Source organism: Rhinolophus sinicus, chromosome 18, assembly GCF_057876585.1.
Source record: "Rhinolophus sinicus isolate RSI-liver-muscle chromosome 18, RSI-T2T, whole genome shotgun sequence".
NCBI classification, from domain to species: domain Eukaryota; kingdom Metazoa; phylum Chordata; class Mammalia; order Chiroptera; family Rhinolophidae; genus Rhinolophus; species Rhinolophus sinicus.
Genome location: NC_142518.1, coordinates 28,323,333 through 28,378,057, shown reverse-complemented (window position 1 = coordinate 28,378,057; position 54,725 = coordinate 28,323,333). Strand labels below are relative to the sequence as shown.

The following is a 54,725-nucleotide window of genomic DNA, read 5'->3' as shown; positions in this document are numbered from 1 at the left end:
ATCTCAACAGAACTGTTACAATATGAGCGACTTGACTGAGAAGGTAAGACATCATGGGACTTTATGCTTCGGCTGTTAACAGACAAAGGGTGATTGGAATAAACATTTTTCTGCTATGAGGTATGAGTCTCACAGACCGTGTAAGAAAAAATGTTACTCTTGATCTTATCCAGTTTCATAAAGAGGTCTTGACACTGCAAGAGACCTCTCCCTTAAACACCGATATAGCTGATAATCTCAACAAACTTGTCTCTAGCTTTCACAATGTATTTCCATCATACTCTTCAATGCTTCAATTTATGGCCCCCCTTGTAATTCCACTTGTTGTGATCCTCCTGATACTATGTTTCTTCCCCTGCATCACAAAAGCTGTGATGGGGATAGTCACAGATATTTATGGAGAAATTCACAAAATAAGGCTCCACATGGCTAATAAACCAAAAGCCACTGCCCCTGTCTAACCCCAAAGGAGATCGGTAGCCAATGACGGGTAATGATCAGTAAGCATTTTTACAACCTAAGACAGGAGTCGATCGCTTTGATGATCGATATCCAATGACGGGTAAGTGAGAATGTCTGTACTGACTACCTAAGCCAGACACGATCTCAAAAAATAAAAAATAAAAAAGGGGGATATGTAGGGAGCCGGAGCATTAAGGGTTAAGAAAATGTAACTTCAAGCAGAGTTTGGGAGGATCACTAAGGGGAACTCCGATAAGCATAAAGAACAAACAGACACCTGCTACCCTGGGAATGGGAAAATATCTGAAGGTCTAAGAACAGTCAGGGCCAAACTTTGAGAAAACATAACTAATCTGTACTTGCTGCCTTAGCTGCTTTATGTAACCTTCTTGTTTCTGTGTGTATAAAAGAAAGCTGAAAAATAAAGTAGGCTGCAGTCTAATTAGAACTGTTCGCCCTCCCGATCCCATCTTTGTCTCTTGTCTGTTTTTTCCTCAATCCTCACTCCCCACTTCAGGAACCGTTCGTCTCGTCGGCAGGCTCCGACAATACTAGAATCACCTCTCTCCAAACTTCTTGTTCATTTAAATAACAAAATCCGTTTGTTAAAGCTATTTTAAATCAGGTATTCTACAAATTGTAGCTGAAAGCACCTTGATATAATTTCTAATAAGGCCAAGGAGGCAAATAGGAAAGTGAATGAAAGAATGTGTAGAAATCACTTCATTATTTTCATGGGTATTATGATAATAATATACATTTATTAGTGCTTTGAAATGGTAAAAGCATTTTGCTTCAATGACATACTTTGTGTGAAGGTAGATAATTTACTTATTGAAGATAGAGCATCCACATTCCATTTAAAATAATTTTCTCATCTCTGGTATCAAGCTGGAAACGAGAGAAGCCAAGTGACTTGCGTGTGAACAACCCTGTCCTTCAAAGGTACACGTGAGAAAATATTCCAGCAGAGAAACCTTCTAAGGCAGTAGTTCCCAACAGTTCCAATGACAAAGGACGTCTTTCAATGTCCCCTCCCATAGGATAGTGGTTGAATTTTTAACAACTGCTCATGTTAGGGGCTGGTAGGGCTAATGACAGAGATACTTTAAATACAGTGGTACCTCGGTTTTCGAACGTAATCCACGAGTTCTGAAACGTTCGAAAACAGCCGACAGCTAGGCCTCAGGATCTTGCACTCAGCAGACGCCGTGTGACATGTTCGACTTCTGAGTCGTGTTCGAAAACCGAAGCACTTACTTCCAGGTCTACGGTGTTCATAAACCAAAATGTTTGTCAACGGAGACATTCGAAAACCGAGGTAACCCTGTACAGTGATACTTCTCATCAGCCCTGTTCTATCGCTCACAACAGCATCCCCATGGGTTTGAAAAATGATTGTAAAGTGTATGCCAGACATCTCTGGTTAGTGTGCAAACATCTCTAGTTAGTGGAGAGGAGCATGATGCCTTTCCAATTCTTAGAGGTCTGCAGCCCTACAACTGGACACCATTGTTCTAGAAAATTCTGCCACTCTACTTAAGGTCACCTTGTTAGGAGAAAGTGACATCAGGGAAGCATTCTCTTTTCCATGGGGGTGATGAGGAAGATGGTCTTGCAGCAACACTCCAAAATAGTATTTCTAAATCCTGTTTTGTTTCTTGAAGTACTATCGCTCCTGAAAACCAGATTCATTAACTGTAGAGTTTAGGTAATTAAAATAGGAAGCCTGCTGATAAGAAATTAAACCAATATGTATAACGTGGATGTCTATAGACGATATTCCCAGGGCTCTGGGAAGCAGGTTAATCAGGCTTCAATCAGGAACTCATCATTCTGAGAAAATTAATTCAGGATGGGAGGGTGGGAGGGAGCAGAAGCACAGGCAGAATTTCAAGAATCTAGCTGATGAATCTCTCCCTGGAAGGAGGAAGCCCTGAATCCCCCTCACACGGAGGTGTATGCCGCAGTGGACTCTGGGTGGGAAGTTGCCTGATAACCTGCTGCGAGGAGATGCAGCTGCACACTGCTACATACTCCTCAAAGATGCTCTGGGTTCCAAAACCCGCTTAAAGCAATGCTGTTTCAGACCTCCTTGGCCTCATCATTTCCAGAGAACCAACCACGTAGAGTGGGTGACCAGGAGATGCGAGGCCTTTCCTTTCAGCAGGCTTCTGCAGCAGACACACGTTCTGAGCCAGCTAGGCCTAGTCGCACAGGCTGTTGTGCGCTAGGAGAGGGGGGACTGGGGACGTGCCTGCATTCCCGGCTCTGAAGAAATCTCTGCTTCTATGAAGTCCCTTTCCCTGAAAACAGAGAAAAGGCTCAAAATGTTACTCGTTTAATTACAGTATATGGTTGAGATTTCTGAGCTCTTTCCCATTTGGAAAGATGTTCATAGAAAATATAATGTCCTGGAAGGGGAGACAGGGAGAAATATGGGCATAGAAGCATAATATATATTTCCCTCACCTCCTTCCTAATCTTTACAAACTTGGGCCTAAACACTGTAAAACAGAACTATCACAGTGGAGCAGGGATGGGGAAAGAACTACAGGCTCACATATTAAGCAGCAAATACTTGATGCCTAACATGGATATCCATGAAAAAGAATTGCCCACAGTTCACCAGTAAACATTCCAAATTTACAGTTTTAAGCTATTACCGTGTTTCCCCAAAAATAAGACTGGGTCTTATATTAAGGTTTGCTCCGGAAGATGCATGAGGGCTTATGTTCAGGGGATGTCATCCTGAAAAATCATGCTAGGGCTTATTTTCCGGTTAGGTCCTATTTTCAGGGAAACACAGTAGTCAGTACTGATGATATGCATGTTTTCTTCAAATAGCTTTTCAAAATCTGCTGTGGTTTTCCCAGCATTCATAGGCAAGTAAAAACTTATAACTTTAAACAAAGAGAACCCCATAGAAGAGAACTGAGTAGATTTACACTGTTGAGGAAGCTTTGTGAAAACAAATGAAGCAATTGGCACAATTGTTAAATGGAATGTGGACTCCAGATTAGATAACTAGTATTGTATCCATGTTAAATTTCCCGAATTTGATCACTGTACTGTAACTATGTAAGAGAATGTCTTTGTTCTTATGAAACACATACTGAAGTATTTAGGAAATTAGGGGTAAAAGAGAGAAAGTGACAATGATAAAGCAAACATGGCAAAATGTTAATAGGTGAATCTGGGTGAAGGATATAAAGGAATTCCTTGCACTATTCTTGAGGCCGTTCTATTAGCTTGAAGTAATTTAAAATGAAACATTTACAAACACCAAATGAATTCATTTTAGACTGACCTAATTACACACTATACTTGTAGACATTCAGTTTTCTCAAGGGTTTAACACCAAGAGATCTTTCAAAAGACTCATCCTACAGCTAAGTCTTTCCAAATTGCAAGGCCACCTTCAGAAGAAAAGGAATTACTGAACCAATCCATGTCTATCTCATGCTCTGAAATGACCCCTTTAATAAATAACATATTTTTCCAACCATGGATCATCATTTACATTTGATTATTTGTTTATGTTAATATCAAGTCATCTCTTCAGTATATTTCTGAATCAGTATACCATTTATGCTTGTCTACAAGAGATTTATATTGCCTTTTTTTTGTATCGCACACAGCAATCAATAGACAGCTGAGCAGAATCTTTGTATCTAGCAATGCAACTTTAACAAATGGAGTAAATGCTTATAAAACAGTCAGGCAATTCCATGGACTGTTAGCCTTACAAGGTAGAATCCTAGCACTCTCAAATTTCTCATCCTACAGAAGGAATTTCCAGGTGAGGTTACAAAACTAATTAATCACAACAAAACCATTTTTAAATTTCTGTTTTTAAAAACAGTTCCTGAAGTCAAAAAGCTATAAAAGGACGGCGTAAGAAATGAAACAAGGAGAAATTGAAAAATTAATTTATTATATGAAGAAACATAAACAATATTTATTAGAGTCAATGGCTGCAGAGAAGCAGCCTGCAAAATCTCACACCCACAATTTACTGGCTGAGTACTGATACATACACTCACAACCATAACACTAAAGTTCTAAGGCGGTTTTCCAAGGAAATGCTGTATTTGACAATTTTAATGTTTATTTTCCCATTTATGAGGCTGAGAAGATTAAACTCACATTCAATGAAAATCTAGCAGGATCAGGCATTCAAGTTGTAAATTATCAAAAGATGCTGCTATGTCCTTTATGAAAGATGATAGATACAAAAAATGATAAACTCATCTGCCATCAAAAGCAATTTCTCAGATTGTGGTGGGTCTTGTTTGTCCAACTACCAAGTGTTTGGCTGCTAATTTTTGTAAGCAACTAATGTAAGAGAAACGGCAAGGGCTGAGTTTTCTCCAAGAGTAAAGACCACGTGACGCTTGCCCTCCCATAAGGCCAAAGGCCAGCGTATTCACCCAAGACACGCATGTGGATGGTGCTCCTTGCTTCTTTTCTAACAGTAAAAAAACTAATAATAACCTGTTTATGGATTTGAATGACTATAATAACTCCTTCAATGTTTATGGCACTTTAAAAATATTTTCAAAGCATTTTCACACTTATAATCTAATTTGATCTTTCCAACAAGCTTGTGAGGTAGGCTGGGCAAGTATGCATTGTGAATTTGGTGGGTGAGGGAACTGAGGCATACAGCAGTTAAGTAACTTGTCAGGCTTGACAGGGAGATGCCAATCTCTAGACTGCACTGGCTCTAGTAATGAAGAAAGTCTAGACATGTTTGATGATTTTGTTTCAACATATTTTGAGGAAATACTTCACTTCCATCCAGCCAAATGATAGTAATTCCGTTGGAGCAGGTGTCATGACAAGTTATGGCACATAATTAGACAAAACACTGAGAGTTTTAAAAATTGGAATTATAACTGAAAACCACATTTTAACTCTCAACATGTGAGGGAATTGGCTGGTTTGTCTTTAGGGCAACCTAGCTCTGCAGTCTGAACTATAATTTCACCATTTCAGAGGTATAATATAAATAATTTAAAAATAAAAATTATCAGTTCAACATAACTTAAAAAGTTTCAACATGCAGAAACAAAAGCAGTGGTTTCTCTTCCTCAGAGTGAATGGATATACATGGCCCCAAAGCAAGGGTATCTGTGTCTGAAGGGTGAGATATGACAACATGTCCAATTTACTTACCACACCTCTTCATCCTTATATAAGAGGCTTATAATTGGGCTTTGGGAGTCTGACAGACCATCACTGTTAGTTTGGTTTGAGGTCACTCAAGGTATTTACCTATCTTCTACATTAAAATTATTTAAAATGTATTTGAAGCCTCAGATTTTATAACGGTTCTTGAGATAGGCTTCTAAACCAAGGCTGGGAAGTACCAGTCTCTCCATCCCTGTCTGATTCTGACTGTAACTCCTGTTCAAACTCATCATTTTTAACCTGCCCCCTCATAGACTGGCTGTTAGAAACTGGATGGGCCAGAAAGTTCATCCAAGTCCTTAGACTGTCAACCTTGACTGACCTGCAATGTCTGGCCTAGTCAGTGACAGGTTACCTGCTTCTTTATCAAGGTATTTCATTATCAAGGTTCTTACAGTAAAAATAATGGCACTAAATCCAGGCATCTTCCCAAGACAACTGAGGATACATTACAAAATCCTTTTATGAAACAATCAGGGTTCAGAAATTATACTGAAGAGAGGACAGTGTAGAAGGATAAAATTGGAGATCTTGTTCAAATTAACTCATAATTATGCCAAATCAACATGCATTCAGTTAAAGACAAAAATCACTGGAACATTTTATCATTTTCTATAATTTAAAAGTTTCTGAAGTCTATATATAACTCTGAGGTAGGAGGAAAACCCTTTTCCTTCAAATAATAAAAAAATAAAATGTCCTATATACCTGTGCTGGGTGAAAGATTTTATGGAGTTTTATAGAAAAACTGAAGTTAACCAAGGTAACTTGTGTCTGAAACCTTCCTGACAGACAAAGAAGAAAGGGAGTCAAGACTATGAGTTTTATTTACTTCTTTCTTAAGAAGGCAAATCCTAGCAAATTCTATTAGAAATTTCCCAGAATCGTAGGACAGGAATGAACCCTGAAGAGGGTGAAGGCTACCTTCCAGCACATTCACATCTTTAACCTTCCTGAGAAGGTAAGAACTCTGCTTACAAAAGCCTACATCATTTTGATGTTTTAACCACCCTCTTGATCCAGAGTTTTTCCAACATATTTCAACATACAGGAAGACACAACGTTCTTAAAATTCTAAGGCTTCCATAACCAAATTTAGAATTCAATTTTGCATCCATGGACCTTTGGGAATAAAGTCTTCAAATCTAGACTTTTGAATCCATTCGAGATGGCAGGCCACAGTGGCTATGGTTGGTTATGAACAAAGAGCCCTAATGAGATGAAAATGGAACATCTGTCTAGTAAAAAAAAAACCCAAACTTGAACAGCTGTCTCTGAAAACTCTGCCAGAAATGATGTTACTGACGGCAAAACCCCAGCAACCTTTGCTGGTCATCAGGACAGCTCCTGGGTGAAAACTATGCTCAGGGATAATAAAACATTAGGCTACCTGGTCCAGCAGTCCAGAAAACTACACAACAAGAAAGCCCCTGTCCTCATTCTAACTGATGGATCTAACCAGCTCAACAGATAGCGTGGGTACTTTGTCAGTGAAAAAGCCAGTAGTGCGTGGGAGAGCATGGTCAACTCAGAATGGTGGTACCTTAGGCTGCCCTCCAACACTCAGGGGTTTCCCCAACTTCTCTGCATAGTTCCCACACATCCAAGAGCTCTCTAAAGGGGAGCAACTCACAAGAAGTTGAGAGCTAATTCCTGCTATGTTAACTGTGCAGGGCTCATCTGCTTGTATGAAGAAGAGGGATCCACCCAGAAAACAGTATGTCTCTGCCCAAGAGATCCAGGTCCCACTAAGCAGAGCAGAGCTCATTAGCACTCAAGATCTGGCTGGGCACAGAAATGAATTTACTGCTAGAAGGTGTCTCATCTCTGTCTCCGAGTGATCTTAGATCTGCCTTTCCTACAGACTCTGAGGATTTGTGCCACCTGCAAGGACAGCAAATACACTTTAGCCACCGCTGAAAGCTTTCAGAAACACTGGAGGAAAAGAGCTTTTTGCAAGGATGGAAGAACTGGTAGAATACCAGCATGAACAGAATGGCTGTGCAGTACCCAATGAGCAATTTCAGAATCAACAGAGGTGCGCACACATACATATAGATGTCAGTTTTGTAAAGATACCACATGAGCAGGAGGAGGGCGTTCTCAATGAATCTCAGCATGTAGTACACGAGCAGCCGGTACCAGTTCTGGGACTTGCTGATGAGGTCAGGGTTATTGATTTTCAGCTGCACAGCTGACCAGCAGAACATGTTGATGCCGGCGTAGAGTAAGGTGAGGAAGCACAGCACGATGGTGGTACCCACTCGACTGAGGGCCTTCTCGATGTTCTCAGGGAACGGGGAGCCACTGCACCAGAAAAGGATCCAGGGGTACAAGAAGAAACTAAAGAAGTTGATGAGTACGACCAGCACCACCCAGGCCTTCAGGACGGAGGTAAAGAGGACCAGGACAATGACTCGCGTGGCAATCTCGAAGCTCCTCCAGAGGAAGATGCAGACATAGGCCAGAGGCTTCACTTTGATATCATATTCATCGTACTTGATTTTGATGGCTAGGATGTTGCAGCGCAAGGCGCCGTACACAATGGACAACAGGGATAGGAACATGCAGAGACCTGGGGAGAGAAGAGAAAGAGCCCTGTCACGTCTCATGGCCACCAAGACTCCTACTGTGGCAGACACTCTGTCATCCCTCTACCCGTATTCCTTGGACTCGTCTGTCTCATAGGCACAGGCTGACTTCCACCTGTCGGTATCGGCTCACTGCGCCTGAGGACTTTTGCTAGGGTTGTAGAAGGACGCTCTGCCCAGGTGCTGGACAGTTCTGGAGAATTGGTACCCCTGGGAGAGTCCTCAGTACCCCAACAGTAGCCCTGATAAGAGCTGGAATGTAATGACCCTAGCTCCCCTACCCCTGGCGTAGACTAACTCGAGGCATGTGTTTTGTACTATTTACCAGTGTTTTCTCATAGGAGTACTTTCTAGTCACCCATGGTGACCCTTGTCTAATAATGCCCCCTTGACTGGCTGCCTTCCCTTCCCTGTCTCATTTCCCTTCTCCCGTGCTCCTTACACCTTCCTCCAAAAATACCTGCACTCAAATCCTTGTCTCGGGTTCTGCTTTGGGGTCAACTCAACCTACAATACCTTCCTGGTCCCATCTTGCTCTGCCTGAGTATGCAAAGTCCTTTACATGGTATGTTTTGTTTCCTCAATTAGCTTATAGGCTCCTGAGGAGTCAAGTGCGACCATGTCTGATAATTATTCTTGAAGCCGCTCAACATACAGCAGTAGTAGGTACACAAACAGAAGGCACTCAAGAATAAATTGCTCAGTGAGTTCCTCTCTATCTGCAGGACCTTTCACATTTATATACTGACTATAAAATGCTCATGTTTCTTTACTCTTCAGTTGTATTCTTCAGTTCTACAGACTGCTGAAGAAATGAGGATCTCACTGTTACTGAGAGCCCATCTGTCTTGGGCTGAAAGGCCTTAGTGTTTTAAGAAGTCTTAACTTTAAGCTGTTTATTTCTTAAAATGACTTATGGCTATTGGGTTTATCCAGTGTATACAACACAGCAGGACAAGCTGTGGCTTCTTTAAATGGAACGTGGTACTGTGTTTGGGAGCACGACACTCTAGGCTATGAGTTCTATCGTCTAAGAAATGTGCTGCCAATTCATGAGCACAGACTGTGTGATCAGAATGGAAATACAGTCACTTACTGCAGGCTGGCACCACCTCCCTGGGAGGCAGGGCTTGCAGTTAGGAAACAAGAGTCTGGCTCCGGTTTGAGTCTTGTCTCACCAGGCTACACTGGGGAAATGGCCATCTGTCTGGGTTCTGTTTTTTCAGCCATAAAATTGAGGTGACACCTTCCACGCCTGCTTCTTAAAATGCAATGTCCATGTAACATAACTGTCTCTACTTAAATGTGTAACTTTAAATGTATGGGAATAAAGGGTTTTTCCTTATTTAAGTTCTGAATCAATGGAAAAACATCTATATATGGTGGGCATAAAAACTCCGAAGCTTTGGTACATATTTCCCTGAGAGAAGCTCAATTTTACTCAAAGCATCAACTTTTTTGATAGTCTTTGGCATTGATTTAAATCATCAGTATCATTCAGTGGAAAGACAGTTATGTACTAATGAAATTTAAAAGACAGAAATCCTGTCACAGGAGTAGACTGTAGTCACACAACAGCCTAGCCAACTGTCCCCCCGTGTCTCTCCTTAAGGAAAGGAGAGTCTGTGAGACTGTGCCTTTCTGGGACTCTGTTCCATTCTTGTGTTTACACCTTATGTCTCTCTGTCTGGTCCCCAAAAGGTGGTTTGCAGCCAAAGACGGGTAAGATATCTCACGGGAGATAAGAACCTAAGCCAGGCGGAACCGAGTGGGGACCCCCAATGAGTTGCCTTAGAAAAATATGGGAAGTGGCCTTGCCTCCCCTTCCCCCTGCCTGGGAAAAGCTGTTGCCGGCTCTGCCTTTTCCCTGGCACCTGTTTGTGAGAGAAGTCATGAGGACAGTAAAGATCAGTTCTCTCCACTTATCTCAACGGAGCTATTACAATATGAGAGACTTGACCCTGAAAAGGTACATACCTTAGGTAAGACATTATGGGACCTTGTACTTCAGCTGTTTACAGACAAAGGGTGATTGGAATAAACATTTTTCTGCTATGATGTATGAGTCTCACAGACCGTGTAAGAAACAATGTTACTTGCTTGTATTTGTATACCTATCAATAAAAACCTTTAGTTGGCCTTATTCTGGGCTCCAGTCCTCTGAGACTGCGAGACCCCTGGCCTTCGGAGAGATTTAACTGCATTGAGTCTCTATTTGTTTCTTTCTTAAAAACTTAACCCAAAGCCGCCCCTTCTCGCACCCTCATTGCCTGTGTTGCGCTGGACGCGACAGTAGATGGGGAGGTAATTGGACTGAGTTATTTTTCCTGAGAGGCTAATTGAGTGAAAAATTGTAAAGTAGTACATATGGGTGATATATTTGTATCTGTGTGCTTACAAATTTCTATACTCTAAGAATCTAGTATTGAATCCTTTTCTTTTAGTCCTTATGTTTTTTCCACTACAAGAAAAATACTTCAAATGCAGAAGATGAGCTAAGCATAAACAATTAAAATGTAAATAATGTATTCACACAATACAGTATTTACATTGTAATACTGATGGTACTTTAACTCCAAATTACGTATTACTTTTAACAATGCAATGACCCAAACAATTTTTAAGCATCTATTCATTTTACTCCTGTGAGGCCAATTATTTCCAAACTGCATCTTTTTCTCTAACAAGAGTTAGCCAATTACTACCCGACTGTTGTACAGTAGCAGCCAACCACTGAAGCCTTCTGAGAATCTATCATCACTTCTACCGCTGGCTGCTCAATGCAAAATGTCTCAGCTAGAACGGGGCCAGGAAGAGACGTACACTTGGGAGATAAGCGTGTACAAGATGCTTAGAAGGTACACTTCCACCTCTGGAATTTAGTAGGGTGCTCATGCAAATAACTACTTTTCCAGACTTAAATGAAGAAAAGTTCGCTGCCCCCGTTTCCTAACCTTCCCTTCCCACAGTCAACATAAAAGGGGATCCGTGAGCAGTCCCACCTATTTAAGTGGCACTTCCCAGAAGCCTAACATCCCAATACTCCTATTGTCGTTTCCTACATATGAGTGTATGTGGGGGGAGGGACATTGGGCTGCTTTCATCTTTTACTAGAAGGCAAGCAATCACTTTAGGTAAGGCTAAAAACCACGCTCTGGCAATATTCTCAACCCTAACCATACTTAGAAAGCTTCTTCCCACTCCATTCCAGCCAAATGAACTCTCTTCCTATTTCACAGAGACATGAATTGTTATTAGGCATGACTTTGCTCATTTCCCGACTTGATACCCCAAATTTAACCTCTGTGTTAAGTGATGGGGAACATTTTCTTCCCCAGGATTTCTCTTTGGAAGGGAATTCTATTTGCAGGACCAGGGGAACAATTTCTGTTACTTGGGAGACATAACAGAGGCTGCACCCAAGATGGAGGACTGTAAATGGTCATTCTCTGTAAAGTGACCACTCTCCGTGGACACTAGATCTTCAATAAAATGAGACTGATCTTGTGAAATGTTTGGGTAGAATACATTTTTCAAAAAATTAGTGAATGGCTTCAAGGGAAGAACTGAAGCCACCTGCAGGGATGCGGAGTGCAGTGCTGGAAGGAAACTGGAGGACTCGGCATAGCGAGCTTCTGGAAATGGAACTTTGAACCAGATTTCTGAGGGGCTGTGATTTTGAACTCTCTCTCTCCTCTCAGTAGACACAGTGCCTTTTGCACTGTCTGGAGCCAGGATCTCTACCTGTACTATACTCTATCACTGCCTCCTTCTCAAATATCTTGCTCCCTCAATTACCATTTTTCTCTTCTAAATTTCCAACTGCTCCCCCTATCTTGGCTCTTTCTACTGAGTGTATGAACATGCTTTAAGCAGCTGCACCTAAAAATTATCCTTAGTTGGCAAAAACGTACAAAATTGTCAAAGCTCTGCGATAGATACATGGAGAGTCATTATGATATCCTCTCAAGCTTTTTGTATACTGGGCAATTTCTATAATAATGCTAAAAGGGAGGGAGGGAAGGAGAAAAGAAGGAAAGAAAAACAAAAGGGTGAGGGAGGGAGAGAGGAAGAACCCCCCCCTTCAGCCTTCTACTTCTTTCTGTCTACTACTACACCCTCTCCTTGACACTTTCAGTCAGCGCTCTTGAATTATCTCTAATCAAAACATTCACTTTCCAGCCCTCAGCTCCCTGCGATCTGGATTCTGGTCTTGCTCATTCCTCATGTCTCTGTAACATCTGATGTTGTTCATTCCCACCTTCTTGAAACTTTTCCTGTATAAGCGATCACATCATTTTCTCCTAAGCCTCCTCTCCCTTTCTTTGCAGCCCCTTTTCATTTTCATTCATAGGCACTTCGCTCTCTTACAACTTAGGGACCGTGGTTTTATTTTCTCCTTCTATCCTAGAGCCTACCAGAGTTCTCTTCCTAGATATCTTACAGGTGACCAAAAAAAAAAAAAAAAAAAAAAAAAAAATCGCCCAAACAAACCCCCCACAAAAACCACGGACAGAACAAAACTTCATGGTTCCCCGAAACCTCCTTTCACGTTTCCTCTAGCAGCCCATGACACACTCAATACAGATCATCCCATCCAGAAATCTATGTGCTGACTTGCGCTTTTCACCCTCCTCTCCTATCACACCCAAACAGATCTCTAAGCTCTTGCACTCAGTGTGGCTCATGAACCAGCAGCACTGAGGACTGCGAGTTTGTTCTGACCCAGGAGTCAGAATCTGTAGTTTAACAAGACTTTCCAGGTGATCCGTGTGACCATTAACGTTTGAGACGTACTACTCTAAGTTGTTTTCCTCCTCCCTTTCTGGTCCTGTCACTTGCTAATCCTCATCTGGCTCTTGCCACAGGATCCTAACTCGTTTGCTTCTCTGCCACCAGCCTTCCTTTTTTCTTTGCCTGAACAACCCCTACTTGTTCTTCAAGGTTCAGCGAAAGTGTTACCCCATCAATGATGCCTTTCCTCAGCCTTTATTCAATTACATTCATTCATTCAGTTGTGCTAAATGCTCCCAAGACTCTCGCAAGCTCAGTTCACTGCCACCCTGTTGGGATCTCACACCACCTATGCATCCTTATCTTTATCTTAGCACTTGGTACTTTGGTTTAGTGCGCACTCTTAGAGGTAGCTACTGTTCTGTATTACACAGAGTTCTATCACCAGCACCTAGCACAGTGATTGGCCCATAGGTTACTGCTTTATGTATGCTGAGTAAATGAATGAATGAATGATAAATTGCACAATCTGTAAACTGTCTTTTTTCACCACTGAATGAGTAATTTCGGTTCCAAATCTCTCACAGACATAACAGAAGTGAGGAATGAGAATTCTCAAAGCCCCTTACCAGAGGGTGACTTCTGAGGTTATGCGCTTCCTATGAAAATACATCTGCTTCCATATGCCTTTCTCAATTAAGAAGTTGAACCTGGGTGGCGAGACCGGTGGAAAAGGTGAAGGGGAATAAGAGGTACAAACTTCCAGGTATAAAATCAGTAAGTCACGGGGATGTAATAAAGTACAGCACAGGGAATATTGTCCATAATATCATAATAACTTTGTACCATGACAGATGGTTACTAGACTTGAGATCCTATCATTAGGTATGTAAATATCAAATCACTACATTGTATTCCCGAAACTAATATAATATTGTATGTCAACTATACTTCAATAAAAAAGAAGTTGCACCTGTTTCCAACATTTCCTGAGAAGTAGGATCCAAATTAGAAAAGGTCTTTCAGATTTAAGTCTTACTCTAAAAAATATTTGAGGTACGTGAGAGGCCTGCAAAACAGGGAGATGTAGAAACAGTGCAATATCCTCTGACCACAGGAGTAACTGAGGAGGCTAAATACTGCTTCAGGATGTGGGGTCCAACCAGAAGTAAGACAAGTCTGCACTATCTTGGCAGTGTTGTGTCTTCCTGACCAGCTGTCAGATCCCTGTTCTTGCTGGATTCCACGGCTTACTCCCCGGAGTGATCCTTGACCACGTATCCTAGGACCCAGTGTTCTGCTTTCATTCCACCCCAGGCCCTGACAGCTCGTCAGCAAACTGTTAATGAAGAGGTTGAAAAGGACAGAGCATCATCACCATGAGCTTGTACCAACATCTGCCACCCTCTCTCCCCAGTTGCTACCACAAATAGTGCTTCTGTTCTTTATTTTAACAACTTGATTGAGATATAATTCACATACCATGCAAGTGACAATTTAAAGTGTATTTGATGGGGTTTATAAAAATAGATTCACAGTTATGTGCAAATACCACACGACTCAATGTTCTTTCTTCCTTCCTTCCTCCTTTCCTTCCTTTTATTGAGGTAACACTGGCTAACAACATTAGATAAATTTCAGGTGTACACCATTAAAATTCAGTATCTGTATACTCTAGAGCAGGGGTGTCCAAACTTTTTTCAACGGTTTTCACCAAGGGCCATATGCGGTAAAATATACAAACAGCCGGGCCACTCACTCGAGGTGAAGTATGTATTGGTTTATTTAAGTAAACTAAATATATTTTTGGAATTTGCTGCGGGCCAATTAACAATGGATCGTGGGCTGCAGTTGGCCCGTGGGCTGCAGTTTGGACACCCTGCTCTAGACCAACAAAAGTCTAGTTTCCTTCTCTCACCATATATTTAACCTCCTTTACCCATTTCACTTTCCCCCAACCCCCTTTCACCTCAGGTAACCACCATTCTGTTGTTTGTATCTATGAGATTGTTTTTGTTTTATTAGTTTGCTACTTTTTTTGCTTTATATTACACATGTAAGTGAAATCATATGGTTTTTGTCCTTTTACATCTGACTTATTTCACTTAGCATAATACTCTCAAGATGCATCCATGTTGTCGCAAATGGCAATATATCATCTTTTTACAGCTGAGTAGTATTCCATTCTATACATACATCTTAAAATGCCCACATCACCTAAAGCAATCTACAGATTCAATGCAATCCCTATCAAAATCCCAATGGCATATTTCGTAGAAATAGAAAAAAAATCTATAGTTTGTATACAACTGCAAAGGATCCTAACGAGCCAGAGCAATCCTGAGGAAAAAGAAGAGTCGATTTTAGTACATTTTCATCACTCCAAAAAGAAATCTGTACCTTTAGCTATCGTTCCACCAACCTCACTTCCCCACCCAGCCCTAAGCAACCACTGATGTACTTTCTGTCTCTATCGATTTTCCTACTCTGGTCTTTCATATGAATGAAATCATACGATATGTGATCTTTTGTGACTGGTTTCTTTCACTTAGCATGTTTTCAAAGCTCACCTATATTGTAGCATGTATCAGTCCTGCGTTCCTTTTTATGGTCAAATATTCTAAAAAATATATTCCATTGTATGGCATACTGCATTTGTTTATCCATTCATCAGTTGATGGAAATTTGTGTTTCCAACTCATGGCTATTGTGAATATGCTGCTATGAACATTCCTGCATGAATATGTTTTCATTTTTCTTGGATTTATAGGAGTAGATTACTGGGTCATACGGTAGCTTTATGTTTAATTGCTTAAGGAACTGCCAGACTGTTTTCCAAAGTGACTGCACCATTTTACATTCCCACCAGCAGTGTATGAGGGTTCCAATTTCTCTACATCCTCAGCAATGTTTGTTCTTATTACTAACTTGAATTGTTATTATTATTAACTTTTTAATTCTAGCCATCCTAGTGGGCATGAAATAGTATCTCTCTGTGATTTTGATTTGCATTTTCCTGATGACTAACGATGTCAAGCATTTTTTCATGTACTGATTGGCCATTTGAATATCTTCCTTAGTTGATTCTGGTTCTGAACTATGGAACAAACTCATTATAGATTTCATTCTGTCCCATATGTATCCCAAAAAGTGTGCGAGAATTCAAAGGCCAGATCTGCACAGACTAATTTAAGAACAATATTAGCCTTACTCACAGCTGTCGATGAACATTTAAATTTTTTTAGAAAGATTGTACAATTCTGTCTTCTCATGCTTTTTTAATTCCCTAAAAAAATGCATCAAAAAGCAAAAAGATCTCCATGCTGGCAGTGGCAGATTAATTTGTTTTGGTTCAGTATTTCTGCCAAGAACAACTGTACAAACACCTGTTCAAAGGCATCAGAAAGTAATGAATACTTCTAGGACCAAGATCTCGAAGAGAAGAACAATCCCAACAGAAAATTGTAAAGCTGCTTTCCCCCCTCAAGACATTTACCCATATGATAGCGGGTACGAAGAGACTAAGAATCTGAACGCAGCTTTTAGCAATCTCTCACAGCTGCTGAGTGGGGAGCCTGTCTTACATTCCAGCCCTATAGTGTTCCTGGTATACACCCATGGCTTTCTCGTGGGAACCCAAAGGACAGGACTCTAGGAGTAAGGGTGACCAGAAATAGATAAGTCCTGCCAAAGCCTGAAGTACAAATTTTGACCAACTCAAGTTGTGAATGAGTCAAGTTGATCTGTATCTAATCCAACTGCCTGCCATAAACAAAAGTAAAATCTTCCTGGAGAAAGAGTACTCATCCAGAGCCTCAAATTATCTCTATTTTTAATAAAAATACCTGACATTTATTTGAAAATAATATGATATGCCAACAAAAACAAAAAATGATCCAAATACAACAATAAAAACAGATAATCAAAACAGACCCATAGAAGATACAGATATTGAAATTATTTTTTAAATATCTGCAATTGATATGTTCAAGAAATTATATAACAAGATAGAGAGTTTATCATAGACTGGAAACTATTTTAAAAACTCAAATGAGGGCCGGCCCAGTGGCTCAGGCGGTTGGAGCTCCGTGCTCCTAACGCCGAAGGCTGCCGGTTCGATTCCCACATGGGCCAGTGGGCTCTCAACCACAAGGCTGCCGGTTCGACTCCCACAAGTGATGGTGGGCAGCGCCCCCTGCAACTAACAACTGGCAACTTGACCTGGAGCTGAACTGCGCCCTCCACAACTAAGATTCAAAGGACAAAAACTTGACCTGGAAAAAGTCCTGGAAATACACACTGTTCCCCAATAAAGTCCTGTTCCCCTTCCCCAATAAAAATTCTTATAAAAAAAAGCTCAAATGAAAATTCAAGAACTGAAGAATACAGTAAGTGCAATTAAGAAATGAACAGGTGGGTTTAATAGATTAGAAATAGCTATAAAGATAATTAGTGCTAACTAAAACACAAGTCAGAAGGAAATGGAGAAACAAAAAGCACGAGAGACTTAGGGGAAAGTAAAAATGAGAGAGAGAGAGACAGAGAGAGACAGAGAGAGAGAGAGAGAGAGAGAGAGAGAGAGAGAGAGAGAGGAAAAAGAATGGGTCAGAAGCAACATTTAAAGTGATAAAGGCTAAGAATTTCCCCAAAATGTTAAAATATCAAACTAAACCCCAAATAGAATAAAAATGAAGAAAGCCACAACTAAGCATATCATATTAAAATTGCTGAGCACCAAAGTCAAAAATCTTAAAAAGCAGTTATATGTTTTCATTTCTTAGAAAACAAAACAAACAAACAAACAAAAAAAACCAACCCCAAAAACCCAGATTCCCTTCAAAGAAGCGGCAATAATAAGGACAGCTGGCATCTCAACACAAATAATGGAAGCCAGAAAACAAAGGAATGATACCTGAAAGTGGGGAAAAAATGACCTCTAACATACAGCTCCATATCCAAAGATGAAGGTAAAAGAGACATTTTATGACAAAACAAAAATGAGGGAATTTATCACCAGCAGACCTGCTCTAAAGAAAATATTAATGGTAGTATTTCAGGCCCATATATAATGACCCCACATTGGAGCATGGAGATAGAAGAAGGTATGAATAGGGACCAAAAGAATAAATACAACTCAATTTTTATAATGGGCAAAAAGATTTGGACAGTCACATCACACACAAACACACACACACACACACACCCCAAAATGGCCACTAAAGACAGTGAAAAGGAACTCAAGCTCATTAATCACCAGGAAATGCAAATTCAAACAAAAAGGAGATACTACTACACACCCACTGTATTCCTAAGAGTAAAACCAAGTGTTGGCAAGGATGTGGAGCAGTGGGAACTCATACACTGCTTGTGGGAGTGTAAATCTGTACAACCACATTTTAAGTTTCTACTAAAGCTAACCATGGGCATTCCCTATTGCCCAATTCTACTCCTGAGTACTGGCATACCTCGTTTTATTGCGTTCCTCTTTATTTGTGCTTCGCAGATACTGCATTTTTTACAGATTAAAGGTGTGCGGCAACCCTGCACCGAGCAAGTCTACGAGCACCATGCTTCCAACAGGCTCAGACGGTGTTCATCCTTTTTAAGCAATAATGTCTTTTTAAATTAAGGTATGTGCATTTTTTTGAAACATAACGCGACTGTACACTTAACAGACTAGAGTGTACACATAACTTTAATATGTACCGGAAACCAAAAAAATTCTTGTGACTTGCTTTGATGCGATATTCACTTTATTGCTGGGGTGTGGAACCGAACCCACAATATCTCCAAGGTGTGCTTGTATAGATGTAACAGAACTGCAGACATATTTTCAGCAGCATTACTTTTAATAATCGCAATCTGGAAATAACCTAAATATCAATCAAGAGAAAAATGTATCAGTTCATTGTGGTATATTCATATAATAGAATACTACACATCTATGCTAAAGAACAAACTTCTGCTACAAGCCACAAGACAGCTCTCACAAGTACAGAATGAAAGAAGCTAGCCCTCTGATTCCGTTTATATACAATTTGTAAAATACAGGAAAAGGAATCTGTGATGATAGAAGCCAGCTTTCTGCTTCGTGGTTCCTCTTTGGGTAGGAGGGTTGGTAACGTGATTAAGAAGAGGTAAAGGGAGGCGTCTGGGAGTGCAGGTACTCCTCTGTGTCTTGATAGAGGGAGACATGAGTGTGTTTACTTTGTGATAACTCATCAAGCTTCACCCATACATTTCACACTTCCATAAACATGTTTATTTAAAAATATCTAGGTGTGCTAGTACTGTACGTATTAGGCTCTCAGTAAAAGTTTATTAGATTGATTTTTTTTAAGGCAAAATACTACACTTTCATTATCGTAATGAAATTGTTCGAGTTTTTTCCTACCCTGGCAAAATGCCAAGTAGAAAACAAACACAGTATAAACTCCTTCTTAGATCACTAGAGCAAAACTGGTTCTACAGATGTAACCAGAATGGCACCCTAATACTGGAAAATTCATCTTAACGTTTGAGTGACTATGACCTTACTGTTACCAAAATCTCCTTGAACATCTGCCAGTTTACCAGCTGTTTAGTCATAAATTAAGGACTTTCCTTTCAATACATATTTATATTTGTTTAGTACTCTGAATTGTCAGAATAAATACAATAAGCATACGTGATATGATTATTATCTACTCCCCAATCCCTGAAGATCCTGAATGCTTTTGCTATTTTTCTCCCATACATATTTTGATTTCTTGTCTGAGAAAACTGGGTGATAAAATCTCTTTCAGTTCCTCTCTCTTATGCTCAAAAAAATTATTGTACACTTATTTCATGCCAAGAACCGTTTCAAGCACTTTACAGATATGAATCACTTAATCCTAACAATTCTAGGAAGTAGATTCTGTTCTTATCCTCATCATACAGATGAGAAAACAGAGGCACAAAGGTGCTAACTTTCCAGAAATCGCTCAGCTAGCAGAGCTGGAATTCAAACCTAAGCAGTCTTGCTCTAGAATGTTAACTAGTTGTAACTAGTAGGCAATTCTACCTAAATAAATATAATGAGGTCTATTTCCCTAGCAATGGTCTTAGCTCCACTTTTTAATTTCTTCTATCAAAAGGAGGCAAGAAATAGTGGTCAGTTCCCCTGACACTGCTCAGGGCCTAAAGGAATCTGGAGAATCCCCCCAGAGTGTTTGGGGAGTTGTCCAATTTTTCCTTGCTTCCACTGAGCCCAAATTTCATAACTATTTTCTATCACACGAGTATTCTATGTATAAAGACTTCCTGAAATTATTCTGTCTAGGCACCCAGGAGTGGGTAAGCCTCACTGCACCAAGCTGGTTTCTGGGAATGGCCTCCCAAGGCACAACCAATGATCAGAAAGAAGGGCCAGGCTCCTTTATCTGCCCTACCAACTGCCTTATCATCCTGCCTCAGGCAGAGAGAAGAGGCACCAGTGTGTTGAGCTAGAGCAAAAAAACCCCTTGCCTTCCACAGCCAGACAAAGGAAGTTAGGACCTGACCGATGTGTGGGGGCCCTCTGTCAGGTTATCTAATACTGAAATGATGGTAGCGGGACCACTTGTAACCCCAAGACAAAAGTTCTGCATCCTGCTGCAGATTGTCAGCTGTGGCAAGGCATGGCAAACTATCTTTCAACAGTTACTCATGTACAGTGTACTTTGTAAATAATCAGGCATGGCCACTTGACCCTCCACAACGGAAATAATCTCTTGCCTTTCCTGCCTTTGCCAACACTTGAACCTTAGACACTCATAAATATTTGCACACACAATCCTTACCTACTCTAGTGTTTGAACTCCCAGTATTTTTCACCCCCCAAATCTATCTTCCCTTCCTTCTTTTCAAACTCTTTATTCTATTCTTATTAAATGGTACTGTTTTATATGCATTTATGGTTGTGAACATGAAAACCTTTTAGAAATAGGTAGGGTATAAATAATTTTTAAATGGATAATTGGCTTGGACCTTGCAAAGAAGACCTCAGTTCTCCGTGTGTGTGACTGTACCTGCTCGATGCCGCCAGTTCTAAGCTGTACTACCAAGACCTACTTACTTTACAGGGATGGCGGAGGAATAAGAAGGTCCTATGCTAGATTCTTCAAACAAGGGTTCTAGAAGGAAACCTCAGAAGCTACATAAGCAGCATTGGCATGTTCCAGTGAACCCGAGCATAGTCTTGACAACACACTCTTATATGGAGGTGGTGGGTGGGGGCAGTGTGTCTTACCATTGAGTAGCAGTAAGGAACTTCCACTGGCTTGTGGCCACAGACTTCAGAAACGAAAATCAAAGCCTATACCCAGGCAAGAGCCAAGCCTGAACGAAAAGTCTTGGTGGTATACGAAGCATTTTCTCCCCAGCACAATTGGAGGTGAGCTCAACTGAGAAAGAATGCATATGAACTCATCCTCAAGTCCTAAAGACTTCATATTGTCGTACACATTGACATATGCGTATATACCATTACACAATCATATAGACAATTTTTTCAACTGCTATATTATAGCAGCTACCGTGTTTCCCCAAAAATAAGACCTAGCTGGACATTCAGCTCTAAAGTGTCTTTTGGAGCAAAAATTAATATAAGACCTGCTCTTATATAAGACCCGGTATTATATTATATTATATTATATTATATTATATTATATTATATTATACTATAAAGACTGGGTCTTACAAAGTGAAATAAGATTGGGTCTTATATTAATTTTTGCTCCAAAAGACGCATTAGAGTTGATTGTCCAGCTAGGTCTTATTTTCAGGGAAACACGGTATGTATACTATACTGATTATAACTAAAAATGCTCTTTGGTGCAAAAAAAATTTAAACATTTAAAAAAAAATATATAAAATACATATATGTATGTATGCATATATATTAGGTTGGGGCAAAAGTAATTATGGATTTTGGAATTATTATTTAACCTTTTAAACCGCAATTACTTTTGCACCAAAGTACCTCGGTTTTCAAAGGTAATCCACGAGTTCTGAAATGTTCGAAAACAGCCGACAGCTAGGCCTCAGGATCTTGCACTCAGCGGAAGCCACATGACATGTTCGACTTCTGAGTCGTGTTCACAAACCGAAGCACTTACTTCCGGGTTTATGGCATTCATAAACCGAAATGTTCGTCAATGGAGACATTCGAAAACCGAGGTACTACTGTGTATGTGTATGTGTGTGTGTGTGTGTGTGTGTGTATACATATGTGTGTGTATATATATATATATATACATTATACACACACACACACACACACACACACATATATATATATATATATACATATAGTATATATATAACTTCATTCTTGGACTTGCAATAGTCAAATAAATGAATTAATCTGGATATAGGTCAATGAGAACAGTGTGGAACCCTAATCACAGACATCTAACATGGAGCAGAGGTTTGAGAAATTTCCATACTGGAGCAAAACCAATATAATGCACCTAAACCAACCTTAGGGTAAGAATAAAACTACAGTAAATTTTTTATGGCTTTAATTTGGTACAATTTGTATACAAAGAACTGCATATATTTAATGTATACAATCTGATGAGTCTAGACATGTACAAGGAAAATTTTTAGTAATGAAAATACCTATAAATTTCATTTAGTCGTATTTAACCAATTTTACTTTTAGGTACAAGAGAAATATGTCTAATTCATATCCCTAATAGAATATACACTCAACAAAAACAAAGATTTTGTTTTGTTCACTAATGCCTGGCACCAAGTGCAGTGCCTGGCACATAGTGGGTGTTCCACAGATATTTGCTGAATAAGGTAACTGATAACAAGGATTTATTATTAAATTAAAAAACACTGTATTTAAGCCAGTGTTCACATATCTTCTTCATTTACCAAAGCATATACTACAAACATGTTCCAAATGCTGCATCATCCCCAATCTTCAAGGAATATTTCTAATATGTATGGGATTTTCTTTAAAGAAAGGCAGAAAGATAACAAATATAAGGCAGAAAAATACACAAGCAAAATATATTTCTGGATGGCCCATGTTTATCAGAAAATCAAATGCCATTCTCTTTGGAGAAAAATCTCCATTCCCTTTGGACTGTTTAACTGAGTTTCATGGTACATTTGAAACATTTGTTCTGCCAGTCACTCTTACTTTGAAAGAGAGGAAATCAGTTACACAACTCTGTGCTCAATGTCCTATTGTCCTTTTTGCTAAGCATTAAACAAAATAATTCAAATGTACTTCTGAAGGTTTTAAAATGAATAAGACTTTGAAGTCAAAGAATTAGCAACTTTTCTAGATTTTTTTCTAGACATCTGTCGCTTTACACACACATACAAACACCACACACACACACACACACACACACACACACACAAACACACTTCCTTTAATTAACCTTGATGTTTGGATCCTGGTCTACACACACAAGAAGAACTCACAAAATGTTTACAGAAACAGATGATAACAACTATATGTCCTTAAGTTCAACTCAAAGTAGCCAATTCTCAGAAGTTCAAAAGTCATGAATTTATTGTTTTACTTTTTCCTAAACATAATGAACATATGCCATTGTAATAACCTTGTTTTAAGATGCTTTTAATTCATGTTTAATATTATTTTCCCTAGAAAAAATTCAATTTTATCCTATCCGCCAAGTCCAAATTACTTTGGGGTCTCCTGAGGCACAATTAGAAATACCAGAAATAGCTTCCAAGCTGAAGCAAGCATTAAAAACTACTTATCTCTGCAAATACAAAAATTCTCTTTCTGTCAATCTTCTTTCTCAGTCTCCTACACACTGAAAACTGCAGAATCAACCTTAATAAGGAAAGGCCAGCAACCACAACCACTATTATCCACATTATAATACAGCTGCATCAGCCAATTTGACCCTTTCCACGTGTCCTTGTTGCCCATTTGCAAATCTCCAGCCCTTAGCCAGCCTTCATATCCGCCATTTGGCAGTCTGGGCAATCTGTGACTGCAGAGGATGAGGAAGGATTGCATATGGCACACCTGAGAACTGAAAACGTGAAATCAATTCAATTTTGAAAAACGTCTTTCATTTGTCCACATGCCTGCCACCAGGCTAGATCCTATTAGTAAACATGTGCTTAAGGCATAAAAAAGGTGTTTGCAGTGATGTATGAAGGATGTTATTATTTATGCATACTTTTCTCAAAGTTCTTATTTGGGCATAGTTTTAAAAGTAGACATACCGAAGTTAGTTCCTTGAAAAGAACAACAAAGTTAATAAACTTTTAGCTGGACTAATCAGGAAAAGAAAAAGACAGAATGTGAGTTGCCAACATCAGAAAGGAAGGGGGTATCACTAGTCCTGCAGACATTCAATATGTCCTGCAGACATTCAATACGTAAGGGACTATTACTAACAACATTTGCCAATAAATTCAGTAACTTAGGTGAAATGGACAAATTGCTGGAAGAATACAATTTACCAAAAGTGACACAAGATGAGATTAAAAATCTGAATAGCCAACTATGTATGTATTACAGAAATTAAATTCATTAGTAAAATCTTCCCCCCCACACAAAAATTAATTCATCACTGCTTTGCATCAAGACCAGAGAAGGAGCCAAAACATGGACTCCAAGCTCACTTTAATGGCCTTTTGTAAGGTTACAAATTTCATTAAAATCCATTAAAGTTACCAATGCTATAAAAAAAAAAGGTAGGCGCATACCCCTTGAGGCCTTGCTGTCTAGTACTATAGTGGTCCTACAAATGGGCCCTCCATAAGTAAACAGCAACTGAGTAAATTCATCTCTAGTGAGCATCTTCCCAAGGGCCTGGACCACATGCCCACGTTTTCAGCTTATCTCACGTAATTTTCACAACAATCCTGTCAAACCTGTGTTGACAAATGCAGTTCATAGATAAAGAGACAAAAGGTCTGTAAGGTTAGCTCAGTCACACAGTTATTTGGGAGCAGAACAGGCCATCAGCCTAAGCTTCTGACCTTAGTCCCAGAGCATTTAAACAAGGGAAGAGCTGTGTTCCAGCTACCGGTAAGAGGCTGCCTGGTAGAGTGAGAGTGCCTCCTGAATTTCCTAGAGCTGCAGCCTCCCCAATCCCAACTGCCCAATCTGTCTTCCCATGTATCTCCAACCACCTTGATTGCTCAATGAGCTCCCATGTCTCTTCACGCAAATTCAATTCGGAGTCTACTTAGGCCAGCAAAAAGGAAGAAGGGATGGGGAAAAAAAGAAAGGGAAGTGGGAACAGAGAGAAGGAATAAAATGACCCTTTTCAAAACATTTCGATGCGCTTTCATTACCCATGATCTGCTTCATCTTCTACCCTCCTAAGGAGGTAGGCGAGACAATCATTGTCACTTCTGCTTTAAAGAAGAACCTGAGACCTAGGAAGCCATATAAATCAAAAGAAGAATGGAGAAATAGTGTTAGTCATACAATAGAATAGCAGTTGGCAAACTCAGTCCAATTGTTGTATAGCCCAAGGCCTAAGAATGTTTTGTACATTTTTAAAGGGTTGTAGAAACAAATAAAACCAAGGAAGAATATGTCACATAGATCATAGATGGCCTGCAAAATCTGAAATATTTTACTATCTGTCCCTTTGTAGAAAATTCTTGCCTGCAATGGAATACTTTTAAGCCACAAAAAAGAATGAACTAGCACTTACATTCATCAACATGCACACTTCTCAAAATATTATGCTGAGCAAAAATATGCAAATTTCAGAATGCTATCTGCAGCATGATAAACTTTAAACGCCTGCAAAATCAATATATAACTTTTATGGATACAGTGCATATATAGTTAGGTTAATAACCATGCATGAGAATGATAAACTCTGAAATCATGACAAAAAAGGGTCACAGGGTGCCCCAATTGTACTAGTAATGTTTTAGCTCTGAAAGAGAAAAAAATTCTGAAGCAAACATGCCATGTGAATACTTGACAAAGCAGGCAAGGAGGTAGGTACATGGTTTGTTTGTTATATTATTCTCTACTCTTGTCTATATGCTTTACCACGTTTCCCCGAAAATAAGACCAAGCTGGACCATAAGCTCTAATGCATCTTTTGAAGCAAAAATTAATATAAGACCCCGTATTATATTATATTATATTATATTATATTATATTATATTATATTATACTGGGTTTTATAGTAAAATAGGACCAGGTCTTATATAAATTTTTGCTTCAAAAGACGCATTAGAGCTGATGGCCCAGCTAGGTCTTATTTTCAGAGAAACACGGTAGTATTTTACAATACCAATATTTTGAATTAATGTGTAAAGAAAAAAATATCTGCAGTTAAGGAGTGAGTGAATATTATAGACCTTGTGTGTAGTTTTCAGCAAGGCCTGGGTAGCGGGGAGCCCTCTCGTGATATCCTGTGGACAAGTCAGAGAAAACTCATATGCTAATATGAGTGCAGTCAGATAGACCTGATACTGGATTAGCTATCTATACTTACACTCTTCACTACTTCCTTTCAGGCTAAAGGGCATCTGTAAAGGAATGCCCAAGGCTTGTGTGGCTTTGGGGCTGTCCTAGTCTCGCCTTCTTGACAATTAGTGGATGAAGACAGAAAGTATAGCTGGGACAAAACTGAGAAAAGAACATGATTCAAAATTATTTCAACAGGCTGATACTCCATGCTTGAATCCAAGTAAAGACAATACAACAAGAAAAAAATATCAAGCCCTACTTCATATATTTAAAACTACACTGTAAAAGTGCAGGATGGGTAAATCCTGGCTTAGCTGCTCTCAGCATGAAAAAGGAACTGGGAAAATTTACTGCATCATCCATCAATATAGACCAACTGTGTAATTCAGCTCCTCCAAAAGCTACAACATTTGGGCACAGAGTTCTGATTAAAGCAAAACATTAAAATAAAATACAACATAGTTCCACTGCTTACAGCTCTTATCAAAGTAAGCCTGTAATATCACATGCAATTATGAATGGCATGTTTTAAGATAAAAGGTGATAAGTCAGGGCAGGCCCGGTGGCTCAGGCGGTTAGAGCTCCGTGCTCCTAACTCCGAAGGCTGCCGGTTCGATTCCCACATGGGCCAGTGGGCTCTCAACCACCAGGTTGCCAGTTCAAGTCCCGCAAGGGATGGTGGGCTGCACCCCCTGCAACTAAGATGAACACGGCACCTTGAACTGAGCTGCCTCCCGGATGGCTCAGTTGGTTGGAGCTTGTCCTCTCAACCACAAGGTTGCCGGTTCGACTCCCGCAAGGGATGGTGGGCTGTGCCCCCTGCAACTAGAAAACGGCAACTGGACCTGGAGCTGAGCTGCGCCCTCCACAACTAAGACTGAAAGGACAACAACTTGACTTGGAAAAAAGGCCTGGAAGTACACACTGTTCCCCAATAAAGTCCTGTTCCCCTTCCCCAATAAAAAAAGGTGATAAGTCAGAATGTATCTCAAGTACAATGACCTTGATGGCTTCAAAGCATGTCATTAGAGAAATGATTAGAGGATCTAGAGAATGGGAAAGAAAAAGGAGACAGGATAGTTGTGACTATTTGGAGATCTGCTATGTGACAAGGGGAATTAAATGTGTGAGTGCTGCTTTAGCAGGAAAAACCAGGTCTAACCATCAAGCTGAAGATTAAAGGAGGCTGATTTCCATATAATACAAGTGAAAATGCTCTACTTAGTAGTGTCAACTTGGTGGGGCATTATCATAAAAGGGATTTGCCCCCGCCCCCCATTCTCCTCTCAACTGTGGAAACAGAATGTGGAAGAAGTGACAGTGTACCTGTTCTGAGCCTAAACCACAAGAGGCTCTGCCGCTCGGCAGGCTTTGACTTTCTCAGAGCCCGGCCACCACCAGGCTAACCTGCTAACGAAGTAGAGAGCACATGGAAGTGAGCCATTCCAAGGGCAGCCGTCCCAGATGAGTCATTCCCAACCGACCCACGGGCTGAGTATGTACTAATAAAAAAGCTCAGCCAAGATCGGCCTAGCTCGGCCCAGACCAGACCTGCCCAATTGACCTATAGACTATTGAGCAACAACAATAAACGGTTATTGTTTAAACCATGAAGTCTTGGATAGTCTGTTACTCCCAACAGCGAGCTGATACAGTGGGGACCTCCTATCTCCTTTCCAGGCACATGGCACCACAGTCCCTACTCACCCTAGGCTATTCCCTTCAGAAATCTACAAATGAGAAGCATGCCTCAATCTCTGTGCTATCTCTGAAGGAAGCAGTTGGGGGTGGGCCCTGGGTTCCCAGCTTAAAAGGCAGGGAGTGAAGTACTTGGCTACCCGTGTTATGAGCACCCTTTATCTTGAAACCCCACTTTAGGTGGCCTCTGGAAGGGGAGGGAGTGGCCTCTCACCATCAACAATATTACAGAATTCCCTATTCTCTCACCTCTTCCCCACAGGTATTTCCTTAGAGAATCAGGCGGTGGGGATATAGGGGGTTGATGGTGGTAGGGCTGGTTTGTCACTCTTAGAAAATCCTGAAAAAACGGGAATTTGGCCAATACTTAGTGGCTTTTTTTCTGAATGTGGTGTATCCAGCATTTGGGCCTGATGTCACTTCTGGGGGGAAAGGAAAATTCCCACTTAACTTATTACACAAGGAAGAATGTTCTAACAAGAGTGTCTTATCAATTACGTCATAGAAACGGCAGCATGAGGTGAGCCTCTTGAAATCTCCCCTGGAATTTACAACAAATTGAACAGCTATAATTCCACAAAAGTTCTTTTTTTTTTGTATCAATGGAACAGTGCCTTTTGAGTACTGAGAGCTCCACTACTAAAAAGAGCCAAGCAGAGGCTGATGGAGCACCTTCCTGAGCTACCAAAAAAAGGATTTGTACATACAGTACAAAGTCAGACATGATGCTTTCTTGGATACCTTCCACCTCTCAGCATTCTACAACTCCATGAGAAGCAGTGTTGGCTAAAACACTAGCAGTGGGTCGAGCATCCAAAAACCTGGGCTTTGGTCTTGACTTTGGGCCCTCAAACTTCCTAGACATCAGTGGGGCAGATACTATATGCCTCCCACTTAACTGGTATCATTCCTCCATTCTTCTTTGAAAGCAGAACGCTAATTCCGATTACATGCTCACCCATGTGTTCAAGGAAGATGATTGCAGGTTCAGCCCCTGGAGTAAATCTAACTTTGTGTAGACTAGTCTCCTCAAGTTTTTTGTGTCACAAATAGAAAAAAATGATAATATTTGCATGGCATATTCACTGGATTAATTAGATGAAATTGATCTATTCATTCTGGGTCCTAACTAGCTATTCTGTAGCGACAAGGATATCTTGTCCTATAATTCATAATTCCATTTCCTACTCCTGTGGCTAGGGATTGGTTTAGCATGCACATGTGACCCACATCTGGGCAATACAACCTGAGGAGAATTCTGCTGCAGGAAAAGGTACCCCTCCCCAATAAAAAGAAATACACAGGAAGAAACCTCCCTCTTCTTCCTGACCTGGTCATTCCTGCCTGTGATGTCTAGACCTATAACATGTAGATGTGTTAAAACAGGGCCCCTCAAGTTCTTTGATAGTCCTCCCATCAAGACGTAGGGTCTGTGCCCCTCTTCTTGAATCTGAGATCTAGTGATTGCTTGAATAGTAGAATATGGCAAAAATGATTCTGCCAGTTTCTGGGTCAACGTATGAAGAAACAGAAAATGTCTACTTCATGTCTCTTGGAACTCTTAAGGTCCAGGTGCGATGCTGTGAGGAAGCCAAAAAGAGGCCTCCCTGGCAAAGAGCCAAGGCCTCCAGCCCTCAGCCCCAGCTAAGCACCCAGTAGGAAACACAGTACCTAACTGCCAGCCACGTGAGGAAGCCATCTTGGAAGTGAATTCTCCAGCTGGATTTCTCCAGCCAAGCTGCCCCAACTGATGCCACATGGAGCAGAGATAAACTGACCCTGCCAGACTTAACCAAATTACAAATTCATGGGCAAAATAAATGGCTGTTGTAATTTTAAGTCACTAAGTTTTGTGGTGGTTTGCTATGCAGCTGTTTATAGTGGATACATAGTCCGTCCTCTCGCAGTCATGTGGGGAGACAGACACAAAGATGGAAAAACGCCCAGATTCTTGATGACACTGTTATGCAGATAAATTAGCCCACCCTGGGATCACTCTGCCTCTGAATTATATGAGGATATACATATAGGTAATTTTAAGCCACTTTACTTGGGTCTTCTGTCACTCGCAACTCCAATATCTTAAATGATACCCCTCTGCTTTTCACCTGTCAAATTGAAATTAATATAATTGCCTTGCTCTTTACTTTCCACCATTCACTGACTGTATATTGAGAACCCATTTATGTGCTGAACTGGGCATGCGCAAATGCATAAGACAAAGACCCACAGCTAGCCCAGTAGCTCATACCTGACCATTTTCCCCACCCCCAACAAAAACTAACATTCATTATGGAAGCACAAAAAACACAGATAAATGAAGAAAAATATAACCCATAACCTCACTATACCAAGACAACAACTAATCGACATTTCAGTGTATTTCCCGTCAGACTCTTTTTGAAGTTTTGTATTTTGTGTAGGTGTATGTGTATGTGAGTACACATGTGTCAGTGCACACATGCAAAAAACTGAGAAGATATAGTGGCGAAATTTATAAGCTTGTATCATGTAAAACACTACAGAGAGAGAGAGAGAGAGAGAGAGAGAGAGAGAGAGAGAGAGAGAGAGAGAGACCTATCCTTCAACTTCTCCCCCATGTGCCTCTAAGAATGCATGGATTAAAGCTATTATCTTTAGTTCATAAAATACAGTTGGTCCTGAAACTGGGCAACACATTAAATAAGTTTTGTTTCTGAAGCCAGACAATGTGTCTGGCCAAGGTACATCTCTGGGCAGGGACCTGATTAAAAAGAAGGCAACTGTGTCAGGTTACCAGAGTTCAAAGAACTGTGCAACAGGTCCTCGAATAATGTCTTTTCATTCAATGTTGTTTCGTTATAATGTTGATGAGATGCCGTAAGAACTTAACTCTTGTTGATATCAATTGGCCTGTGGTAAAATTGGTTTCGTTATATGTCATTTCACTTAAAGTCACTGATGTTAAGTGAGGACTTACTGTATTATATAGCATTAGAGCTCTGAATCCTAGCCTATTCAGCCTTCCCCCAAATACAGCAGAAATGAAACAGTAGGTGTGAGTTATTAAGAGTCCTTTCCTAGGGATTCAAGACACAATAAACACCTCTGAAATCACTAATCTGAAGCACCTATGCTGACCAGCACCTCCTACCCACTCAGCTCACTTGTCTAAGAACTACAACAGTTTTTTAAATATTCTTATCAAACCCTCAAATCAAACAAACGCTCATTTCCCCCATTCAGCTAAGAATCCTTGGTGCACAATCTCATTCATTCTCTTGCACAAACCTCACACACACTTGCGCCTGTATTCTTTGGCAGCTTCCAACAGAACTGGAATCCTGGAGGAACCTGGCTGCCTTTTCCACAGCTGCGTACGCAGCGTTAAGTATAACATAAGCATACGTTTTTATGCCTCTTAGGTATATTTTTCCTAAACTTATACAGGTTTATGATCAAATGAACTAAAATTATACTGAATGTTTAAGTTTCTGAAAAACATCACCACTAATTTAGCAGGGACTAGATCTCTGTAAACCATGAATCCATTTTAGAGAGATCGCCAGATGGTCAGACCCTAAAAGCAAATTCCCATCCATTTCTGCCAACAACAGGGAATAACTTAATGGCCATAAGTGAACAAAAACAAAACAGAAATGTAATTTAAAATGAGAGAAAGACAGAGTCAACACAGCTGTGTTGGCACTTGGACTTCACCCAGGAGAGCCAAGAAAACACACCTGGGCTTTCAGAGCACATGACGTACATTCCTCTGTGGACGTTTACCTGGCTCTGACACATGAATGTATCTGACATCTCATTGTGAGTTCCAAAGCAGTTAAGAGATATTTCTCGAAAAGGTAATATGCTGCTCACATAGATATGGACACATAAAAAATTATGTATGAGTGAACACATGTTAAAACCAGTTCAAAAGTGAACAAAGGAATGTTAATTAGAAACATTGAAGTAAGTATACAACTGGGAACAAAACTGGTTTTATGGCATTGTGAGAGCAGGGACGACTGAAGCTCTCCTGGACTGCATTTTGCCTGTGTATCAGTGACGTGACAGCCTGTATCCTGGAGCTGGCAAGCAGCAAGGCCTGCGACCACCACAGGGGGCATGCACGGCCCCACACGTGCTTCACCACTATGCTTAAGCAAATTGAATCACTGTTGTAACTTGTATTTCCACAGTGATGAGTTTTATAGTATGTCACCTTGAAGAGCCTTCCCCAAATCTTTAGATAACTGAAGACCTTGGGCTGATATTGTAATGAGATAATTAATAGACATTGAATGGATGCCTAGATCATTTCTAAGATACCCAAAATTGCTTACTAAGCATAATTTTAGTTTATATACTTTTGCTTCTTATTTGTATATATGCTACAACGAGGCTATATGTTTGGGTTTGTAAATGAAGATGTTCATTTCTGCCATGTTGTGAAACTGTACAAGGGCAAGGTGTGGATAAATAAAGCTGGGTTGAATGTATTCATGAACTCTGCTAAAATGACAGAAATGATCATGTCATAAGTGAGCCACAGATATTTTAACTCTCTGCCATCTCCAGATAGTTTTTATTTACTCTGATGCTTCCCTGAAGGCCTCACAATCAGCTATAAGACAGAGATTTTGTCTTCAACAAAGCAGACGGTCTCAGAATATGTGGGAAAAGACAGTAACTCGGGTAATTCAAGAATAGGCTCTTGAGCACAGGGCTGTGATGTCATCACATCACCTACCTTTGAGACTGTGTCAGTAGACAGAGACAGAATTTTGAGAACACCTCGACCGAGAAGGAGATGGGTTCCTGACATGGCTCTCACAATGTCTACTGGAGCAAGATCTACGTTTGCAACGTCCAAAGACTTGTACTATAAAGTCAGCCCTTGGATCCTAACCTGGCCTCCAAATAAAACACAAACGAAAGTTCTTAAGAGTGAGTTGTTGAGAATACATGCCTAGAAATCCAAGAGACCCTAACACCTCTATATTGAAGAGCTTAGCGTCTTTTTCCCAGAGGAGAACATGAAACACGTTCTATCTCAGGACCATCTGTTTCTCAGGATAAATTAGAGGAGGAGCCTCAACAACAGGGTGGAGCGCTGGGCTCTTGCCCCTACTGTGCCACCGGCTCGCCATGTGACTGGGGAGAGCTGATTACCGTCTCTGGGCTGAAATGGCCTCAGCCATAAAACGGAGACCCTAAACAATAATCCCTGTCCTCTGTGCCCCACTTAACCACTTTCAGTAAGAACTTTTCTTGGAAGATCATAGACTGGTAAATGCACACCTCGAGCAGACCTTGGAAATAACTTAGCCCAACCTCCTCATTTTACAGCCATGAAGGCTGCCATGCCCCCAAGTGAATGACACTGCAGAAGACCAGAATCAGGGTTTCTTCCCTTTTCTTTCACTATTTTGCCCCAATATGTCATGAAGGCTCTCTGTTCCATCGTCTGGCTGGTAAATTCCTTTCTTCCTACATTTTAGAACCCAAATATGTCACAACTGCAATATCCAACCTGCCTCCCTGCTGTACACGGGCTTCATTTACATTTTGCTTTAACAGAAGTCTAGAGATATTTCCCCCACAATGATTCTAGAACCCTAAATATCGGAGAGACCAATCTTCTGCTTTCATGAAGGACTCTGAAGGACAAATGCTAAAATGATACCAAATGCAGGTCCTTAAATTTAAAACTATACATCTAAAAGAATAAAATAAAACAAATCCAGAATCCCAAGCTATCTGAAGGGTGGTTCGTGGACTGGTAGTGGTCAATGGGCTGTTTGTTACTGGTCAGCTGCAAGAACAGGAATTGAGAGTCAACATTTAGGAACATGTATAGCAATCTGGTTTTGCCCCAATATTTAAGTGAATGGGCTCAGCCATTGAACAGGGTCTACGTCAGTCGTAGAGCTTTTGTACTCAAGTGGTGAGTCAAATGTGAGCTGCATGCTACTCTTGCATATCAGGACCTCAGATCAGTTCATAAGGAATTAAAACAAGAAGAACAGATAACAGTGGTCCTATACCAAAGATAGTTGGAGAAGCAGTGTACTATACTACATCATTAAGTGACAAGATTGATCCTTCCGAACACTGAATGTAAGACTCATTTGTGCTGGGAGTAATACATTTAAGTAACTATAGTGGCCACTTAATATAAGCGAGTGAAGTAGGTCAGACACGAGATCCAAACGAGAGGAGTGGCAAACCAGAGGTCTGATCTTGAGAGATAGTACCTTGTATCTCCAGCTGACTAAAACCACACACCCAGGCATTTTTGATTTGCAAAAGAAGCCAGAAATCTAGATATTCAGGTGAAAAGTTCTTGATTTTAAATACCAGCTGCTTATTTTCTTCTAAGATGTCTCTGCAGCACTGATAAACCTATCTGCTGTCTCAATCAGGTCTGTGAGCTGCCACTTTGCAATTTGTGCTTTAGGAAATAATGTATTAGAGGTTAATAGAAGGGCTCTCTGTTTTTTGAGTCTGGGCCTTGAAAATGTTCCCAAAGTTGTTTTCAGTGGAAGGCCAACCTAGTTCCCAGGACTTGTATTCATGCCAATGCCAAGCTGACATTACTCTCCAAGTTCCCCTCAGGCTTGATTCTTAGGCTCATCTGTTCTCATACGTTGTGTTTTCTCCTGTGTTGTCTTGTGTCTGGTTTCTGACCCATCTGCCCTGACACCGTGTTTGATCACAGACCTAGTTTGGCAGCTAGACCCTCCCCAGCCCCTGTCCCCGCTCACCCCGGTTTTATTCTTCTCACTCCCAGCAGGGCACTGGTCACCAATGGTGTCCTTTTCACAGGGCCCACACTAGAACAAATTGTTTTTCACCATCCCTCCTCCCACCTTTTCAAAATGCACAAAAAGACAAAACTTGGGGGGCTCATTCCTTCCCAAGGGCAGTGATTCTCACTCTCTGCCTGTCTTCCTCCCCTGAGTGGAGGATTCCTGTGCTCGTGCAGGAGGGGGATTTGGCAGGGCGCTGCATTTACACTGATGCCAAGCTTGCCGTGGACTCCACGTTTCCTGTGAAACCCACAAGCACAACTGAAACACAGTTCTTACAGGGATGGCAGGACTGCTCTGCCTGATTCTCCCGTGTCCTGCAGATGGCTTGCCAACAGGAAGTCATTAAAGCTCAACCTCCAAACTCCACCGGGGATATCAAATCGAATCTGAGAAAGCCCAGGAAGCCTGGCTCCCTACAGGTGTCACGGTGACCATTAGTGTCGACTCCTGCATGGGCTGTGAGGTGACCACTGGACCACAGAGTATCACTACCCTGACATGGTTTAACCACAAACCATGGTTTCTGCGGCCTGTTATGAATTCCTCAGGTATGCCTGCCAGTGAAGTATCTAGGAGACAAAGTTCAGTTCTACAACAAGCCACAACCACAGCCAAAATCAACGGTTTAAAGATCAGACAGCTCTTGAACCAACACATCAATATTACGGTATAATGATTGATTCCCTGGCGTTACCCACCCTGGAGGTACTCTCTGTTGGCTGAAGGACACAGGAATATGAAAAACTACGCTCTGGACACAGAGATGCTCTACTTCAAAGATGGGGTGGCAGTGCTGGTGCTTTCATGTGATCTCCACCTGCAGGCGAGGGGAGGGGCCTGCCAGCTACTTACACGAACAGAAGAGTAAGAGTTGAACTTGGCTAAGGCGAGGAGGGCTTCATGGCTCTCTAGAACAAATCACAAATTAGGGGATGGACACCTTCACAAAGGGCTATAAATATCTGGCTTGATGGGCATTATGTGTCAAGAAGGGTTTCTTGGATTTATACAAGCGCATATTCCAAGGAGCTCCAGGCACAACCCCGACACTGATTCTTGGGACACTCCTGTGAAGTGGGTGAGGGCTAAGCCAGCTCCAGCAGCTTTCATAGATGGTGGACGGAGGTGGAGAGAGGCTGAGTCCCCAGGCAGAGGGGCGCAGACAGAAAACCAAGGTGAGGACTGTCTGGTTCCCGGATGTACCTGCCCTCTCCCTCTGCGTGGCACTCTTCTCTGCCCACGAGGCCCAGCAGGCCGCAGTTTCCAGCCAGTAGCCCAAGCCTCCAGCAGTCACGTGAGAACCAGGCCCAGTAGCACCTTGGGGAGCTCGCCTGAGCATCTGGCCTACACGGAGGGAGACACACAAGCTCTTTATAAGGGCCTGCTCTCTGCCGGGCACTGTTATGCAGCAGTTACTGACACACACTGACTTCATCTCTGGGAAAACCCAAAGGTGGAGGGGCTCTCATTACCCTGTGTTACACGCGACGGAAGTGCTGCTCAGAGGAAACCGATGAATGTCCAGGATCCCATGGCCAGAAAGTGGTGAACGGGGACGGCCAACCCAGGTCATCTGGTCCCATTGCTGAAGTCAGCCGGGCAGCCTCTGACCAGCCCTGCAGGACAGGCCAGGAGGCAGGAGGGTGACCTTCGAGCATATGATCCACAGGAGAAATAAATGTCAAATGTTGACACTCATAGGAGAGGGGTTAGTTTTCTACAACACTTAACATGACTCTTTCTTTTAACACAACACCTGAAAGTGTTTATAAGAATTGTATGTGCTTTTGAGTCCATCACTTGGGACAGAATTTATACAGAATGTACTTGCACGTCCTAAAACGTAGCCACAGATAACTCTCTCTGTTACTCTATTAAATATATGGTAAGAAAAGATAGCTGTTTCATTTGAGAATGAGATTTATAGTTGTGTTTATAATGTATTATTTAGTAATCATTAAGAGCTGCTTGAATTACATGTCTTAGACCAGATAGGAACTTTTATATCTTACTACTTAATTTACCAGTGTCCACAAAACAGGATAAATAACATATTCTAAATGGCACTTACAACACTAGCTAATAATCCCGGTCTCAAGTCCTTTTTTGAAATGAGGCAGGGAATAAATAAAATCTGACCATAATTCCTTTTAAGTATGTTGTTTTATGGTTTCCCCGTCACTCCTCAGTCATGTAAAGCCGCTACCCAGTAAGCTCATGCCAACTGCTATGCCACCCTCTCCATCCACCCCCGTTGCCATCACCTCCTACTTTCAGACGTTCCCCTTCGTGAATAAAGCCTCTGGCCCCTCAGTCATGGTCTTCAGCCCCACCCCAGTTACCACCATCATTCGGGGAGCCCCCCACTTGGCCAACCTCCTGGCCTCACAGGCCTTGACTTGCTCAGAACAAGCGAGGAAGTCTCTCCCCACCAAGCTTGGCCAGCTCCTGCCACCAGGGCCATTCCCTGCCTTGTCACCACTAGAAACTGCTCCCTGAAATCCCTGATTCCAGCACCCCACACTGACCACCCCCTGCTGCCCTCCCACTCTCCCTATCTCCTCCTGGATGTCTCACAGACACTTCCAACTCAAAATGACAGAGGAATCAGAAGCACACTCATGAATTTGAACACTTTAATAACAAGTGCTGATGGCGGAAGGCCTCCCTCGTCTATGGGCACTTTGAGGGACTAGAGGAGGCCGGTGATGAGATCTCGCCAGGCTCTGGGCCTCAGGAATCGCCACTACTTCCTGAGTGAGGGCATCCCATTAACCTGTGGGTTTGTGTCATCCTCAAAGAGGTGGCTGAGGTGCTTGTCATCCACTGCCCTCTGCCCGTGCTCTGGCGTGATGAGCATCTTTTGGCAGTTGCAGGCTTCCTTGCCCGCCAGCTCCAGGATGCTAGCCGTCAGGTACTCCAGAACACCAGTGAGGAAAACAGGTGTGTGTCAGCTCAGACGCTCGACACAGCGTCTCGCAAGGAGGCGGTCCACGCGGCTAACCGGGAACTGCAGCTCGGCTCTCGTGGAGCGGGAGAGGGCGTGCTTCATGGCCCAACGAGAGCACTGGCGTCTTCTTTGCCCAGACATTATGTTTACTGGGTGTTGCCCAGATCGGCCCCGCTGGATTGTCACGCTCACCTGTGCCTCTCAAGATACCAGTGCTTACTTCTGGCTGCTGTATCCCTGTGCTCCAGCCTCTCATTGGTCAAGGAGATGCCTTTGTGACAGCTCAGACTTTGTGATGTCATTGGTGACCACTGGGCCTGATCAGGACTGGCCTAGAAATGTCTGTCATGGGAACCTGGTCTCCTTGGTAACTCTACCCTCTTTTTCAGGGAACCCTAACTTTCTTCTTGACTTTAATAGTCTAGCCAAAAAAATGAATGTTTCAATGGAAACATCCCCGTCTTTAGAAAGCCACTCCCGGTTATCTGATTCCAGCCTTAAACTGCCCTTGAGCTCTTATATCCTTTTGCAAGCTGTAGCTCACTGATAGACATGTATAATGATTTGTATAATAGAGGTTCATTTGCCCCCCATCTCATGTGGTAATAAAGTCAGGTTTACCTCCAGTTACACATTCATTTCAATATCCCTGGTGAATATTTCTGTGTCTGTACTTTGGATTCTCTTTTGAGCTGATTATAACATCTGCTGGTTCTATCACAAGTCAAGTAGAACCTTTAAAAATGTGTTTATTTTTAAAAAGTCTAAAACTGAAAGCAAAAACATACCCCACACGTCTGTTCTTTCTCCATGATGCTTCACCAGTACAAATGGGGTCCATGGTTACAACTGCCCATGTCAGGAACTAGGAACCACTTTTGACATCTTGCTCTGCCTCACCTTCCCATTCAATCAATCACCTCATTCCACTTCTCCATCACTAATATTGCTTCAGTAGTCCATTCCTACTATTCCAGCCCTATGTCATTATCATTGTCACCTTGACAAGTGTGGCAACCCACTTACTGGCCCTTCTGCTTCTCCCTTAACTCCCTTCCAATCCATTTTCCAGAGTAAACAGTTCCCAAAACTAAATCTGATCACGCTGCTGTGTTGCTTCACATTCATCAATGCCTTCCCTTTGCCTCTGGGATGCAGCTGAAAAGCCTGGGATGCTCTTTCCTACTTATCCTTCACTTGACTTCTCCACATCGACCAGGTTTTGCTTTCAACTTAAGTTCCTCTGGGAATTTTTCCCTCATTTTTCCCTCATCTCCCAGACTCGCTTAGATTCCCCCACATACCCTCACACAGGACATTCACTGTGCAGGATTTACCTGAAACAAAATAAATGTATGACTAATTATTTGCTTCATGTTTGTCTATCCTGCTCCAAACACATGGGGGCCTGTCCACCTTGTTCACCACTCTAGCCGCACAGCCCAGCACAGCGTCAGGAACACAGAACGTACTCAATAACTAGTCACTGAACTCATGACTGAATTCACATAAATCTAACCCCAAATCCTGCCTCCTCTAGAAGACAATGAATACAACTTCCCTCTTTGGTGAGATGGGGGTCATTGTATCTACCTCATAGAGATACTGTGACAGGGAAATACAACGATGCCAATCACGGTGCCTGGCACAAAGCAAGGGTTTGAGAAGCAGTCATGAATACTACCAACATTATCACTTTGAGTACAAGAGAGAAGGTAACGTTGTGGTCCAGGCAGGCCAAATTGCAGGCTGCAAGGGCCTTCATGGAGCATAGTAACCTTAGTGTGCTCACCTGGGCCTCCGGAAAACCCCGTTTCCAAGGTCCAGAGACTTGACCAAGCCCCTGCTGAGAGGTGACTAGAGTCACCCAAGACTGAAGCTCACAGACCGTGTCCATTATTAATTGCCTATGAAAAATAAAACTCTCTCATCGTCTATGATTCCATTTATATAAAATATGTAAATAGGCAAATCCAGAGAGACAGAAAGTAGAATAGTGATAGCCAGGAGCTGGGGAGGGGAAATGAGCAGTGACTGCTAATGAGTATAGGATTTCTCATTGATGTAATGAAAATGTTCTAAAATTAGACAGTGGTGATGACTATACAACACTGTGAATATCCTAAAGTCTACTGAATGATACACTTACAAGTGGTAAATCTTATGTCATATGAATTATATTGCAATTAAAAAAAAACTCTCAGCAAGTAAATGCTCTGCTTGCCTCCTCTCTTGACCACATCACAATTACAACTAAACTACAGAACAACCAGCATTGAGAATTGCCAGAAGTCTAGCTGAACTGAAGCCCCACAACTAAGGACATACAAAAGAAACCACCTCAAGATTGGTAGGAGGGGCAGAGATGAGGAAAGAGCTGGTACCATACCTACGTGTGGCAGTTAAAAATTGGGAGTGACATCTCAGTTGCAGAGGTGCCCCAAGAGGAGAAAGGGGTCCCAGCCCCACACCAGGCTCCCCAGCCCAGGGTTATAATGCGAGGAAGATAGTCATCACAACTTCTGGCTGTGAAAATCAAAGGAAATTGCAGCTGAGTGAGAGAGAGAGCAGCTAGGGCCCCAGGCGCTACTCTTAAAGGCCTGTGCACCAACTTACTAGCTGACGGACTCACTCACTCTGAGCTCCAGTGCTGAGGCAGCAGCTCAAAAGGCACCAGGGACATACGGGAAGGAACTGAATTGTCTGGCTTCAGGCTGAGGGCTGGAGGGGCAGCTTTCTCCCAGAGAGAAGCGTTGGCAGAGCCATTATATCTTTGATGAGCTTCCCCTCTCCCGGCATGCAGACTGAAAATCTAAACAAAATGAAGACAAGCAATCTACCAGACGAAGAGTTCAAAACACCGGATATAAGCATGATAATGAACTCAGAAGAAGAGTAGATGAACTCAGTGAGAACTTTAACAAAGAGATAGGAAACATAAAAATGGAGAAAGAAGACATAAAAAAGAACCAATCAAAGATGAAGAATACAATAACTGAAATGAAGAATACGTACGTTAGAGGAAATCAACAGTAGATTAGATGAAGCAGAGGAACAAATCAGCGATTTAGAAGTAAAGGTAGCAGAAAACACTCAATCACAACAGCAAAAAGAAAACAGAATCCCCCCAAATAAGTACAGTTTAAGGGGCCTCTGGGACACCATCAAGCATACTAACATTTGCATCATTGGGGTACCAGAAGGAGCAGACAGCAAGGAATTGAAAACCTATTTGAAGAAATAATGACGGAAAACATCCCTAACCCGAAGGAAACAGACATACCATGTTTCCCCAAAAATAAGACCTAGCTGGACCATCAGCTCTAATGCGTCTTTTGGAGCAAAAATTAATACAAGATCAGATCTTATTTTATATAAGACCGGGTCTTACATTACTTTATATAAGACCCGGTCTTATAGTAAAATAAGACCGGGTCTTACATTAATTTTTGCTCCAAAAGACGCATTAGAGCTGATGGTCCAGCTAGGTCTTATTTTTGGGGAAACACGGTACAAACCCAGGAAGCACAGAGAGTCCCAAACAAGATGAACCCAAAGAGGCCCACACCAAGACACATTATAATTAAAATGCCAAAGGTTAAAGACAAAGAGAGAACCTTAAAAGCAACAAGAGAAAAGCAGTTAGTTACCTACAAGGGAGCTCCCATAAGTCTATCAACTGATTTCTCAACAGAAACTTTGCAGGCCAGAGAGACTGGCAAGAAATATTCAAGGTGATGAAAAGCAAGGACCTATGATCAAGACTACTCTACCCAGCAAAGCTATCATTTAGAATCAAAGGACAGATAAACAGCTTCCCAGACAAAAAAAAAAAAAAAAGCTAAAGGAATTCATCACTACCAAACCAGTATTACAAGAAATGTTAGAGGGACTTCTTTAAGAAGAAAAAAATAAATAAAAAATATGAATAATAAAATGCCAATAACTATATATCTATCAACAATTAGTTTCAATGTAAATGGATTAAATGCTCCAATCAAAAGATATCAGGTGGCTGAATGGATAAGGAAACAAGACCCTTACATATACTGCTTACAAAAGACTCACTTCAGATCAAAAGACACACGCAGACAGAAAGTAAAGGGATGGAAGAAGATATTTCATGAAAATGGAATTGGAAATAAAAAAGCTATGGTAGCAATAATTATACCAGACAAAACAGACTTTAAAACAAAAGCTATAACAAGAGACAAAGAAGGATTCAGTAATCCCACTTCTGGGTATTTATCTGAAGAAACCCAAAACGCGAAGGGACGTGTTCACTGCAGCATTATTTACAATCCATATGTTCATTACAGCATTATTTATAGTAGCCAAGATGTGGAGGCAGCCTTGGTGTTCATCAATAAATGAATGGATAAAGAGGAGTTGGTACATATATACAATGGAATATTGCTTGGCCATAAAAAAGAATGAAGTCTTGCCATCTGCAATAACATGGATGGACGTATAGGGTATTGTGCTGAGTGGAGTAAGTCAGACAGAGAAAGACAAATGTCGTCTGATTTCACTTATATGTGGAATCTAAAGGATAAAACAAACAAAACAGAAATAAACTCAGATACAGAGAACATTTTGATGGTTGCCAGCTGGGATTGGGGTGGGTGAAAAAGGGGGAAGAGATTAAGAAGTACAAATTGGTTGTTATCCAGTAATCACAGGGATGTAGGGTACAGCATAAGGAATATAGTTAATAATATTATAATAACTACTCATACGTATGGTGTCAGACGGGTACTAGATTTATAGGGGTGATCACTTCGTAAAGTTATATAAATGTCTAATCACTATGTTGTACACCTGAAACTAATATAATATTGTATGTCAACTGTAATTGAGAAATAAAACAATTATTAAAAAACTCTCCACTGAACCACATGGTCAGCTCCACTTTCCCTCCCTGAGGCCAAGCTCTGCCATGGCCAAATTCATCAATGTTTGTTCAGTGAGCACAGAATCAGACAGGAGATGGTTACAGACTTTGAATGTTGCATGGGGTCGGGTTATGATGGATTTTATGTGCTTCTCCTACTCAATATCCATTCCTCCCCTTATATTTTAAGAAAACACGATTTTGTTCTGGGTGGCAATGGGCCCAACCCTAGGCAGGTCATGACTAGGCTAATCCAGTGTTCCTAAACTTTGCTGGTGATAAAAATCACCTGGAGTACTTGTTCGAAAAACAAGAGAAATAAAATAAAATGACATATCTTGGCCTCCCATCACAGACCCAGCAAATCACAATTTCTAGGGATGAGGCCTGGTAATCTGTACATTTTTAACAAGCCCTTCCCCTCCATCCAGTGACCCAAATCATCATCAGGGAAGTTTGAGGAAATCTGGTCTAAGTCAAGGGTGGCAATCACTCTATGCTCAGTTTTCCTACTATGTCTTGCATCTAGATGACTATGTGACCAGTTCTGGTCAACGCGACCTAAATAGTCTATTAGGGAGGTTTCTGGGAAAGCTTTTACTTACTAGTAAAAGGAGAAAGACACTTGCCCTTCTGCCTCCACTTCCTCTTCCTGCCTTGAACGCAGCTATGATGATTGGTGCTGCAGTAACAACCCAGGAGAAAGACCAATGGAATTGCAGCCTTTGTGAGTAGCTGAAATAATGCCAGCAACTGCCTTCCTCCAATTTCATGTTAGATGAGAAAAATAAACTTCAGGTTGTTTAATCTTGTAGTCAAGTGTTTGTCCCTCGCAGCAAATGCATTCCTAATCACATGATGGCCACTACCAATATTTGCTTCTGTGACACACCCCAGCCCATGCTCCAATTGTAACTGCCTTTCCCCTTTCTGGTGAGGAATTGCTTCCCCACATACGTTAAGGCAGTGATTGGGGTTAGGAAAGACCTGCATAAATGGCAGCCATCTGAATTTTTAAGAGGCCTATGCCCATTTTCTTTTTCCATATGTACGATTTGCTTTATTAACTCAGAAAACTTAACAGTTTTCCAAGTTTTTGGTGGGCATCTCACAGATATTTTTGTGACGCTGACATTTTAATAGATAGGTTTTATTTTCCTGAAAAGAATACTAGCTGAAAAACTATAATGAGGGTTGGCAAACTTTTTCTGTAAAGAGCCAGATAGTAAATACTTTAGGCTTAGTGGACCACACATTCTCTTGTTACAACTGCTCAACTCTGCTTCAAAAACAAAAAACACACACACACACACACAAAAAAAAAAATGGCAAGCAGACATAGAAAGTAGGTAAATGAAAGGGCATGGCTGTGTTCCAATAAAATTTCATTTACAAAAACAAGCAGCGCCTGACTGGGCCCATGGGCTGTCACTGGCCAACCTCAGAATCAGACAATCTTTGTTTTTAAAAACTTGATTAAAAAAATTGGGTCTACGTGTAAAAATCAAACAGGCTATCACATCTTGTCTCTCACTGTGTCCCTGCCTGTCACATGGAAAACCAATGAACGGGGAAAAGGGTACAGTAGCATACAGAGGACTCACCTTGGTCAATGCCCATTCCAGGTATAAGTCCTTAGACAACACCTATTAAGCACCTACTGTCTACCTGGGGCTGTGGGAGGCATTTTCACATAAATGTTAATCCACCAAGGTTCAAGATCTCACCCTAAGGTCCTGATATATCTTAAGAGTCACGTCACTTTGAAGTAACCTATATAAGGGAGATAGCTGTGACATGAAAATACCCTGTGACCCAGCCATAAATTAAGACATTTTACCATCCAGCCTGGAATAGAGACAGAAAGAAAATAATATTGAGGGAAGTTAAATTAGTAAGAGTGACTTATATTTTTAAATTCCAATTTCAGTGTTATATTAAATACATATTTTTTTCACCTTAAGGGTTTTTAACTCATTTTTGCTTATCTATATAGTAAAACTTACTGGCATATCTGGTTTTCATTTACTCATAGTATTAAAATTTGAAAGGGGCTATCTCCTCTTCTCATATCAATGTTTTTCACTGTGTCCATGCATGTAGAGTTGGTTTTGAAATCTGGCTTAACCAAAACCTGCCTTCAATTTGATAATGTGAGAGTAGCCAAAGGTTAGATACTTAAAAGCCTATTAGAACTGCAAGAAGACAGGACAGTGCTCTGGCTTCCATCATTCACCACAGAGAAAATACTGCAACCAACTCTCTCAGCTGGTTTAGAACTATCACTGAAAGACAGTGCCAAAATCCAAAGAGGCCTGGTCTCGGGTAGCTGTATTTTCAGCCTACAACAAGTGGTATTTTCCAAAATGGTCACAGCAGTGAATTTCCAGAACTCTACCCTTCCCCAACAAGAGTCACTTTCCTTCCCTCCCCTTCCCTTGAACTTCAGCAGGATTCCTGACTGCTTCAACCAGGAAAATGCAGCAGAAATGATGCCACTTGACTGCCACATGATTATAAAAGGTGATATTCTTCCACTTGGCCCTCTGGCTCGTAGGACACTGCCCTTGAAAGCAGTCACCATGCTGTGAAGGAGCCCAAACTGGCCCACATGGAGAGAAGAAATGGAGATGCTCTGAGGCCCCAGCAACTGCCAGCATCAGCCATAAGAAATGCGAGGGAATGGGCCTTCAGTGGATTCTAACACCCACCCCACCCCACCCCCATCTCCAGGCCACCCCGACAGATGCACAGTGGTGCACAGGTGAGCCCTTTTGAACCCCGCCCAAACTGCAGATTCATAAGCCAATAAACACATTATTTTCACTCAGTAAGTTTTGAGCTTAGTAATCAGAACGCAAACTCAGGATTGAATGGATTTCACCTGAAACAAAATAAACTTTATGTTCTGATCCCCAAATGCAGGCAGAAATAAAAACTATACATACTTCTTCCAGCATTGATATCCTGCTGCAAGGCGGTTATATACAGCTGCAGGGTCAGCTGGGGGGCTGAGCCCAGGAAAGCCTGGATCACCGATGCCCGGCTGAATGCAGATCGGTGGGTGAACAGCTTGCCCTCTGCCTGGCCCACTTCCTTCTCAATCTCCTCTGAGAGGCCATTTTTTGGCATCTGTCGCTTCTTGGTGATGCTGACATAAGGCTCTTCGATGTGGCTGGACTGACAATAGATGCAGAAGACTTCAAAACACCTGGAAACAAATCCACAAGTCATGATAATCAGGGGCAGACAGGATTCTGTCTTTTCTCAGTTACCCTGCTTACGTTTAGCCTGATTCTCAAAGCCTTGACTGGACTACTCTGGACTGCAGCCCCTCCTCTAAAATCATCCACTCCAAGGACCTGTTCTGAGCTTGCCGTCCTCTTGAGGTGCTCCAGCAGGCCACCCGGACCTGAGTGCGAACCCACTGACAGGTGACACTGACGTCCACTGAGGCAAGGAAACCAAGTGGAGAACAGGAAGTGGTTTGGCCTCCAGAGCCACAGGAAAATGTTCAGTTTCCATCCTGACACCATGTTTCCCCGAAAATAAGACCTAGCCGGACAATCAGCTCTAATGAATCTTTTGGAGTAAAAATTAATATAAGATCTCGTATTATTTTACTATAAGACTGGGTATAATACCTGGTTTTATCTTACTATAAGACCTAGTCTTATATAAGGGGGTCTTATATTAATTTTTGCTCCAAAAGACGCATTAGAACTGATTGTCTGGCTAGTCTTATTTTCGGGGAAACACGGTATATAGTCCTGGGCAAGTGATTTAACCCTTGAGCCATTTCCCTCAATTATAAAGCAGAGGTAACACCTACTCTGCCACATTGTTATGGAGATAATACAGAATATGTGTGTGCATACACACACACTATATATATACACACACACATATATATATACATATACACACACATATATATACGTATACACACATATGTATATAGATAGTTCTCTCCATGTGTATGTGTATTTTTCCACATCCAATAGATGCCCCAAATCTCCTCAGTTAAAGAGCAGCTATAGCTGAGAGATCCCCCAGCACAGAGCAGTTTGCCATCTAGCATTCCCCTGGAAGATCACACTATCTTTCCCATCTCTCTGCTCGGGTAAGTCCTTGTGGAACATGACTAAAGTCAATCACGCCTGGGGGCCTGCCAGCTATGTCTTATTTATGGAATTTCACGCCTACCTTAGGAATGGAGACTTAACCAGTCACCTTGCTAGACTGACAGAGTCAGCCTTTTAAAATTAGATTTTAAAGTTGGATTTTCCTCTTTAGGTAATGATACGGATACCAAAGGGAAGAAGAGTACTGATGTGTGTGATTTACTTTAAAGTACACACACACACACACACACACACACACACACACACGCACACACCACGCACAAATGGACTATGGATCGACAGAGGGATGGACACGTGTGAAATAAAATGTTAATTACAGAATTTAGGTGGTTAGTACTTGGGTGTTCACTGTACAGTTCTTTCAAGTTGTCTTCTGCATGTTCAAAAATTTTCCTAATAAAATGCTGGGAAGAATGGGGGTTTTCTAGGAATAAGAAAAACGCTCATGGTCTTAGGTTTAAAATTATCAAAAGGACATTTTTCCCCACACACACATTTTTATAACAACCATATAATGCCACCAGAAGATTTTATGGCTTCACTTATTTTATTGAATGTTGTTAACTGTGTACTCTCACCCTGTGGCAACTATGGCAATGAGAATTCACTCATAATTTGAAATAATAAAACTTGATGTAAGAGAGAAATGCAAGAGCCTCTCTGGTGAATACAAAGTGGACATATTTTGTGAGTTTTACCTTTGTTCATTTGTTCCTGGGAGAAAGAAGGTACATAGTAGTGAGAGAGAGAGAGAGAGAGAGAGAGAGAGAGAGAGAGAGAGAGAGAGAGAGAGAGAGAGAGAGAGAGGTTTGCTACATTTTGTTGGGGTGGGGTTACAGAAATATTAACATATTACATAAAAAGATGTAAAACATCCTGGACCAATTTGTTCAGCCGAAAATAATGAAGTTCATGTTATGAGTTCAAGTCCAGCTGATCCAACTGAATTTGCTCTGAGGAAAACTCAAATCTATGACTAAGGACTATTTGAGGCCTAGCAACTTCACATTGTTAGACCGGTGACCACAAGGACTAGAAGACAATAACTTGACCATTGTCTCCTTTCTCAAATATGTGATGAATGTAGACACGCTTTGCTAAGTGCTGTGGGGAATGAATGCAAAGACAGCGGTACACGCCTGCCTCAGTCAGAGGTGCTTGCAATCTAAATGGGAAAATGGGACATATACATAATAAGGATAATAAAGAGTAAATACAACTAATATTTATACAGCACTTTCAGTTCATAAAATATTTCTCATATATTAACTCACTTTGGAAAAAAACCTATTGCAAGAATTTGAATCATAGAATTATTTGCAATAGCAAAATTCTAGGAATACTCTATAGGTCCCAAAATAAAACAATGATTGAATAAATCATAATATATATATTCAATTAAATATTATCCAGTCCCTAAAATTGAAGGTATAGACATACATCTACTGATACATAAAAATGTTCACTATATTTGGTAAGTAAAAGGAGTACATTACAGTAGACTATATATAGAAAATTCCATTTTTTTGTAAAAAGAAATTTACATATGTATAAAAATATACACAAATCTCACACACACTTACACATAAACAGTGGAGTGCTTGAGCTGGCTCATGCTGACTCAAGAGACTGTTAAATAATTAGGACTTTTGTGAACCCATTATTAACCAACTGGTAGCCTGGAATAGGCCATGCTGGCAATATTTACATCACAGAAACCATCAAACACCGCAAATCAGGGCTTTTCCCCCCAAGACAATTTACCAGCTCACTGCTGTAAAAATATTAGTAAGGATATACAACAAAATGTTAAGAATTGTTCTCTTTAGGCAGTCGAATTATAAGATTTTTATTTTTTTAATTATGCTTAGCTGTTTCTACTCTTCTGTCGTTTCAACAACAAATGTTTTACCTGAATAATAAAATCAAGCTTAGAATTTTTAAAGACAAAACAAATGAAAGAAACACCAAGACATGCTAAGAGGTGAATGAATGAAATGAAGGTTGGGAGGAGAAAGCAATTCTCTTGATGCTGAGGAGGGGGCTGAATTAAACAAGAAGCATTTACAGAATGGAAGAGGAAATGAAAATTCAGTGTCTAGCAACAGAAATGAAAGAATGTCTCTGTATGAGCTACACAGAGGTATCCTTGAAGCCCAGGTGGATCCCCTCGCCATCCACTGTTTTTTCCAACGAATGCATTTATCATAGCATAGAGTTTCACACTTAGTAGATGTTTAATAAATTTGTGAAAGCCCCTAATACTTCCACTGCTTGCCACTACTGGTTAAGAAACAAATTACTATTTCTTCTTGGAATTCTCCAAGACTCATCCAATTACTCCAAATGCAAATCTGGCTTTTTCGTTTGTTTGTTTTTTTGCTTGAGAGGTTATTTAAATATAGCCGCAAATTAAATATTGTCCTGAAATTCAAGGTAATGTTTCAGTATGACGTAGAAAAAGTTTTCTACAGGGTTGTCAGGGTTGGCAAACTTTCTGTATTTATAAAGAGTAACTATTTTAGGCTTTGAAGGTTATGGTCTCTATAGTGAACTCTGCCACTGTAGCTCAACATCAGTCATACCCAGGACATAAATGAGCGTAGCTGTGTTCCAATAAAACTTGATTTACAAAACAGGTAGTGGGGGGTTTTGGCCTGTGAGGCACAGTTTGCCAACCCCTAATGTAGATAATCAGCAGGTTGACCTTTTCTTTTCTTTTTTTTTTTCCACTTTATCACATTTTCAAGCATCATAGTGGAAGGAGTTCATTCCTTAGCTGAAATTATGCATATTGGTGTCAGTAACCTATGGTAACAGAGAGCCACTAAGGTAGTTAATAAAAACACGTTTTCAAAAGAAATACTGACTATGATTTCCTATATGCCACATTTATCTTCCTATGACACACATGCTTGGTGAGGCTACACAAGAACCAAACTGGTTAAATAGAAAGTGCCATGTGACCTTTGAAAAGCCACTTGCATAATCTCACTGGGCCTCAATTCCTCAAGTGTAAAACAAAGATAGTGACAGTTAGCTCACAAGGTTTTACAGTGGAGGGAATGAAATATTGTATGTAAAAGCACTTTGGAAACAAAAAAAAATGTTCTTCAAATTAAGGCTATTATTCTTTTAAAGTCTTTTGAAAGTTTACTATAGAAAGAAATACTGTGGTGAATCACTTTGTAATGTTCTATAAAATATTACTGGAACTTCTTAGCTTTTATTTTATAAACCCAGATTTTCATGTACCTTTTTTCCCCTCATTATATCAGCAAATAAAAATGGAAAGAAATTCCTTGAAGTAGTAAGTCATTTATACTTATTCCTTCTCCCAATTAATTTATAAAATTAACATAATTATAAAAATGATAAACATGTTTTGTTGTTGTTGGTCAGAGATGTCTTCCCCGTTTTTATAGAATATCTATTATCATTCACAGTAAGATTGTCTTAAAATAGAAAAAAAATTAATTCAAGGCATTATTCTATGTTATCATGCAAACCCGGCCTTAATGAGGAAACCACCATACAAACTGCAACTTCAGTTTTAAATATAAAACTGACATAAATGAAATATGGTGTTCTGCTGATGCTTCCCTATAGGAAAGAAGCAGCAGGGCCTTTAGTGTGTAGGATCTGGCCATTATCAGTAGGGTGTAATGCAATGCAGTTTAACTGAGTGAATTTAAAAACAGCACCTCACCTAAAAAGAGTATGGGCTGGAATAATTATCATGCACCCCAAAATAAATAGAGCTACATTTTCCAAAAACAATTTCCAAATATTACTAAATCTAATGGATAAGGAGGGGAAAGAAACACACCATGACTCTCCTTCGTATGGTGGGAATAATCTTGATCCTTATGTAAAGTCTTAAAATTAAAATAGAATCAAACAGTCAGCAGGAAGGACTTTCAATGAAATATTAAGACATCCTAATACACAACATCAAATTGCTTTTTTTTTCATCTGGAAGCTAAGAGGCTTGGAACCGCATTTTGTGTATCTCAGCTCTGAGATCATAGGTCCAATATCTCCTTGAAATAAATCAGCTGCATTAGAATGAGAGAGTCCTTGTTGACAGAAGGGAGCTGTTTGTTACTTTGTTTTTATGTTTTCTTTTTTCCCCAAGAAGATAATGACCCATTTAGAGTTTTCTGGAAATCCGTGTTTTTTGGTGTTGAAACCTTTCCTAAAGCTGAGAAGTTCTCTTTTCAAAGCATCAACTTTTTTCTTTCTTTTAATGAAGTTAAAATATTTTACTATAAAAATTGAAAAATGTAGAGAGGTATATGATAAAGGAGAAAATTACCTACTTTTCCATATTTTTCAGGAGAAAATTAAAATTACTCATATCTCCACCATACAGAAATTACCACTCTTAACAAGTTGGTATATTTCCTTGAGCTGAGGTTTATATGTGCCATCCCATTTTTATGCACAATATTACACCATTAACTTGCCTTAGGTCACTCTTAGTATTTAGAAACATTTTAAATGGTAATACCATTTCAATACCATTTTAAATGATATTATCATTTACCTAGATGGCTAATCAGGTTGTGTTTTTAAATTGTGCCAAGACGACCAACCTTTTTTAATTTAAGATGGAACAACTGATAAAATGTACTCCACACTCCTCTGCCTTCTTTTCTTTCACAGAGTGTAAGGGAACATAATTCACTCACCTCCATTTCTAAGAAGCCTGTGAATGTGGTCTAGGATCTCATTTTCCTCATCTCTAAAATGGGGACAATTATATCTACTTCATGATGAGGATTGAATGAACTGAGGCACATAAGCACCTACCAAACCATCTAGCACAAGAAGCATTTGAGAAACGTCAGTTCCCCTTTCTCTGTCACTTTACTTTAAACATCACCAGCAATGAGTTTTCTTTTCACAGATGAGGTTCAAAAATGATGAGTGCGCTGCCCAAAGTCAGATCACGTTGATTCTACTAAGTGACAATACAATCAGGAAACTGGCCTACTTGAACAGGGAGGACTAACTCTCTCCTTACTAAATGGCTCCAGGATGCAGGACTTTTAAAATTCCCCATTCCCTTTCTCTCCTTCTCTCTCTACTTCTCGCTCTCCTCCCCCTTTTCCCCAACTCTTCCCTTGCTCTCAAGATGTCAGTAGCAACTCCTTACTTCCGCCAGTGTACCTTTCTCTTCCTTTCTAGAATTCTGAAGCTTGTGGAAAATTTGTTCACCAAGTTTGTCCTGACTGTGTGTAAACTACATGTTGGTATTCTGAGTGTCACCTGGGACGACAACTGTCTTTAATATGAAACGCAAAGTTTTATAACAGGGCCCTATAAAACCCATCTTACTATTGGACTTTCTGTTTTGTGTTTTGGAGATATTTCCTGGTAGGAAAGGTCCTTGGCTAGCTGAATTTTCTGGCAGCTGAGGTGCATCTCTAGCTTGGCTGTGTCTTCCAATTCCTCTATCATCTATGTCTAAAGTTTAGTATTATACATTTATTTCTAATCCAGATAGAAACCCTTAGTTTTGCTTTTCTTACAGAGATGAAAGATATTGAAACAACACATTTCAAACTCTCTTCATGTGCCTGGATAAGCCAAAGTCTACTACATTACCATGTACTTCTCTTGCTTTGTGTTAATGAAAATTAATTTCCCAAATTTAGTTTTTATTTTAACACACTGCAAGTTTTTGTCTTCATGGCACATTGTGTTCCAGCTTCAAGGACTAGGTTTATAAGTGAGGCAGGGCCAGAAGACGTTTCTACAACCCCGTATGTTTCCCCGTACAAGGAAAGACTGATGCGTGGATTTCTAGAGTTATGTATGACAACTGAATAAATTAGTATTTGTAAAGCGCTCAGAACAGTGCCTGGAACACAGTCAACTCAGCGTATTTGATAAATTAATCTGTCCCCGCTCTTGCTCTCACAGTGATGTAAGACACACTTCCCAAGGGTTTGTTATGACACAAGCCAATCCTGCCAGAGCCCATCTGACCGCAAACAAATCTTGAATTTCAAGGGATCGAACAACCTGAAATTGCCATTTGTGTCGCTCAAATTCTGTTGAACGTTGGCAATTTCATAGGCAAGAACCTAACAGGAACGCGATACGCCCAGCTTTATTGCCACTATCCTAGGATTCTGTCGCATTCCTGGGACTGAAACGGTGGGGCTGAGGGGCAGGGCGGGTCGGCCTGGGCCCGGTCTGGATCCAGCCACCTGTCCCTCCCGGAAGGCCGCCCCCCTTGGCCAGGGTGGGCTAGGGTAGTGGCCCGGGTCTGCGGCCTGGGGCCCGGGGTCCCGCACGCACCTGAACAGGGGCCCGAGCTGCAGCAGGTGCAGCAGCAGCACTAGCGGCCGGTCGCGGCTGAAATCGCGGTGCACGAAGAGGAGTGTGAGCTGCACGAGCGTGCAAGGCAGCAGCGAGAAAAGCAGCGTCAGTGCCTGCCACATGCCGTCCCCGCCCGAGCGGTAGGTGCTGCTCAGGTACAGCGCCGCCGTCGTCTCGGCCACGAACAGGAACACGGACGCCAGCACCGAGCCCGGGAATTTCATCTCCGCGCGTCAGCTGCGCTCACCGCTGGCGGACGCAGTGGCGGCAGCAGCGGCCCGAGGGCTTCCCGGCATGCCCGGCCGCGCCGGCTCCCGCGCTCTGCGCTGCCCGCCGAGGGCACGGGGCCCAGGCGCTGGAGCTGGGCCTGGGGGCAACCTACCCGACTGCGACGGGGCGGGGAGCGCAGCCCGGCTGAGACACGCCCACGCGCACCGTGCGCCGCCCGCGCGCCAGAATGTCTGCGGCGTCTCGGCGGCGACGGTCCCCGGGCGGGCTGCGAACTCGCGTCTTACGACCGCCCGCGCCGGAGCTCTAAAGGCTCCCGCGGCTGTGCGGGCCCCGCGCGCTTCCGCTGGGTCCTAGAGCCCCTTGTCCGGCATCGCGTTAGAAACGGTTCACATCCCTTTGAAAAACTGCAAACGATGGGCCCCAGAGTGAGGGTCTGGATGCCTTTCCAGCCCAATCCCTATTTTCTGGGTCTAGGGAACGCCCAGTTCGTCAAAGGGCCAGCTTTTCCGGTCATTTAAAAATAACCTGACCATACAGATGCTTTCCAAAGTACAAGTATATTCTCATGCACCCAGGATTTACCTTTTTACTGGGCCAAGTAAGCTTGCCCCTCAGCCTTCTAAAATAGAGTGGTCTGAAACATTGCTTCCAATGACGAAAGAGCACCAGAGATAATCCTTAGAAGCCAATTCCATCCCTCCCAGAAAAACTGCTTACAAAATTTATTCCTCTACAACTGTGACTAACTCAGACAGGGTAAAGATCAGGGCCTAATAAGGAAATGGTTTTCTAGCCTAGGGCATAACCTCTGCTTGCTGGTGTGTGCCAGTCCCAAGACTAACACAATGCCTTGTCACTCACTGAGTATGTGACAACGTTCTGGACATCAGGATGAGCTCAGCCCACCTTGTCCATTAGAGCTTGCGCAGGCCACTAAATGTCTCAAAAATTCAGGTCCTAACCTGTCCCATCAGGGATTGGACTTTAATAATGACACTATCCCTTTTCCTGATGAAATTAGGTGATTCCATCAATCTGCAGGCATCTCTGGCATTTTTCTATTTAGAAAAATGACGTCAACACAAATAGAATGTGAAGATTCGATAGGAATCCAGACAAAAGTTGTAAAGGGCGAGAACATGAAGGGCTGTTTTTCTTCATTCTTGCGTGGCTCGGGAAAATCTATAAGGGTTAAGGAGAGGATTCAGCAGACAGCTGAGAGGTGCCAGGCCCATTCTCTA

General features: G+C 41.3%; 2 protein-coding genes across 2 annotated transcripts; both read right to left on the bottom strand.

Moving 5' to 3' along the window:
* Positions 1–4,378: 4,378 nt before the first annotated feature.
* On the bottom strand, positions 4,379–53,912 carry XK (X-linked Kx blood group antigen, Kell and VPS13A binding protein). Its single transcript, XM_019718414.3, has 3 exons — positions 53,233–53,912; positions 45,724–45,986; positions 4,379–8,233 (listed from the first exon to the last, which is right to left on the bottom strand). The coding sequence occupies exons 1-3, from the start codon at positions 53,475–53,477 to the stop codon at positions 7,407–7,409; spliced, it is 1,335 nt and encodes a 444-aa protein (XP_019573973.1). The 5' UTR covers positions 53,478–53,912; the 3' UTR covers positions 4,379–7,406.
* Positions 37,610–39,858, bottom strand: H2AL3 (H2A.L variant histone 3). Its single transcript, XM_088794939.1, is given in 1 exon segment — positions 37,610–39,858. A coding segment is annotated over 1 exon segment (345 nt). The 5' UTR covers positions 38,023–39,858; the 3' UTR covers positions 37,610–37,677.
* Positions 53,913–54,725: the final 813 nt, after the last annotated feature.

Bases quoted from the DNA above. Each gene is read 5' to 3' on its own strand.
- XK (XM_019718414.3), bottom strand. From the start codon at position 53,477: ATGAAATTCCCGGGCTCGGTGCTGGCGTCCGTGTTCCTGTTCGTGGCC. The intron at 45,987-53,232 runs GTGCGTGCGGGA...ATTTGTTTCCAG, and splicing joins CAGCTCGGGCCCCTGTTCAG to GTGTTTTGAAGTCTTCTGCA. The intron at 8,234-45,723 runs GTATGTATAGTT...TTCTCTCCCCAG, and splicing joins GGATATCAATGCTGGAAGAA to GTCTCTGCATGTTCCTATCC.